This window comes from Aethina tumida, chromosome 7 (genome assembly GCF_024364675.1).
Source record: "Aethina tumida isolate Nest 87 chromosome 7, icAetTumi1.1, whole genome shotgun sequence".
NCBI lineage: Eukaryota > Metazoa > Arthropoda > Insecta > Coleoptera > Nitidulidae > Aethina > Aethina tumida.
The window spans coordinates 2,293,315-2,365,403 of NC_065441.1; the positions used below are offsets into that span (position 1 = coordinate 2,293,315).

Genomic DNA, 72,089 nt, shown 5'->3' on the forward strand with positions numbered 1-72,089 from the left:
GAAATAGTATTGATTTTAAAAAGTGAAATTGATTAAATTTAATTATTAATTAACAGAATTACGATGCGCAGCAGAATCGAAACCATCTTAATTTAATGGGATACTTTTTAATTAAGACGGGGCCCCAAATTCGATTTAAACTTCTGATTCAATTAATAGATTTGGGGTGAACTTCTTTCAATTCCTATTTTAATCACCGAGTCCTAATAAAAAATTGTATTCATAGGTTTTTTTTTTTTTAAATGAAAAATGAGGGAAAACATGTAAATCTGGGTATGGACGCATCAGATTTCATCAACTTTTGTTAATTAAGCAAAACTGCTGGCACATTCAAAAGGATGTAACATCAGTGGGTCCACATTCAATTAAAAGTTAAAAAATTGGCGAACGTTACATTTGACACTAGACTTTTCGAATTCAAATGTTTAATTAATAATTTTGGAGTTGGCAAATTGGTGTGAAACGGGCCGTAAAGGTCGAAATCTGAAATTGTTTTCGCTCCTGTAATTGGTTTTTCGACGGAAAAAATCATTCCGATAATCCAAAACGGGATCGAGTTTTTTATACTATTTATCTTTACTGGCTAATCTCAGAGAGACGTACAGAAAAACGCTTTTTAATATAAGGCGACTTTTTGCCCTTAAAACGTTTTTACGTCGCTTAAACGGTCTAATAGACCAGCGAAATAATTTCGGGATTGCGCGAATTCTTTGTTTATGTTTATACGACGCTATTCAATCACGACGTCTGCTCTTTTCTCTAATCCCGAACCAGACTTCAATATTGTTTGAGTAAACATCGAGCACGAGAGCCCTTTTAAAATCGTATCTTCATCGCCGTCAATCAGTGCCCGCGATAATATTATGAAATCTGGCCACCTCCATTTGAAAACACGAACAGTGATTGATTAATTAAACAGTTTAATAACCTCGGAGACCGGATGTGACGAAGACTGAATGGGGGTTAAATTTGACCCTCGACAAACTTTAAATACTGGCGAAATTCACTTTAATAAACTTAATTGCAACCACCGCAATATTTAACCTAGATAACGCGGTCCTTTATCATGCTTATTTTACTGGGAATTACAACATGAACATTATTAGACATAAATTTCCATCCACTAAATTTACATTATTAAACCGTTTTCAAGGATGCATTATTCGAGCACGCGCCAAAAATAGAAACACCCTGATTTATCGTTGGTAACTATATCCAAAAATAAATAATTTTTTGAGACAGACGCCAATTTTTTATGGTCGGTCTGGGCTTTTAAAACATACAATTCGATAATGCAATCAAGCGTGATTTCTGTCGCTGTGTTTTTATTGTTAATATTTAATCAAAGTAAAAGCTTTAAAAGATAGCATAAAAAAACATTCCCTCGAGAAATAAACACCACGACTGTTTTTTTTCTGCGATAACGTTTAAACGGTTACGAATTCTCCATTAAATATTTTAAATAATACATACTTTGATTCGAGTGCTTGAAACTGAGGCAAATGAGATAATTTATTGATTTTAAAAAACGTTTTTTCTTAATATTCTATTGCATCAATCTGACTTGCGATTTTATATTGATTTTGTATTAATTTGTACTTCATATTGAGTGAATGAAATTCTCCCTGAAATGTTTTAACTAATTGATGCTTTGAATAAGTTGCCTTTATAAAGCTTCAAAGTGAGACAAACGAGGTGATTCAACAATTACATTACAATATATTTATGTTAATACATTTTAAATTAATTTTATAATTTATTATTTTAATTAACTGAATTTTGTATCAATAAAGTCTATTAAATATTTTGAATAACTTAAACTTGTATTCAAATTTTTATATTAATATTGCTTTAATTTATTCATGTTGACTATATTAGTAGTCTATATACTTTGATTGAAACTGAGACAAATGATATAATTTATTGATTTGTATTAATTTGTTATACGTATTGAGTGAATGAAATTCTCCATGAAATGTTTTAAATAATTGATGGTTTGAATCAAGCAGATTTTTATCAATTAAGTCTATTAAATATTTTAAATAATTTAAACTTGTATTCAAAATTTTATATTAATATTGGATTATTTTATTCTATACTATATTTCTTATAAAAGTAAACTCTATTGTCCATATTTTAAATAACATATTCTTTGCTTCAAGTGCTTAAAACAGAGGAAAATTAGATAATTTATTGATTTCATAAAACATTTTTTGTAACATTTTATAACATTACCTTGATTTTATATTGATTATATATTAATTTGTTGAAATTCTCTGCGAAATATTTGAATAATTGATGACTTGAATCGAGTTGATTTTGTAAAGTTTGAAACTTTGTTAATATTTTATATTAATTTTGTAATATTTTATTTTACTTATTCTATTAATCTATTAATTCTATCAATTAAGTCTAATAGGAGTAGTAATTTTATATAAAAAAATTGCTAATGGGCCATACTGTATATAAAAAGTAAAATAAGATTAAAATAGTGATCGTTTAGAGCTGCAAATATTCAACTTATGGAATATTCAAATTATCTAATTGAAAAGATGGACAGTGTATTATTTCTTACCTTGCGAAAACTTTTTCTAAACTCTATATAAGAATAATTCTTAAGTAGTTGGTTAGAAAAGTTAAAGCAAATTCATTCTTAAATACAAAATAATTTATACCTAACAAAGTTGCGATTCTTGTTTAAAATTCTGACGTTTTCATTGTCATCTACTTTAGGATTAAAACTTTGTTATATTTTGATTTAAAGTAGGAACGACTGAAACAAATTAAGGGTTGATTGTTTTACATTTATATAATATAATTTAAATTCACTATTAAATAAATACATCTTCTATTTATAAATCAACGGTAATTATTAATTTTGAACAATTGATATGTACACAATTAAATTAAATGAAAACCGTGGTTTAAAATCTAGCTGAACTAGATAAAAGTCCGGTTAAACAACAAAATAAAAAAATGTAATAGGACAAAAGACAAAACGCACAAAAGGATAACATACAAGGAAGCAATTCCTCGAACCGAATTTATAGAGAAAACACTCGTCAAGCTTTGAAATTCAATCGCATTGGTGGTTGTGGAAGTTGCAATTGTGCAATTTCGCTAATACCAATTCGATTGGCTGATTTTTCGCATCATTGTTTGAAAACTGTTTGACTTTTGGTAAATTATAATCATCAGAGAAATGCGTTTGAATCGTGTGTGACTATTCAAACATCAAATTGCTGCTGAAATACTAAAGCATTTCAAAACTGAATTATCTCCAGCATTCATTTTTGGATTTTGTTCAGTTTGTTCTTTCAGTTTCATCCCATTTAATATAGTTTAGATTTCTGTAAAAACAATTTTATATTATTTTGCAAATTATCTATTGTACAATGTGATTAATTATTTCCAGTTAATAATCATATTGGTAATTTCATGCATTACAATCATACAGGATTTAAACGAAATAAATTCATTTTCACAATTAATGGAATTCTTTTGATATTTTGCGATTTTAATTATAACAACAAATTTAGAGTTAAACTATTATTAAATTTTGTTGCAATTAACTATTTGATTTTATTACAGTAAACATTAATAAAATATAATTCGCAATCAGGTTTTCAAGTGACCCATTTAAAATCAAATTCAATTTATTATTAATATGTTTAAAACATGTTTAATAAAAACAAACGTTGGGTAATAAAAGCATAATAAGTTTTTGTTATACGAGCAACATTCCAGTTATGTTCGTTCTTATAGCAACCATTAAGTCAGATTTATCGCCATTTAATGCAGGACTCGGTTGCATCTTCATCGCTATCTCGAGACTTATCTCCTGATTTCCTACCATCAAGCCATTTTCCGCCGAATTAAAATATTTGCAACCATTAAATTGTTAATGTTACATTGTGTACGTTTTCAATTTTGACTTGGAATTTAATGCGCCAGTTTCAGCGTACTTGAGCTTGTTAATTAATTAACTACAGTTATAATTATATAGTTGCAACGAATTGTATACAACACGTTTTTTCTACGTCTTCCATCATTATGATGCTTATCTTATAATTATTCATAGCGGCAATGGAATCCAGTTAATCCCCGCACATCGAGAACGAAAGTAATTAAAACTCGGTGTTAATTAGCGGCAATACAAAATACTTGCAGGCGCAACGTTTCGTTTTCCCGACGGTAAAACTCAATTTTCGTTCGTTATTTAATTAGATATGGTTGCAAGAAACAGTCTTGTTACGATTGTCACACGAATATTCCTTCCGCCCCAATTAAATTATTTATTAACCAGAGAAATTTTTAGAGGGTTGACAAGTCTTATATTATTTATTTCAGATTTTAACTCGGTTTGTTTATTAACGAACGGATAGATAGGGAATTTAATTACCGCATTTTCTAGTCGGGAATGTCGTTAATTAAACGACGACTTCCTTTAATTACGAACGATATCATTAGTTAATTATGTGGCATTCGTCCATATTATATCATTTGAAACATAATTTATAGTTTATCTTTAGTAAGACGCTTTAATAATTTATTAATTAGGTTATTTTTTACTAAAAAAGTAGTACAAAAATAAATAAATAATCAGATAAAATTGATTTTTTTTTTTGGTAATGTATTGTCTTAATATTTCTTAGGATTAGACTAAAACCTCAAAGCAAGTCCAAAACCAATTACAAAAATTCAAAAAAGATACAAATATACAAAATATTCTTTATAAAAATTGTTCAAAAATGTTAAAATTTGTAAATTATATTTTCATTGTCTTAATTTTTGGTGGGATGATATTGCAAGCTCAATGAAAGTTGAAAAACAATTACAAAAAATCAAACAAGAGAATAAATATACCAAATATTTGTTTGAAACTTCTAAATAATGTTAAAATTTGTAAATTATATTTGTATTGTTTTAATTTTTGGTGGGATGTCCTTGCAACATCTATGCAAGTTAAAAAACAATTACAAAAAATCAAATAAGAGAATAAATATACAAAATATTTGGTTAAAATTTCTAAATAATGTTAAAATTTGTATATTATATTTGTATTGTTGTAACTTTTGGGGAGTTGACAAAAAATTCAAAGAGAAAGATGTAAAAAAGGACTTCCATACATAAATAGAACAATATTATGAAATTGAATGTAATAAAAAGTGAATTAAGCAGGTGGGAAATGACAATGGAAAGGTGAAACGAGAATGGGAAGGGTATGAGCAAACAGAGCCCTCAATTAGATTGTTTACCAGTGAAAAGGGGTTATCCAACTGTTTGCCTTCTGTCAAATCAAATATTTTTATCCATATTCCGTTTCACCGTTTCGGTTGACATTAAGGATTTTCCTATCGGCCCTAAAACAACATAATGCGACACTGCGTCCTCGACTATCACTTAAAATATTACGAGAATTGCGAAACTTTTTCGATAATCACAATGCGAAATGCGACTTGTAAATTACAAAAGGCCGGGGGGTAATAAACAAGGCTCACCTTTAAGAGGCGTCCAGATTACATCGAACCGCATCAACTTTTTACCAGCACATCGATTTCGCATCTATTTTAAACCGGCGCGGGAAATGGGATCTTCGCAACGAGATTACCGGGTTTTCGACAAAGCCCCGAACGGACCTGGAGCGAAGAAAAAAGTCCGGGGACGCGCAGGATGTGCCGTCTTTGCATTCACGCGAAAATGTACATCAATATTTAAGGGCGGATTAACGGTGGCGAAAAGCGGCGAATTGACATTGCGGACATTGTTCTGCGTGTTGTAAGGGAAAAACTGGTAAATGGGGGGAAAATGTTTAAAGCGAAATGTATCGTTAAATTAAAAAAATTCAAAGAAGACAAGATACAAAATATTGCTTGAAAATTCTAAATAATTAATAAAATTTGAAAATTATATTTATAATGTTTTAAGTTTTGGTGGGATGACATTGCTGTCTCAATGAAATTTCAAAAACACTTAAAAGAATTCAAAGAAGACATTAGATATACAAAATATTGCTTGAAATTTCTTCATAATGATAAAATTTGTAAAGTATATTTATAATGTCTTAATTTTTGGTGGGATGACACTGCTACCTCAATGAAATTCCAAAAACAATTAAAAGAATTTAAAGAAGGCAATAAATATACAAAATATTGTTTAAAATTTCTTCATAATGATAATATCTGTGAATTATGTTTGTAATGTCTTAATTTTTGGTGGGATAACAGCTGATTCAATGAAATTCCAAAACGATTAAAGAAATCAAACCAGGATAAGTCAAATTAAAGATTTTCTTTTTGTTCCTTTGTAGAAAGTATAATAAATAATTAACTAATGAAGGAAAGAAAACCATTTTATGTATAGCAAGAAAAATGTTTTTTGTCTAAGATAACTAGATTAGCAAATTGAAAGAAAAGTTAATTAAGGCTTATTTATTTTTTTAATTTATAAGGTTCATTATTCAAATATATTAAATATTAAATTAAATAAATCAAATTTTTTGATATAGGCGGAGGTACAAAGAATCTAATAAAAAAATGAATTAATTAGAATAAGACAAAAAAAAAAACAAAAGTACAAAATATTTTAAACTGATAATATTATTATCACTGTTAATATGAATCAGCAAATTAAAAACAAAAGTGAATCAAGACTGAAACTGAAACAATATTTTATTGTGTTTATTATACTTTGGGGCGTATTAATTATGTGTTAATAATGACCGTAATTATGAGGCAAATTGTGTTTAATTATTGAGTTTTTGGGATAGAAATTGAAGTAATTAACTTATTCAGTAAACCATTAACAAACGCAACCAATATAAGTGGTAAATAAATGCAATTACGATGAAAATTCATTTTGTAATTATCAAATTTACGCGCTGAAAAATAAAATGAAAACCTAAAATAGACCCGAAAAAATGGTTGTGAAATTTAAAATTCAGCCGATCCATAATTCAGAAATATCAGTTAATTAGAAAACGTCTTAACTCGTTAATAAATATTTCATTAAGCCCGTAATCTTCGGATTACAGTGAGGCAGTGTTGTTTTAAATCGGGGGCGGGAGGGGACGGTCGTATTCTCACCCCCGGAGAGTCGCGGCTCCTGAAACGAACCGGCAAGATATTTATTTAATATAATAACTCACGATTAGCGCGTTTTAAGAGAATACACCAGACAACGGAGCAACGAGGGCCTTTAATAAATTACTCGCTCGTTATCTGGGACTGATATTAAATTGCATATTTAGCATACATTTATTGTTTCAATAAATATTCCCCGTTATATCTCGATGTCAACTCTAAATATGAGAAACGTTTTCATTAAATTGGAAATGTATGCTAAGCAGGCGCAATGCAAAAATTAATTTTTACGATAACGAATTGCCCCGAACTACGTTTAAATTTAATTAAATTATTGCCCCGGGCCGTCGCCTGTTTTTACACTACCTCATCGTTTATTTATCCCAACACGCACCTATATTTTATTTTTTAATTATGTTTATATCTAGTTGTTATCTGTAAATATTTCATTCGGATATTACACTGTCAAAATTCATAAACTGCATATATTTTGTGTAAAAATTAAATTCAACCACAATTTATGGGCGTCTGGACAACTTGTTGGAGTCTTAAACATGTTTATGTATAAAATACACAAACAAAATAGCCCCCGTAAAAAAGCACAATAAAACCTCCAGTAAGGGGTTGAAAGAGACTGGTCGCGGTTGACCTACAAAACTATAAAAGGTATATCTTGATGATCCCTATATTTTACGTTCATCAATCTTCCTAAGACCCCGAAACTTTTTTATCTAAGACTCCAACAACCGAACTTATTCTTCTTATCGAGCCGATATAAAACCCCCCATTGATATATAGATATAATAAGTTTGACGGGTTTTTTCGTTTCGAGGGGGTGAAACAAGAGCCCGTAATAGAAATATTGGCGCGGCGGTGAAATAAATAAACGTTTGGGGAGTGATTTTTTATAGAAATTACATCACATGACAATTTTTCGTAAAAACAAAATGAATAATAAATGTTTGTGCAAGTGGAAAGTTTCGTAGGAAGTAATTTTATATGCAATTCCTTTTATTAACATGTCGGAGTGGATGATGAAAATAAACTAGTCCGTAACAAAGTTCATGTTGATATCATAATTCTGAAATGATAATGCACATCCAAACTTATGTGACATCTTCACCAAGTTTTCCATGTTATAGAGTTACTTTGATGTTTGTGCCATTTATGCTCATAAATATTCTTAATGAACATACTAATGTTTATTTATGGCTTGTTATTACGTTTTATTGTAAAATACAATAGCTGACATAAATTCAATAATAAACAATTTATTATTTAGCAATAAATTAATTGAAACATCATGTTATTATATATCTATATTTTAATCAAAGTTTAAATCAATCATTTATTATCAATATTCAGATTTTGATTAAGAAAAAATTATAAATACACAATTTTTTACATAAATTATTTAATAATAAATATATATGGGCATTTGGACGCGTATTTTTTCTTGAAAGTACGTCAGAAAAAATTTCAGCCCGATTCGTTCAAATCTGGCGAATTTTTTAAAATTTGAAAAAGTCATTTTTAAGTCATTTTCAAAAATAGGTATCTCAGTTTCTATATAACTTACAGATTCCTTTCAAACGACATTCTTCTCTGTAAACCCTCTACTTTCAGGACAAAAATAGTTTAGTAAACAATTGAATTAGTAACATTTTACCTGTTTTTAAAATGCTCTCAAATCTACAGCGTCCAAAGTATCTCTATTTTTAGATAGCTGTAACTTTTTTCTCGGAACTTCAATTTGCTTCAAATTTTCAGGAAACTTAATCTATTATGTTTTTAACAAGTTCTGAAAATTTCAACTATGGTATTGAGCTTGGATCCGAGTTATAAAATTTCATAAATTGCTCGTTGATTTCACACAATTTTCGAGATGTTTGAAATTTTATAACTCGGATCCAAACTTGATACCATAGTCGAAATTTTCAAAAATTGTTGGGGACATAATAGACTAATTTCCCTGAATACTTGAAGCAAATCAAAGTACCAAAATACTCCCTTAATTCCATTTTAATGCGACTATTTAATTTAAAAATGGCGAAGGAGCTATTTGTATATACAAATAAAACATTTCTTATATACGAATAAAAAATGATAAAAAATTAGGTGCTTATTTTTCTAATATAAAATCCAAAAAATTTTTTACGATATTGTGTTAGAAAAATAAAAAAAAATTCTCTTGAGAACAGATCGTGTGATGAATAGGTATAACATTTTATTGACTCTATTCAACCTAAATAAAAAAGCTGATTATAAAAAAAGAGGATAAAAATGAAAAATCGAATGAAAACAATTCAAATTACATCACATTTGTAAAAAGGTAATAAACATCCAAGCTTCAGGTGCCGATTATTTTATGTCATAGTCACTTTTGATGTTTGTACCGTTTATGCACACAGATAAAATGAACAAACAATTATTTATTCATAACTTGTTGCGTTTAAAAATAAAATAACTGACAAAAATTAAATATAATTGTTGGAAACTTTGCTCAACTAATTTTAAACAAAAACGCCCTTTGATGAAGAATAAACCAATTATTTCAATAAAACATTAATTACAAAACTTGCGAAAAGAAACAAAAGCCCTTAGTCAAGTGGAAGAGCAGCGTATACCGCAGCAGGAAAAAAAAACTTTAATTACATCGTGCCAACGAACACAGCTCAACGAAACTTGAGCGAAACAAAACTTTCCCATACATAAGCAACAAACGCAGACATCAAACGTACCAGATGAAAATGTCGAGACCGATAGCGTTGTTTTTCACTTGCATCATGGTGTACAACATCTTGAGCAGTTTCAGCGACAATTTGTCGAAAGGGGAGGACGAGACGGATAAGCCGGAGAAAAATGCGGATAATCCACGGCAACCCGTTAAGTTGACAATGAAACAGGGGCTGTTAATGAATCAAGTCGTTTCCACTTATGTGCTGAGCGACGTCGAAAACGAATTGTGCAACGACCACTACCGCGAGTACAAAATTGGGTTGAGGGCGTTCGAACCCTGGGCATTAAAAAGTAAGTTTTTCATCAATTAGGTAATTCACAAAAAATTGATTTCTAGTGTTCGATTCGTCGTCGAAGCTGCAATCGGGGATTTTGTACGGCAATCTGGTGGAGTTCGGTGGTTTTGATCAGTGCCTAAAAATTTATTACGAATCGGAATTCGGGCCGATCAGAGGGAAATCCTGCACCTTCAGAGTCAAGCCTGATGAGAAACTCATGAGGATCATCTCGGGATTTAACAACGTTTCAGAACGAGTAAATCACCAGTTTATTTTACTATATTGTGTAATGGTAATATTTTAGAGATTTGATAAAATCAAAGAGAGTGTGATTGAAAACAGTCAGTTGATGTTTACCGTTTGCGTGCCAGATTCTTGCATGGCTAAAGACATTTTGCCCTACTACAACAAAACAATTACGGAATTAACTCAAGGAATCGCTGTTAAAGTGTCATTAGAGGAGGAATACTGTACTTCAGCTACCGACAAGCTACACATCAAAAACTATGAATACATTATTATGTAAGTGTCGATTTTGTTGTTAAGAAAAGATTGATTTACTTAATGCATTCCAATTCGATTTGATGGGAGTTTTATGCAATAAGACGCAAAATGTAAAATTTACCTAAAACTTGGCTTGGGACTTTTATGCAAATTTAGTGGAACTGGGTCACGAGTCTGAATATCATATCCTGCAAAACTTAACTTACGATCCATTCATATTCATTTTAATATCACCATAACACTATAGTTACTTGAACAATTTGATAGACTAGAACTTGCTATAATATGATTTAATTACGCAAGAATTTGACTGTTTTTTTTTATTTAGAGAGGAAAGAACAATGAAATTTCGCTTTTGAAAGAACAGGTATTAAGCTAAACGAAACGCTACTTAATTAAAAAATGAGACAAAATGAGTATTTAAAACCTGATTCAAAAAGACGCGTATATTTTTTTACAGAATTTAGTCCATTTTTCAATTTATCGTAATTACAAATTATAAAATTACTGTCCAAATATTTCACAATCGTTAATTTGTATTCAAATTATTACGTAGGTAAGAAATTATAATATTTGTGAATAATTTATTTCTTTTATGAATTGAAAATCAAAGTAATTTTGTTTTCAAACAAGAGGAAAAGATAAATTTACTTGAAAACAATTGAACATTAAATTAACAGAATTATGACTTTAATTAAAAAAAGGAAGTAATTAATAAGGGATTATTATTACTTAGTAAACCTGACTCAAAAAAAATTTGAAGAAGATAATTTTTTGAACAATTTATATGATTTTTCATCTGTCTCAATTTATCGTAATAATGAATTAGAAGCACTGTTAAAATATTTCATTGTCGTAACTTTGTATTCAAAATCTGATTCTAAGACTTTGACAATTATGATTTTTATGAACAATTTATTCCTTTGATCAATTAGAAACCGAAGTATTATTGTTTTCAAATAAGAGGGAGGGTGTAAATTATTTGAAAAAAGATACAAATTCCAATCTATCGTAACTTGAATACATTCTTTTAGAGAATTTAAAATAAAAAACTTTGACATCAATATTTTCAGACAATTTATTTCTTTTATCAATTAAAAATCAGAGATATTTTTGTGTTCAAGCGAGTGGAAAAGTGTAAGTTTGAAAATAATAGAAATGTGGAGTTTAAAAAATGATAGATGATACAAGTCCCAATATATCGTAATGATGAATTACAATTAATGTTATTTCATTTATTCATTAAAAACCAAAATTAATTAAAAGGGCATCAGGCAATTTCTACTAATTAATGTTAATTAGGAAATGCACAGCTCTAATTAAATGCAATCAAATTATTTTATATTTTATTTAAAAGAATTCTTTATACCACTGTTTATTTTGTACCTAAAATAAATTTCTATTTCATTTAAATTTTAAACAAAAAAAGTAGCTCATAGATATTTAAAAAATGCCATATGAACTAGTTACAATGTAACAGGTAACATGTAAATTCCATGACTTTTCAATTAATACTCACAATTCATCTAAATTTGATACACTTAGGATCATTATCATACATAAAAATCCATATATAATGTCCAAATGGTTCTTCCACCGTGTTTCAAAGTTTTTGTATTGTGTCTCGGGTCCAAACTTTTATTTGGAGGACGACAAACCATTTATATTAGCTATTAACATTGCATCCATTTTTGTATCTTAAGCTTTTAATTGACGTCAGCAATATTTAGATTTATCATGTTAATTGTTATTTCCTCGCGAGTTCCTTTCTTTACATTCAGTATAAAGTATAAAATAACATAATTCCTATTAAGAATAAATTCTTAGTATTAAGAATATTGTTCACTGGGGGCACTAAACGTAATATATTTGAATGAGGTATTTTATACGTTCTGGCCTTTATGAAATATGTCACAAAAAGTCTAATTTTAAATTTCTGTGGCAATAAATCTTTAGAAAGTACTTTTTATTCGGAACCAAATTCAAAAAGACATGAATAAACTTGGAAAGAGTGATTTATTTCATTTGCCAATTAAAATCCAAGGTAAACATCTACACATTTATTTTTTTAATCAAATCCCAGTTTCGGCCGACAAAACCATTACGTTTTCCCGACACGAAACCGTTTCAGGTTAGAGGAGAGTGTATGTTTTTCACGCAGCTCCGTAAATGTGTAACTCGCATTAGATAAAACCGCCCCGACGTCGACTTAACTTTATTAAAGTTTTTCTTTTTCACTTTTATGAGGAAGCGTTTCGGTTTTTTTTCCCGGGGCCTGTTTAATCTTTGAGCGACGCGACCCGCAACAAAGTAAACGAACGAATGTACTCTTTTTGGGGCCTTTATTTCGAACTTTTTTTACCGTTTTATGGACCGAATTTTATCTACACCTATACTTAAATAAAGTTTCTTCATTTTATTACGTTTTTTTAGGAAAAAAAAACACGTTTAATTGTATATTAAATATTTAATACAAATCTGCAGTGAAAGAAGCGTCTTGAAAGAGTCGTCGTGAGGGAGTAAATCCCATTTTGGGTTATAAAAGGGTGTTAGTAGAATTAGAAGAGGGGCCCGGATTATTGTATCGACATTATTTTTATTTTATTTGTGCCACGTTTAATGCGAAGGTTGTTTGGTTTCTCGAATAAATAGGAAATAATTCGGTGAGTAAATGGAAGGACCCTTAAAGGAAACGCTATGCGGAGCTTTTAACAAAGGAAACGGTCATACCATTCACGAGTTAATGGCGCAGAAACTGTATTTAAACAAATATACCCGCAGTGAAAATAACGTTTTAATAAAATTATACTTTGTTATCCTTCACAATGATAAAATAAAATCAATAGAGAAGTTTTATTAAATTTTTCAACAAGTTTCCTTTAACAATAAAACTAATATGTAATTTACAAAATTTCCACATTATTATAATGAAATTTTTTTGAAGGTATTCAATTAATTATTGTTTGAATAAGTTTATAAAAATTAATTTTATACTATCTGTTATTATCACATTTGAAGTAATTAATACTGTCGTAATTAATTATCATGGTTCAATAAAAGTTGGGTTTTTAATACTTTTTAAACTCGGTCATAACTCGCGACAGTAAACTGCATTTACTACTAAAGAATTTTTCGTGTAATATTCATTTTTATGACATTCCACTCAAATTTCGTTATAGCCAAAACTTCTCCGGATCCGCCTGCTTTAATGCACTTCACAAAATATCCCTGTTATGAAAAATTTAACTGAAAACTGGAAATCATTATGAGAAAATTGCGTCGATGTAAACCGTAGATATTATAAAATTGGGTGCTGAGTAGAATTACCATACAAACATGGTGTATTATTGAATGGATAAACAGTTTGACACTTGCATGCTTCAGTCAATAACGAATTTCCTGGTTTATTCAATAAATTATTTAAATGATACGCGTCGTAATGAAATTGTTGGTTTATTGATTGAATTTTCAAATTTACGTCACAAGTCATTTATTTAATTTTATCAATGCGTTTTGTTGCATCAACAAATTATCTGGTTTGTGTTTACATATGCATTAAATGAGTTATTGTTTAATATTCAGCTATATAATTTATGTATTTGTTTACGCTATTAAATAATTGTTTACGGTGACAATTTTTTGTGGTTACAGATTCATTCCAATTGCGATAATGTTAACGGTGGTTTTGACAACCCTTATTGATTTTTTTGCCTCGGAAAATAGTAAGTAATTATTATAAAAATTAACTGCACCATTATTTTTTATTTGTAGCTATAAAAATGTTATTAATGTTCTGATGTTAAATCAGTTGTTCTGGCTGGAAAAATTAAATAAAATTTTTTATATGCCTGTAAAAATTGTTTAAATATTTAGCTTTAAAATCAACATTTTTTACATAATTTTGAGGGAAATCCTTTTTTAATATTTGATAAAACACTCTATATTATAATTGGATGTCCCGAATTTAACCCGTTAGAGTCCCCTTTGTTGCCAAACTTTAACTCCGGGCGGAATTTTGCACCAACACACAAACATCCCAAATTATTGTATTACGTTAGATTAATAATGTGTGACAGGTTTAATCGCCGGTTTACTGGACTTTTTCCACTAAACTTCACAATTAGTTGAAACAAAAGAGAAACAAACCTTTGAATTCATAGAACATTTGTTACTCTATTAATTCGACAAGTCCATGTGCTATCATGTCTAAGTGAGTATTATTTTCTTTCAGTCCGTTCGAACTGGATGATCAGCACGTTCTCAGGTCGGGCAAATTTCAAGCGAATGCTGAACACCAGATCACAATCCGGGGAGTTGGACTGTTTGCACGGCATCAGATTCTTGAGCGTCTGCTACGTGGTCATCGGACATCGATTCATGGCTTCCATGATTTATCCGTCCGTCAACTCATTTTATCTTATTGAGGTTTGAATTACTTTTGTGTATCATTAAAAAGCAACACCATTACTAGAATAGACCTAAGCTACATCCGGTTTGAAAAGTTCTGCAGCAATATAAGTTACCAACTTACTTTAGCACCTATTTCCTCCTCAGCTTTGTAATAAAACATTTACAAAACATAAAATTTTGAAGGGTATTATTCCATATTTCAATTGCAGCTCATAGTAAGAAAGATTTAAACACCGTCGAATTAATCTGGTTAAATAATTTCATACATGCTCAGTTGGTTTTTTATATCCAGAAAAAATGGTGGCCACGCAATTCGTTCAATACCATCTTCTCATCCCAAATCACATATCTTGGAAACTGAGTTTATTTGTAATGTAATTTGTGTTGCAGTGGATTATGGAGTATCCGAGTACGATTATAATCGGAGGAACAGTCTGCGTCGATACGTTTTTGATGATCAGCGGCCTGTTGGTCACCTACACGTTCTTCGACTACATGGACAAATACAGAAAGTTCAACCTATTATTCTTTTACATTTACAGATACGTCAGGATAACGCTTCCTGTGGCGATGGCCGTAATATGGCACGCTTATTATTTACAATTTTTGGGCGCCGGTCCCTTGTGGTACGACGGATTGAAGAGTCAATCAATCAACTGTCACCTGAGTTGGTGGGGCTCCTTGTTGCACCTTCAGAGCTACGTCAACCCCAAAGAAATGGTAATTATTAATAATTAAAACGTCTCATCCTTCTATAGTTGAGAGTAATAAATCTTCCAATTTGATAAGAAAGGATAGATAATCGATTGGCCGGGTGTTTAGGTCAGGAGTTCCCGAAGGATGCGGCCCCGATTTATACAGCGTTATCCTGATTTATCTGAACTGGGGTTTCTTTTTCCGCCCTCCGCAACATATTGGATCAGTGGAATATCTCATCTGAAATTAATTGCGCTCCCCCTTATCATTTCTAACTCAGTTGCAAAAGTCGATTTAATAAACTTGTGCGGTTTTCTCGTTTTGCAGTGTATCGTTCAGACTTGGTATTTGACCGTGGATATGGTTATGTTTTATTTGTCGCCTTTGATAGTTTATCCATTGTGGAAGTGGCCGACTTTTGGTTACCTCAACTTTATCCTGTTCTATCTGGCGTCGATCGCTTCCAGCTTTTATGTCGCGTGGAAAAGACAGTTCATTGGAGGAATGCCTTTAACGTATATACCTTATATTATCTTTGATTGTGTAACCAATTATTTATATTTCAGCGCCACCCTCCTCAAAACTGAATACTTCCAAAATCACTACATAACACCCCATACAAGAGGAACAACATATATACTCGGACTGGGATTCGGTTACATCCTGCATTTGACTAAAAATGAAAGAGTTTTCATGTCGAAACCGACCGTGGTTATTGGCTGGTTTCTCTGTTCAGTTATGTTAATTGTTCCGGTTGTTGGCTCGCATGTGTTTCAGGACGAAGCTCATCCCTACAATCGATTCGAATCGTCAATTTTCTTGTCGTGTTCCAGATCTGCTTGGTGCTTTGGTGTTGGTTGGCTCATTTGGGCTTGTGTCAACGGTTACGGAGGTTTGTTCAAGTTTTAAAAATAGAATATCACTTCTCTTTCAGTGTTTTTATGTTTATATTAAATTTCTATTCACTTTATTGAGTTTTCTTGTACAAATTTTGTGTCAATTGATTTCTTTTAGGACCAGTTAACACAATATTAGCAGCAAACGCCTTTAAAATTTTAAGTAGGACCAGCTACGGTATTTTCCTGTTCCATCTAACCATACAAATGTTACTAGGATCTGCACAAAGACATCCTTATTATTTCACCAACTTTCAAATGGTAAGGACACTCTTCCATATTCAGCCGATCAAAATTCAATTAAGCGTCCTTTCAATCAACATAAAACACAAGTTGGTTGGAGTAAGTCAATTAAAAAACCGATTCCTGAAACGAAACACCGAAACCGAGATAAAAGAAAAGCAACGTCCAATTAAACTCGAACATTAAAAGATTTTTCTTCTGCAAAAAAAAAAATCGGAATTCAATTACACGGTTTGCACGCGGATTTTACACACAAACTGCTTCGGAACGTTTAATTCGCTTGTGTGTGTGTGATTACAGGATATTGGACAATTTTAATTCTTGCCTGAACATCATTGTTTTTTTCCGGTTTCAATTAAATTTTTAGGGGGTGAAGGGGAGAAAGTATTAATCGAATTTGTATTATTTTAGATGTATCAGTCGTTTTCCGATTTGGTGCTTATGATCTTGTTCGGTTTCATTTTCGCCTTGTTTTTCGAACTGCCTTTTATTAAGTTGCAGTCCGTTTTCATGTCAAAGTCGAAAGGTAAGATTAAAATAAAAAATTAATTTACTTTCATTACGGTTATTTAATTTCAGTGGCACAAAAACCTGACATTCCAAAAAAGTATAACAAGTATTAAAATATAATTTTTTAGCTTTTTACTGTAGGCTTAGACATTTTATGGTATACAATGTAAAAAGTTATAAAAGTTCATAAAGCAAGAGAATTTAGCTGAACCCTTTTATTTGTAACTCCTTTTATAACCACTTTTTAAACGTACCACATGTCGCCAATAACAACTTTATGACTATTACGTTACAATACAATTTTATGTGTTAGTTCCAGTCCATTTTAAACCCATTCGTTGCAGTTAACAACAAAAAAACACACACTCCCATCGTTTGCTCAACAAGAGAAATAAATAAAATTGATATCTAAACCTTTAAGGCGGATTTGTTACAGAGAAACAAACTGTCACTTACCCAAAATTTAAGGCTATCCATCATGCCAAATCTGAAACAGTAACAAACAAACATGTTTAATAACATTAAAAATGGCCCAATTTCGAGGAGAGGGCAGCTTTAAATTTGATCCTGAATTCGGAATTTCATTTCAATTTCATTCCGCATGAATAAAAATGAGATGTAAAAAAAACCACTGAATATTTGTATGGCGCAGTCTGCAAAAAACAAAATAATGTACGAGAACGACAAAATATCGAAACCCCTCAAACAAACTTACAAACAAACGTGGCAGCAATAATTTCAATTTATTTACATCGAATGTTGGGCTATGTGAAAGGAAGTGGGTTCCTCGACTGAATAAATTGAAACTGGAAACGGTCAAAATATATCGAATCTCGTGGGAGGCGGAAACGTTACGCGAAATTTTTCAACACTCGTTTTAATATCGCTGTTTGACAAACACCGCGATTTTTATGGGCAAGCAGTCGGATTACCGAGATGAAAAGTACACTTCGGATTGTTTGCACTGTTGTTGTAAGTGGCTTTGGTTATTTGAACTGTTCTTACAACGTTTTATTTGATGTTCGCACCTTTTCAACCGCAATTTTCTATTTTCTAAAGTTTTATAATCTAGCTTTCTTGGTTTTATAGTGGCTAATTTAAGTTTAACTCGATTCAGGAGTAAATAGTTAAAAGAGTGTAAAATGTACAATTTAATATTTATTTTGAATATATATAATATTTGTTTAGTCAACAAAATATATTTAAAGTAAATAAATAAACAAAACAACAAATTTATATTTGTGTAGTAAACAATTTTTAAATTATACATTCTGAAATAAAAGGATATTTTCACATATAGTTGTGAAACAGGGTTTCCATTTTTTCCAATTTATCAATGACATGAGTGGCATAAAAGCTTATTCAAATTAATTTCATTTCATTGTTTTGCTATTATTTTCATTAATTGTCAATAATCTAAGGATATAGTATTAGATTAAATAAAATGTGAAACACCTGAATGCATTTTATTTTGTTCCAGTATTTAGTTATTAAGATTCACAAGTCAATAATTAATCGATATAAAATAATTTAAATGGACGCTGGAGTTTATTCATTAATCATTAATCATATTAATCATCATTAATCTAATATGTACAAAAATGAATTCTATTTTTTCAAGAATACATATTACATTTAATTAGTAACTTAAGTAAATAATATAAATACATATAAATTTTATTAGATGTGAGTAAAAGAATATTTTATATTATTAAACCATGTTAATATGTCTCAAAATAATATTTTTGCAAGAAAAGTAAACAAGAATTAATTTATTTTTACACAAATTAGTCAATAAATTAAAGAATTTTTTGTATACTTTAACGTTAATAATACAAAAACGTACATATATAAATAAAAGAAACTTCTTAACATTTTATGTTAAAAAATAATAAAAGAATGTTGACACATTTTTATATAAATCAATAATTAATCGATCTAAATTAATTTAAGCAGACGCTGGAACTCCATTTAAATGGGTTATCCATCAAAAATTTATCAATTATACTCAATTATAAAATAACATAATAACTCAATCAATTAATTAATTCCTCATCTGATTGGTGACTGTAAAAGTATTAAAACATATAATCATTATTAAAATTTTTTGTTTTCAGTATTTATTGCCGTAATAAATGCTTACTTTTCTATATTCTTCTTTCTGTTTCTTATTTTTCTTATACTTATTTCGATTAATTTTAAGTCGATTCAGAGTTGTTAAAAATTATATAAACTGTACAAAAATAAATTCAAAATTTATATATATATATATATATATATTTAATTAATAAAATAAGTAAATATATTAATACATTAAAGAATATTTTATCACAAGAATAATATACAAAAATAGAATGTCTACATAATAATATTAATTAATAAATGTCCCACATTTTTATATAAATCTATAATTAATGTAAATTAATTTAAGCAGACACTGGAGCTTCATTTAATTGGATTATCAATCGACAATTTAGTAATAAAGACATAAAGTAAAGGAATATTTGATGACGTTAAATATATAAAACTAAAATAGTGATTATATAATAAGAATACAAAAGAATTTCATACTAATAAAAAAATATTCCAGAAAATAAAAAAATAATAGTAAAATAGAATTTTACAACCCATATTGTAAAATAAAAGAATATTTTTATCAATATTAAAAAAATACACTTATATACAAAAATATTTTTTTACAATTATTACTTAAAATCAAAAAGAAAACGTTCTAAAATATATTTAAAAAATATTTTTCTCTTATGGAACTAAATCAACTTTCCCGAAAATCAATTAATAAAAGAAAACTATGATATATAAAAATAAAAAAGGAATATTTTTAACTTCTTAAAGTAAACAATTTGGTAGATATTTTCAGTCGAACTAACAAATAAATCTAATATAAATAATAAGAACCAATCTTGTATATTTTTATATAAATGAACAAAATAAATAAAATTAAATTTTATCAAAGAAAGTAAAAGAATATTTACATATTTTCCAATAAATCGTTAAATAAACATCCCAAAATAAATAAAATATTATTATCACACAAAAGTAAAAGAATTTTTAACATAATATTATCATCAATAATCAAATCAATAATTAATTAATCTATCCAAAACAATTTAAATTATGAAACCCGAGCTTCATTTAAATGGGTTATTAATCAACAATTTTTCAATGATACTCACTTATAAAGCAGACCCCCAAAAATGAATTAAACATCATAATTTGATTTGAACGTTAAATAAAATAATTCACATTAATATATTTTTAATTTTTAATAATGCAATAAATTTTAAATTTTCTATAATCTGAAAATTTCTAGCCAGTTTGGTAAATTTTAGTCGATTGTTAAAATATTAAATAATTTTAAAAAATATAAATGATTAATGGTATTGAATTTTTAAAGTTTGTAAAAATATCGAGTAATATTTCATGACTATTTCAGTTGTAGTAGAGTATATTAATAAATAGTTAATTATGGTTTCCCGAGTACATCAATAGTTGATCTGGCTGAATTTATGGGCACATGAATGAATAATGCGAAAATTTTAAAACATTCACAAAAACTAAAAAATTGATATATCCGCCATGCCATACATCACCGTCCGTTATTAAAAAGCTAAATTCCGCCCGAATTAACTGTACCCGGGCGGGGGGAGAGACTAACGAGCCGTTTTATTTTTAACGGTGATTTATTGATTTTGCGGCAATTTGTTTTGATTAATGATAGATTTCGGTGTTGCTGAAGGGGAAACTCATTTGAATTTTTCCTATGCAAAAAACCGCACCGGTTACAACGTTTTAATTATCAAGATAGGGTGAAATGCGCCACCAAAAACTTTCGGAATATATGACTGACATTAACTGCGGCCGGTTTTTGTTTCTGTTGCACCGCGACCCGGGTTTACTATCGAATAACTGGATGTTGTGTGCAACTTGGCAATCCACCTCAACACTGTTGTTATTACAAATCTTTGCGGAGGTAAACTTGAAGGTAATATTAAATTCTTGTATTGGATATTAAGGGGGTACAAAATAAAAATTCTACGTCGCTGTAAAAGATGCATTACACAAATTGAGTGGGTCGCATCATTGCTTTTATACGATTCGAATGGGAAACGAACATCTTAATTTGGATATGACTTTTCGTATACAGGTATAAAAGGCAAGCCAATTTTGTTCGCGCAAATGCATACGTAAATTGGTTATGTGCGAAAGTGGATAAGATATGAAACGTTTTTAATGCCGCGTTCGCGTTTCCTTATCAACCATCAATGTTTATTTATGTACGGGCATATACAATTTTTATGGGAAGGAGGAATATAACGTTGCTTCGCATTTTTATAAATGTCTGCAAGTTTTTGAAACTGTTTGGAATTGGTTTTTTTATAAAAATGGAAATTGATACATTTCAATTTTGTTATTTTAATTGTAACAATAAATACATGGCATACATATGGCCATACATATTTTTAAAATAATTTTAGGAAAAATAGAGAAAAATGTTATACTCAAATTTATATTTGAAATATACCTCTAAAAATGTTTTGTAATGAATAACGAATTTTTTTAATTAAAACGAATACATATTTTCCTCTGAACTATTATTTTTAAAATTAAAAAAAAAATTAAATATTTTAAGGAAAATAAAAAATGTTGATTTCTTATCAATATATAGATATTTAAAAATTAATTTAATACTTTGTATGAAGTAAAAAATTCTTATTTATTAAAGTGATAAATATTTTTAATGTTAAAAATTGAAAAATTTTTATTATATATGTATTTCATATATTAAATGCATATATTTTTATATGAATTATTGAAACAAAATAAATAAAAAGATATTTAACATACATACAGTTCAAATTCAATATTAAAAATAATAGAAAAAGTAATCATAATAATATTTATATAAAAAAATAAAATAATTCCTATTCATTAACGATCAAAAATATTCTCAATGTAAAAAAAAAATTTTGTATGTATTTATATGTATATAATTTTATATATTAATAATCAAATAAATATTTTTTATATATTTTCAAATGATTTATTGAAACATATATAACATAGATTAATTAGTTTATAATTTAAATAGAAATCTGCACATAAAAATAATGTATTGAATTAAACAATGAAATTTTGGAACAAATATTTTTAAAATTCTAATAAATATTTTAATAAAATTATAAAACTTAAATGAAGTTTACTAATCTAAGTAAAATATATATATATATATATATATATATATATATATATATATATATATATATATATATATATATATATTAAAGGGTAAAAGAATTATGAAATTAACAAATTAATATTGGAAAATTATTGGAAAATATTTTTTATGTACAAAAATAAAGAATTTATATTTGTATAATTAATAATACTAATTAACAAATTTATTTTTTTTTAATGTGTTTTCTATTGAATTATTGAAACATCCTAATATAAACAAAAACAACAAAAATATATAACCCTCATAAGTCTATTTACACATAAAAATAGAAATAAAAATATGTGTATACCAATGGAAAACCGTTTGATCCGATTGAATTTTGAGAGACATATTACACGACAAAGACAGTTAAATTCTGTAAATTTGCTTCATAGTGGGAATCTTTTACTATATATATTGAAACATCCCATATCTTTAACTTATTCACACACATAAATCAACAAATGTATGTCTCAACATAATTTTAATTATGAAACTGGGTCTTTATTCATTTAAATGTCTTATCAATTAACAATTTATCAATGAAACCCCATTTTCAAGCATATAAATACACGATAAAACAATTCAACCTAACAAATTCATTTGCAAAGCTTATAAATATGAAGCAAATTCTTTACGTTACAATTTTAGTATTTTCCTTGTTCAGCTGCCTAATAAATGCTCAAGAAACATCAACGTCACCACCTTCAAATTGTAATTGTCAACTAGTTCCGTTTCTCGGTAAGTTATTGATTAACAAATAAATTATATATAATATTTATATTGATTTTAGGCCAGTTATGCTCGATTATTTGTCAAGTTGTACCCCCATTTCTTCGACCACCCCAATTAAGTAGCTAAAATGTAATATGTATAATTTTGTATTTGTCAAATATATAAAATAAAGGGAGATAAAGGTAATGAACCTTGTGTGTATTTTCCTTTTGAATAATTTGCTGTTTTTCTTTGTTCCTGCTTTCCTTAACAATTCGCAGATCAATTTATTTAGATGTTAACGGAAATTCGGCTCCGGTTCATTATCTTCTCAGGCTCGGCGTCTCACAAAAATATGGCAAATTTGTTCAAAATTATAAAATAGAAGATTAGTTAATTTAATTTATATTATATTTATTATTCAAAAATTAAACAAAAAATAAGAACTCGAATTACAAATGGTTATAATATTTTTAAATGAATTTTTGATTTAATTAAAATCAAAACATTGTAATTTATACTGAATTTATTTATTATTGAATAAAAATAATAGTATAAAACAAAATTGTACAATGGATTTTAAAATTTTGCCTTTAATAAATTCGTTTGATTAACGTATGTGATTGACGTATAGTATATAAAAAAAGAAAATTACATGTGTAAACCACGTTTTATTTTTTAATTAACAACAATATTGTCCTGGTAGACTTAGAATATTTGCTATTCCTTGTGTCACAACTGGAGGAATAAATGGACATGTCAACATACAAAATTCACCTAAAATAAAACTGCGAATTTTTTTAGAAATAGCTGAGTAAAACTTATGGAAAATGTCCTAAATTGCTCAATTACTAGAATCAGGTTGCATCTGACAACGAACCAATTAAGACAGCTGTAAATAATATTATTATGATTATCATAAATTATTAAATTGTAAGAACTGTCTTGTTATTATATTTAAATGTGCAATTTATTACAAACCAGATAAAATATATGCGTACATTTAAATTAGACTTATTACACCATCTCGATTTATTTTTAAAACAAACCAAATAGTCGTATCAGTAAATATTTGGCAAAATTGGTCTTTAACCATAAAGTTAAGATTGCACTAAAAATCCTGGACCAAAATCCGTCCGACGAACATTGAAACGAGATACTTTTTGGGGTAATACATGTTTCGCATTACGCCCATAACTGCACTGCCATTATTCCGTTGAAATCCTCTAAATTATCAAAAAGGACTAATTTGTTACACGCTCTCTCCTTTTATTCCCCATTTCCGGCACGAAGTCAGCGCAAAACCATGTAAACAAAACGGAAATGCCCACATGGGACGCAAACACATTCCTGAATATTTCCAATGGACGATGCGATGCATTCGGCACGTTGTTTGTTGCGTACAATGTTTCAAAATTTTGCATTCGTTTAATGTTGCGCGGTTTTAATTAATGGCCTCCGCGTTCGAAACGAATGCACCAAACAAATTAAAAGAATTAATCGCTTTAATTATTCTGATTCAGTTTTCCGTTAGGGTACTTATTAAAATTATATTTACTATCGGTTTTTATAAAGGTTGAACAATTTTTAAGTCCAACATATAAATATGTATAAATAATAATAATTAATGAATGTAATCTTCAGACGATTACAAAAAAAATATTATTTATATATAAATATTGCGCCTACTTGCATTAATTAATTAGCCAGCAACAAATCATGAGTAAATTAGTAGTTTGTTTTGCTTTAGTTGTTATTTTATTGAACGTCTTTTCGATAATCGAAGGACAAGTGGTACATTTGAATTGCGTAAATGGCACAGTACAAATAGACTGTGACAAAATTTGTGTTGGGCCTTTTGGTACGTATGCAAATTGCAATTATAAAATAATGTAACAATGTAAGCGCATATAAAACTGTTGGAAGGAGATAAATCAGTTTTAATGGTCAGAAAACCGGAGGAAAGCGACCATAAATTGTCGGCTTAAATTGCGAAAAAATCATTTTCTAGTTTAATATTCGACAAGTTTATCGTTTGTTTATTCAAAATTAATTAGTGAGACAAACTTTTTATTTAAATAGTTTTGTTTGGAAGTGGAATCGTTCTTTTGAAATAGTTTACAAGTGGAAACGAAAACAATGACATAAACTAAATATTATAAAAACATTTTTATATTTTATAATGTTTTGTCCTGTCAGGCTTAAGGTAACTCTTTTCTAGTTTGATGTTCCACAAGTTAAATGTTTGTCCACTTAAAATTAATGATTTAATAGAGTAAAATTTTTGACTAAATGATTTTGTTATCTGTTAATGGAATCTTATTTTTGAAATATTTTAAAATTGGAAACTGAGACATATTTATATTTACTTTTATACTTTATAATATAATATAACATAAACTAAAAATTAAAATCAGTAGAACTTCTTTTATATTTTATAATGTTTTGTCCAGTTAAATTTAATAGTAATCCTTTTCTAGATTGATGTTCCAGTTCAGTTAAATATTTGTAGAACATTATTTTTGAAATAATCTACAATTGGAAACGAAGACAATGTTTCTTCTAATTTCTTGTTCCCCAAGTTAAATGTTTATCCACTTCTTCGATATTTTATAATGTTTTTCCCTATTAAATTTAATAGTAATCCTTTTTTAGTTTCATGTTCCCCAAGTTAAATGTTTGTCCACTTAAAATTGATAATTTAATGGAGTTAATTTTTTGTTTAAATTTATTTAGAAGTAGAACCTTATTTTTAAAATTTTCTAGAATTGGAAACGAAGACATTGTTTTCATATAACATAAACTAAAAATTAAAATCATTAGAACTTCTCTGATATTTTATAATGTTTTACCCTGTTAGATATAATGGTTCTAGTTTGATGATCCCCAAATTAAATGTTTGTCCACTTAAAATTGATAATTTAATGAAGTGAACTGTTTATCTTTGAAATATTTTAGAATTGGAAAAAAGACAATGTTTTCACAAAACATAAAATAAAAATTAAAATCAAACTTTTTTATATTTTATATAAATGCCCTCTTAAATTTAATGGTAATTCCACAAGTTAAACGTATGTTCATTTAAAGTTAATTAATAAAACTTTTTTATTTAAATCACACATTTTCCATTTATTTATAATGCAAAAAACTTTTTAAACCGTTGATGTTTTTATTATTTGGAAACAGGGATAAAATTTGTACATGACAAAAACGACCTATTTCTTTTTTTAATTAAACTTTTTATGCTGTTTTTATGTTTATTAATACTTTATTTTACTAGTTTAATGAGATGAGAAAGTCAAAAAATTACCATAAATTGTTGGTTTATGTGACAAAAAGTTTCTGGTACAATATTAGATAAATTAATTGTTTGCTCACTAAAAATTAATTAGTGGAATCCTTTTTTTATCAATTTACACTTTCCATTTAATTAGAACTTTTTTTTACAGTTTTTTGTCGTCTTTATGCTGAAAACATAGACAATGTTTTTACAAAGCATTAAAATTTAATTATTTTTTTAATTAAAATTATTGTAATCTGGTTTTTTATTATTTTCAGCGGGAATTTGCCGTCCAATCTGCGACAACATAGCAAGCACAGGAACAATTTTATAATGTTAACACGTTCGAATTGAATAAAAAGTGTTTGAACAAATTTTTATTCGTTCCCCTCAAAAACAAATTACTCAACGTCCGACACTACCCGAAAATGGCGATAGTAAAAGTGTTGGAAAAAAGCAATTTTTCACGTAAACCCGTTTCAAAAATAGTACAAGTCGGGTATCGGATAAACCAGGTAATTCGGCGAAAGTAATTTAGGAAATAAGGCAACCGCGTTGTGTGCTTTTCAATTTAAATATACGCCTATTGCGGTCCATAAAACTCCCTTTTTGCCAGCGTTAAAAAGTGATACGAACACGGTTTGTTTGCTCTTGGGCGAGTTTATTGGTAATTTCCGCCAGTGGGAAAAGAGCTAATTTTAACACTTTCATGTATTATATGCGGAACGACTCGAACGCGAATCAATTTCGATTTATCACCGGGTTTAAATAAGGTCTTTTCACGTCGAACATTGATAATAACTCTGTTGTACTCGTTTCTTTGCGTTCGACGAATTGTTCAAGGTGTTCCGATTGTCCTGAATTTCCTTGGGGTTGGTATGTAGTCCTGTTTACTACACAATTAACGGTGTAAGCGTCAAATACACACTCACACAGCAGTGGTATTTGCGGGATTCGATTGAATCGTTAATATTAAACTCGGCGTCTTATCGTAGTTCTAATAAACTGTCCTGACTCATCTGAAATCCGGGATAGGTAATTAATTACATGCCCGGATAAAATTATTGATTCACGAAAGACGAAGAGGAGCACGTACACGGATGGAACACAATGGATGAAAGCATCGTTCGTAAAACAAAAGGAGAAAAAATACGGCTCGTTTCAGGTGTATGTTATATATTAAAGCTCTTTTAAATATTAATTAGCTGAATGAATATTCCGACACACTTTTACATTTCATTTAGGGTTTTTTTTTCACTTATTTTTCAACGGTGTTTTCAAAAGCTGATGCTGTACACACTCGTTTGCATTTCCATTTGTTTGGGAAATAAGTCAAACAAGTTTTATCATGCTCTTGTATAAATATATTCATTAGACTTCGGACTCAAAATGAAGGTATGGTGGTAACTTAATATTTTTTATTAGACTACTATAATTTACAAACAAAAATAAAAATATTCAAATGTTTATCCATTTATTTAATAAAATATTATTAACTAATAATGGGTCGGACCCCCTCTTTTGATTTAGACACTCATTGACGCGTCGTGAAATTGATGTAATGAGATTAAAGATATTGTCTTGTGGTATCTCATCCCAAACGAACTGAATCTCACGTCTTAATTCATTAACAGTCCATGGGGAGCACTGTAAATTCCTTCAGCGTCGTCCCAACATATCCCACACGTGTTCGATTGGGGAAAGGTCTGAAGATCTGGGTGGTCAAGACAGTAAATTCATATGGGAGGCAGTTTAATGTATTCCTGGCAATATGTGGAGGGGCATTATCTTGCTGAAAAATTAATCCAAGATCTCTTCTTATGTAGGGAAGAAAATAAGGCTCCAAAATGTCTTCCACATATTGCTGGGACGTCATATTGCCACTCATGAAAACTAAAGCTGTTTGAAATACCTTAAAAATATGAAGAGAAAAAAAACAACAATACGTTTTTGAATTGACTTCAAATTTTAAAAACTTCTTATTTCAATAGTTACTTACTTGTGTACCAAATTTTATGAAAATATCTGAAGCTTTCTGGGTTTTGCGTTTTTTTACAGTTAGTGTAGTATAAATATACCAATAGTTGAATTATTTATATTGAATGCTGAGCCTGTAATTGAATTAAATACAACAAAAAAAAAACAAAATTTAGTTGCATCTGTTTATTAGCAAATTTGATGTACTGCTAGAAAACTTGGGAATTTAACCGGATGGACTTAGAATTGGGGGAATAAACTGGCAGGCTATAAGACAAATTGCACCTACAAACAAAAAAATTAATAAGGAATAGTATTATTAGTTAAATACACTTACGAAAAGGTCCTTGAGGGCAATGGCAAGGATCGGCTGGTGCGGTGGCATTTTGAGCCTCAATAAAATTAAGAAGGCACAAAACCAGGCAAATTCCGAAGACAATTTTGGAAAACATGTTCAGGTCCAAAGGATTATTTCAACTGAGGTGCTGACTTTTTGTACCTTTAGCTTTTTATACCATTACTTAAGGTCTGCATTGATGTCAACCACAATCAAAGTATTAAAATGAATCAAAGTTGTATTGATATGACTTTATCTTGAAGGTTTTCAGATAAACCGATGGTATTAAAATAAATTCGGGCAGATTTTCTGTACATTCAAGTTGCAAATATGGGTTTCAAAATTATTATTGGTGTTACAGCATTGATTCTAGTTTTTAGTATTATTGCTGAAGCTCAAAGAACTCAATCGACTACTCCTCCCACAACTCCTCCTCAACAACAACAACAACCATCTTGCAACTGTACTTTTCTTCGTAAGTTCAATGTTTATTTCAAATTTAAATTGTGAGTTTTGTGTTTGTTTTTGTAGCTCCATTATTATGTCAATTTTTATGCCCATTTGTGCCTCCGATTTTGGACCCGTGGCTTGGTTTGAATGGCCCACTACCAATACCAATACCCGGAACTGGTTAAAATCCTGATGAATAAACATTTCATGTGAACATATACTGATTTTTCAATGCTATAAACCCACTATTGATACGTACTATAGAAAATCATTTTAATGAACTAATGTGTAAATTTAAAGTGGCGGTTTTTCAACATCGATCCCACTAGTTTTATTATAGCCTAGCAAAATGGATTACTTTCAATAACTCGTTCAATGCATAACCAAAAGTAACCACTTTAAACGAATATACACAAATTGATATAATGAAAATAGAAATTCGTGATTTTACTATATATAATATAAAAGTGTTTTTATTGAGTATTAATGGAACTATGAATTTTAAAATTAATCGTCTAAACAAACAAACATTCATGACAGTTTAGTTTTTATTGTAAACTCCGAAGTGATTGATTTTGAATTTATTTAAATTTTAACAATTAAATTTCAGTTTGCCTTGTTGAAAAACATTGTAACACAAATCCATCCAAATTGCATTTTTAATTGATGTTGCGCGTTCGCAAAAATTTATTTGAAACGTCAGCCCATAACTAAAACTCGATTTGAACGCCACGATTGTTTCGAACCGACAAAAAATCCAAACGCCTTCATAAATAAGCGATTTTTGAGGGCCACGACATTTTATCACCGCACTTCCGAGTCTTCGTTACAGAAATGCAGGGCGATAATTAAAAATCGACCCCGTCCTCCATTTGTTTCGCATTAACTCTTATCAAGTTCACGATTTGCGACTCGACCCAACTTTTTTTTTTTCCGGCGATATTTACTAATGACGTTCGGCAAACTTGATAAAAATGCGCCCACGTTCCGAATGTCAAAACGAATTTTGATAAGCCCCGGAACGACAAAGTGCCCTCTTGCTGATTGCCCCCTTTTCCCTTTTTTCCGATCTGTTTATAATTAATCGTCTGATTTTATTCCGGGGGAGGAAATTAATTTATCGATAAGTAATTAGGAGATGAGATTCTGAATTTTATTACATAATTAGGGAGTGCAAGAAACTTTCCTTTTCGGGAAATACAGCTTTTATCTACATTATATTCATCTTTAATTATATCAGTCGAAATTGATGAAATACACTGTTTTATGCAATTTAGAATAATTAAACCGGATTCAAGGATCTTTTCTTTCCCCATTCGGATTGAAAATAAAGAGACTATTTTACACAATTGGGAAAAATTATAAGTGATTATTTTAGAAATTTTTCTTTTCAGCATTTCCCAGAACACATTCAGATATTTTCATATTTTGCAACTTGAATGTATAGAAAATCTGTCAGAATTCATTTTTATACCATCGGTTTATCTGAAAACCTTCAAAATAAAGTCATATCAATAAAACTTTGATTCATTTTAATACTTTGATTGTGGTTGACATCAATGCAGACCTTAAGTAATGGTATAAAAAGCTAAAGGTACAAAAAGTCAGCACCTCAGTTGGAATAAACTTTACGACTTGAACATGTTTTCCAAAATTGTCTTCGGAATTTGCCTGGTTTTGTGCCTTTTTAATTTTATTGAGGCACAAAATGCCACGGCACCAGCCAATCCTTGCAATTGCCCTCAAGGACCTTTTTGTAAGTATATTTAACTAATAATACTATTCCTTACTAATTTTTTTGTTCGTAGTTGCAATTTGTCTTATAGCCTGCCAGTTTATTCCACCAATTCTAAATCCATCCGGTTAAATTCCCAAGTTTTGTAGCAGTACATCAAATTTGCTAATAAACCGATGCAACTAAATTTTGTTTTTTTTTTTTTTGTATTTAATTCAATTACAGGCTCAGCATTCAATATAAATAATTCAACTATTGGTATATTTATACTACACTAACTGTAAAAAAACGCAAAACCCAGAAAGCTTCAGATATTTTCATAAAATTTGGTACACAAGTAAGTAACTATTGAAATAAGAAGTTTTTAAAATTTGAAGTCAATTCAAAAACGTATTGTTGTTTTTTTTCTCTTCATATTTTTAAGGTATTTCAAACAGCTTTAGTTTTCATGAGTGGCAATATGACGTCCCAGCAATATGTGGAAGACATTTTGGAGCCTTATTTTCTTCCCTACATAAGAAGAGATCTCGCATTAATTTTTTAGCAAGATTATGCCCGTCCACATATTGCCAGGAATACATTAAACTGCCTAGAAGCCTCCCATGTGAATTTACTGCCTTGGCCACCCAGATCTTCAGACCTTTTCCCAATAGAACATGTGTAGGATATGTTGGAATGACGCTGAAGGAATTTACAGTGCTCTCCATGGACTGTTAATAAACTAAGACGTCAGATTCAGTTCGTGTGCGACAAGATACCACAATAAAATGGCAATAATCTAATTAGATCGATGTGTGTCTTAATCAAAGAGGGGGTCCGACCCATTATACAGTACGTTTAATATGTTAATAAACCGATATAACTAAATTTTGTTTTTTTATTTAATTAAATTATTATAGTATTATAAATAATTCAACTATTGGTATATTCGCTTAAAATATTTTCATAAAATTTGGTATACAAGTAGGTAACTATTGAAATAAGAAATGATTAAAATTTGAAGTCAATCGGAAAACATATTATCGATTTTTTGTTATTTTTTCTTCATATCTTTAAGGGAGAACAGGGGAATTTTTAGTTAATTTTTTAATCAAATATTATTCTGTAATAGGTTAATATTTTATTAAAAAAACTTTGAAATAAATTAATCAAGTATATTTTACATTAATTAACATAAGTCCATTCAAATTGACAAAAGCTCAATTTTATATAATTTAGAAAATTTATAGTTGATTGTTTAATATGGTGATTAGTAACTCATCTACATAATAATGTGGGGCGTTTTCAATTTACGCAACAAACTAATACAACATACAATTCAATTGTAGGTTTATTAGCGTAATGTAATTTATTTATTAATAGTTGTGACAATACGCAAAACCAACACAATCATGATATTGTTTATATTTGTTGTATGAGGATAGATACACTATTATGTTATAACAGCATCAATAATTGTCAATAATTTAATGTGTATCGACGAAACATACACAATTGACCGTCCAAGCCGTCCGCAACAATAAAGTTTATTTCCTTTATAAATATTTGCGAAGATCGAAATAATTATTTTATGAAAGGGGAGCCAGTATTTTTTTTTCTGGGTCCGAATCGCTCTTGCTGCGCTCCTCAACTTTATTATTCTCCATAACTTTGTTGAATTTTTTCGTCCGACAATGCGTTATTCAGTTAACATATAAAAGAGCTTTAAAGAATATGGCTTCTTTTATGGATTTCATCAGCCTGCAGTCATTCTTGCTGTTTTATTAAAATCTCGTTTTAATATACTCTCCATTGTGCCATTCGCAACCGCAAAGATTTACTTACGATTATTCCATTTTGTTGGGCAACATATTTTAACGGGTTTAATTAACACCGTGTTAATAATCTAATTAGTGCATCCGAAGTTTTGTTCCGAAATAAAATTTTGATTCTCAACAACAATACGAAGTTGATTTGTTGGTCTTAAATACATTATGAAGCTTCTCGCAGTTAACATAATTAAATCACATTAAAGAAATACTAAGTAATTCAATTAGAAACTTAAGAAGTAGATTTTACTGTTTATGTTGAACCTTTGTGTACTAATTACAATTCGCGCATTTAGTTATTTATTAAACAAACAGAATTTTAATATTAATATCTAGCATTTATGATGAAGTAATGGTTGTGTTAGTTTTGAACATTAACATTATGCTATAAGTTTGGATAATATAAAATGAGAAAATTTAATAATGTAGTTTTCAAGTTATATCAGTGGTATTTTTATTTTAATCGTAAACACTGAAGTTAAAAAGCTATAATTTTAAAATTTGCATCTTTATGTCTTTAAAAATTGCATAAAATTCTTTATTTTTTAGAATTTTTTAATTAAAAGTAATTTCTCATTAACATAAATCAACATTTATTTTTTATTAAAATTAAGTAGATAAAATGTAGTACATTGTATGTATTACGTGTACGTCGATGACTTCTTGACAGGTTCTCTACGTGCCTTCTATTAGTTTATTCTTTCTTCTTGGCGTATATTGATCCATGATGGAGAAACTAGACAAGCCCTAACAATTATATATTGGGACAAAATAAAATGCATGAATAATTTAGGTATGAATTTTATTTATGCTAATATATGTTTTTTTAATTAATACTATATCCTTAGCTAACTAACAATTAATGAAAACAATGATTGACATAAGAAACAAAATATTCTTTGTATTATAACTTCAAATGAAGAAAAATATGGTATGGTATGACAAATAAATATTGGGGCAAGGACCTACACTTTTCCAGGCTAAAGTTATGCCAGATCTCCTCTATTTTGGCCTTAAGTTGGGGTAATGTCCGTTGTGGGTTAGGGAAAAATCTAATGTGAAACTCTTGAATTGTACAACTTATTCATTTGTCTCAATATGTAGTTGTTAGCTTCGAAGCTTTTAACTTTAAGTCGTAAATATTGGTCTTCATTTACGGTAGCTTTTCTTGGTCTGCCACTTTTTGGTTCTTCTGAATTAGATCCAGAAAAATAACAATTTATACAACATTGTCACTACCTGGGATTGCGAACTAATTGATTCCAGATTCCAACAATCCAATTGCTCCACCCCTTTCATCTTTAATCAATTTACGTTGACGCACAATTAACTGAACAAATTTCAACTAATACTGTAATCAATTATAATCTAATTGTATTGACTTCCTTTAAACCGTATGATGTTATTTTTTCTTTATATTCACTGAATAATCACTGCCTATATAAATAATCAAGTACAATTAACCCAGTTTAATTCATAACAGTTTATTTCCAATTTCATTTTCGTTTTGCTAATTATTTTTATAAAACCTAGAGTATATAAATATTAGTATATTGTGTTTATGTTCAAATAATGGTTGTGCTAGTTTTGTACATTAACTTTATGCTAGAACTCTGGCTAACATAAAATGGGGCAAATCTGTTAATTTAATAATGCACTTTTCAGGTTCATAATTGTCGAAAATTATGTCGGTGCTAAATTTTTCATTTTAGTCGTAAACTTTAATATTTATAATCCATATTTTAACAATATTAATTTTAATTATCGTTAAAAAATACATAAAATGATCATTTAAAATTAAATTTGTGTTAACATAAATAATCCGCACAGAGAGGGCAGCACAAAGTGACATCAAAAGCAGGCAACCAAGTGAACATTGCGTCAAAAGCCTTAGTGTAACAGAAACGAGTTAAAAAATGCAAAGCATGGTTTCGGCTTGTCGCTTTTGATTTGTCACAATACAATAGCTGCGAGTTGAAAGTGCATCCGAGGCCGGGACAAAAACCGTTCGTTTTGATGCGTGATCGTCAACAATAACATGTAGATACGAAGGCGTCGTCCGCAAAAAAGCGACGTTAACGCCTTTTAGCGTCGGATCGCGTGACAGAGGCATAATAGACCGGAAAATATTTCAATTATCGGCTAAAAGTTCCGCCGTTTCGTTCTCTGGACAACGTTCGCCGCGTGTTTAACACTTTAATCAATTTCCCCAACACGTTCAATTAGCTCAACAGTGGAGACCCGCCCGAATACACACCGACAGTTTATTCAAATTCCCGTTTTAAAAACTAATTCTGGTGCGGCGCTCAAACAAAAAAGGGCCAGCAACACCGTGTGGGGCGTGTGGGGAGTTGAAAGCGCGGCGAAGTCGTTTGGAAGTAACGTCGGAGTCAATTCGGGAGACGCTCTTCTGCCCGTTGGAAGAGTGGCGGCAACGTTTTCGCGCCTCCCAAGATCATTTGGTAGTAAAATTTATTTCTATACGGTCGTTTTTACGACCGCCATTCGGGATGTTTAAATGAAAGGAGTGCCGCGCGAATAAGGTGATAAGATAATGTTCAAACTTTCATTCGCAGACATTTTTACCTTATTACTTTCGTTCGCTTATTTGCGCCGTCTGAGGACCACTTAAAAATACTGCACATTCTTTCCACGCTCACTACTTTAATGAACGCTTCGCCCTCTTTGATGCAGCTCCAATTCCATCACTTCTTCTCGTTGTTTAAATATTTAAAACACTCTTTGTCGAGTAATGCCAAGTCGAGGCGCGTAATGGCCTGTAAATCCTGTGCGAACGCAATTACTCAAATCAAAGCTGATAATTTGAAAGGCAGGTGGCGGCACACTCGTCTACAAGTCTTATGCAACCCAAATAACATAAATTACACATTATCTCATTAAATTGGTATCATAGCTATATAAAATCATACGTCAAATTTTTTTGCCATTACATAATGGATTATGAAAATATCTTTAATTTTCGGTCATTAATAGCATCATTAGTTAATTAAAACGGTAATTTGTAATTGGTTTGTGGCTTATTACGTTTCGACAGTTTTAGGCATTTAATTTTACACAATTATTAATTATTGTAATTTCGAGTGAACATGATCCATAATGGAATTAAATAATCCAGATAATTAAAATTTATTATTTAAACGCATTATTACATTACATTTTTTAAAAATAAATATAAATTAAAAGCAAAATCATTAACTGAAGCTCGTAAATATTAAATTAGTGTAAGAAAAATATGAATACTAGAGGTGATAAAGGGATTATACTCATTCTGTAAGGTAAATTAAGTTTATCGGTAAAATGCGGTTAATTCCTTATTATCTGGAATGACGTTATTGTCAGGAAAATTGGACGAGAATTAATTAGCCTAATGAAATTTGTGTGTTGCTCCCTGGTTCTATAATTAAACAAAGTGGAGAAGATGAAATTGCTCGGCCTGTACAATTTTTATTATCTTGTTTATTTGCCCCAAATCTTGTTTTTTGTTACGTTAAATAATTAAATAATTACGAGACTAATTTCGTTCAACTAACCATCGATTTTGTAGGTATAATGTTCGTTCCGAGAATCAATACACACAACGGAAACATAAATATTTAAATAAGTAATTTATTCAAATTGTATCACAAGAACTATTTATTTTTCGAGTGGAGAAATCGGGACGAATTGGTTGAAGAGTGAGACCTTTCGTCCCGGCAAATCCCCGGATTGATTATTGTCTTAGACGCGGGACATATTTTATTAAAAGATAAATTCGAGGGGACAAATCCATTCCGGGTTTACGCATCGAACGGCACGCCTGACCACCATACATAATACCCGTGAATCCTTCGGGACCCCGCTTCAATACTTAATGGCCTCTGTGTTTTTCAAAGTGTAATTTATTGATGACCGATCAATTACTTTATATATTTTACACGAAAAAAGTTTTGTTTTTCAGAAAATGGAACAATAATAGAATAAAATCTGGACAATATATATTTATGACTACAAAATTAATGTTTAATGTCTGAGATGTTCAATATTGGGGTAACTGACGTCATACTGTCTGTGATTTTGGTACAAACTCTCGTGTTGTCTCTCATAATTCTGATGAGTGGAAGATTGTTGCAGCTGATGGTTTTGGTGTCCCGGATTTAAATTGTTAGTGGTCGTCGAAATGCTTTGTGTAAAATGAGTAGTGGTATATCCAGGGTGATGAGAATTTCCACCAGAACCATGAAGAAATCCTCCACTTACACACGCAATTGAGCAAACTAAAAGAATCTGCAAATACAAATTTAATCCCGTTTAAGTCTTTACTTGAATAAGAAATTACCTACAATAAATGTGTAGTGTATAAACTAAATTATCCGGTTATAACTTAACAACGATTGGAATTCACGAATGAATTGATTTACATCAATATCCTATTGATACACGTAGACATAGTTCGAATTAATAATGCCTGTTTAGTTATGGTGTTTAGCTAATTCAGTGTTCTATGCAATTTTGCCACTGAAAATGTTCTAGTAAAACGATAATTAATATGGATTAATTTTTGATTGGGACCCAATCAGTATTCAATCACTTGTACTGGATATAAATGTTTCCATCCACGCCGTGGGGGATGAAGTAGGGATCAAAGGGACGAAGTTTGATATTAATTAATAATTTAGAAAAGCGGAATCCGATGGGAAGTGGTCAATTTACAAGCACTGTTCCCCAGTTCCGAAAATACTACAATTCATAAACCGCAAAAACCGATGTAACGGTTGCTGAGTTAAAACAAAAAAAAAAACTGCAGTTAATCGGACCCGAATTACCACCCGCTGATGAATTCATCTGTCGCAATGTTTTGCGGCGTTTGTTTATGTTTTTAATAAAGTCTAAATGAACGTGAATTATTATCTGGATTAAACGTTATTTCAAATTTCGTTTTAGTGCAACTGATAAGAACAAAGCTTTAATTAACAATAAAGTTTATATTAAAATTTCTTTGTCTTTGACAAAAATAATTAAATAGATGATGAGAACATTTTTAATAAAACTTATTAACGTAAAATTAAAGAATCCGTTTCAGTTTTTTTTTATATATAAAACAAAGAAGTACAAAGCAAAAGAGAAAAATCGGGCGGAAAACCGGATTGTTTGTGGAGGAATTGTTTTATTCGTACAATTGGACATCAAAAGAAAGTGCAATCAGACTCGAAGATGCAAAACGATTTCCTTCTCCCAGTTTTCTTTTATCCGTGCCGTTCAGATGAAAAAAATTGTTTTAAATTCCCAAACACAGCCATAAATAAAAATGTTACTTACGAACTTTATGTACATGTTGAGTCGCTGTTTGTGTGGAAGTTTCAAATTGAATTTGCACCGATTCTGAAGCGGTCTTTTATATTGCATAAACAACGACCTTAACACCTTTAAGATCAACTTTCGCGGTAAATGGGACAGATCAAATGGAGTCCAATTTCATCGTCATCCGTAGATAACAAACCAGTTCAATATCACATTAAAATCGATTTAGATAATTGAGTAAAATATTGAACAAGTCACGTAATATAAAAAAATGACGGTGAAGGACTAAGTTGGTGGTAATTGGATCCAGCGGAACGCAATTAGAGTTTTGTACGTCGTGACGCATTGCAGAGCATCGGCCGGTCGATATGACACTCTTGGTGATACTTTCCCGGTCCTGATAAGTGCCAAATCAATTTCCATCGGTGTGACAGAATGTCTAATGGATGTCTGCGGATAATAACAGTATGATCCCCCGACCCCCCCGCACACTTACGCGTCCCCGAGCTCCGGGTTAAATCGTTAAAACGCTGTGAATACATTTTGTTGCTTGATTTTTCACCTCTTTTACAAATTGTCATACAATTTTCGCCTTTCAACGCGATTTTCGTTCTGTGCATGAATATTTCAATAGTGAATTTAATTGGGATCAAATTTATGGTATCTTGATGTGATTAATTTGTCCGGACTTGAGGCTGTCAAATCCCCAACATATTTTGTCTGCGATAAGCTAGATTGCCTGAAACTAATCGTGATGTCAAACTGTTGCTTTCGTTTTTGCGTGTCTGAACTGTAACTGATCTCTTGTCTAACTTTACTAGCGTGGGATGAGCTAAAACATTGATTACCAAAAGCTTTTAATTTTTTTCAAATTATACAATATAAACCAATTAATGATTTTTTTGAATACAATTTAAATGATATGAACATATTGGAAAAAATTGTAGAATGTTGGACATTCTGTAAATGATAGAAAATTCACTAATAAAATAAAATATGGTTGTAAATATGAATATTTTTACTTGATTTGTTAACAATAAAGATGAACTGTCTATATTTATACAGATCACTGATTCTATGTCTTTCAGAAATATATATTGATGACAATACAGTCAAAAGACAAACATGTGTATGTATATTCAAAGTGAAAGCATATTCAAAGATTATAATATGGAATATTCATATACCTCAAATATGAGAACTGAGGGAGTGTTAATTAACATTAGAAAAGGTTCAAGCATAAATTATTTGAATTATACATGGAACTTTATTTAAACTAACAATTGAGACAAAATACGACAGGAAAAATATCAAAATACTGTTCTAGGTCATAAAACACACAAATGATAATTTATTTTATGAATATTTTAATAATTTTGCGGAGAAACTTGATTTTAATGGCATAATATTAATAAATGGACATTTCACTTTTGATTTGTTAAAAAGTGGTAATAAAATTATGGATATAATTTTTTAAAATAGTACATTAATCGATGATATAATTTCCAACCAAGATACATTAAAGAACAAAAGAGGTACTACACTTAAATAACTGTAACCTAATAAAAATATCCATATAAATAATATTGTAAAATTTGATGAAGTGATGACATTATACTTCAGATAATATTTCTTTTAAACCAGAGTTTGATATATTTGATTCAACTACAATGCCATTATTCAAAACATCGATGCTGAATTTATGAATAAAAGAAATATAGTAAAAGATGTATTTTAAGTGTAAGGAAATTGTATTTTAGATATTGTAAATACGCCTTTAATAAATGGTAAATTTTCACAAAACTGGAAAACTTCTTTTATACTTCCGATGAATTTTTTTAAATTATTTCTTATGTATTAACTACAGACCTATAAATAAATGGTGTGAAACGATGGTAAAGAGCCTATTAATCAAATATTATGACAAAAAATAAAATTGAAAATAAAAGATACTCCTGTGAAACTAGTTTTTCTGTATTTCAGGTAAGCTTTTCAAACGTTTGACAGAACATTGTAAGAGAAAGCGAATAAGATTGGTTTTGGCGGAACCGTACTTAAATAGTTTCTAAATTACTTAACAAACCGATATTAAAAAATACAAAATTAAAAAGAGTATCCAAATTAATAAGTGAGACTGATGTTCCATAAAGAACAGTGCTGGTGCCTGTTTTGCCCAACTAATAAAAAAATTAAATTTTAAAATAAGTGTAATAATTTGTAAGTTTAAAATTCGTCAGGAGTTATCTCTTTGATTTTTAAATGGATGTTTGATAATAGTTTAAGTACAAATATAGGTACATTAAGTTTATGTAAATAGTTAACCTTATAAATGATAGGGAACTTGAACAGTAACAGAAATTAAATACCTACGTGTGTAATGTGTAAAAACGTAACAGAAATTAACTTATTTAGGAGAATGACTTGAATGAAATCAACTTCAGAAACTGACTCCGATAACTCGACCCATGACTTACCAAAAAAAAAATCGAATTATCAACATCGAGTTATTAAATAAAATACATACACAGAAAGTTATAAATGTCTATTTATCATACAAGTATAATTTCAGCTAAATATTACAAAAGATACTGCTAAATAACACTGCTTATCAAAAATAACATTTAGAAACTCATAAATATGTAATACATAATACAATCAACATTGTAAAGTTTTTATTATAACACAAAAAAATCGGTTATTTGTGTTTGACGAAAAGTTTTTTACTAAGCATAGAAGGTATATATCAACCTTACCATTGTTGGGGTTGTCTTTAAGACATTTAATTGGAAGAACCCTTAGTAAAATGTATTTCTATTTAGAATTTAAGATGTTGTAATCTTGTAAACACCATAAAGTAAATCGTAGGAGTTTCCGGCATTATTCCAATCAATCGATAATTGATCTTAGAATTGTTCTTGACAGGGAATGCCGTTCGGGCATAAGACAAGTTTCATCGGAAAGGAAAAGTCTCGAGAAGTTCACTTGACGCAGGAGAATTCCACTTATCGAAGATTGTATCAAAAATTTAGTTCGAGTTATCAAGATATTAGAGTAATCGAAGTCCAAGTTATCAAGTAAAAATTACACATAATTTTCGTTCTGGTCACCAACTACTGATAATTAATCCAGTAAAAGATATGTTAGAAGTGTTTTATGTAAGTTTTATGAGTATTAAACAAAGAGTTATTCTTAAAGTATTCCAACTTATTTATAAAATTAAAAACCAAATTACAGCATCATATTTATATAAAAATAAAAGTTATTGGGATTCAAAAATATAATATGAGACGAAATGACGACTTTTTGGAAAAAAAGAAAAAACTCAAACAAACAAATAATAGTTTACAAATATATAATGAATAAGTATATTTTTGTATAATTTACAATGTAATATATTAGTGTACGTTTATTATTAATATTATTATTATAATTTATACGTCCAAATAAAAATATGAGCCTTTTAATATTAATTTGAAAGTTGTTTAATAAAAACGTCAAAAGCATACACGTGTGTTGGTAATATACTGACTGGTTGTATGTCTTTATTAATTATGTAGCAGCGGAAGCTTTTAATCCGACGTTTCAGTACGATTAAGTCGTTTCAGTTTTCAGGTCGAGGACGAAGAGTTCGGAAGCAACGAGCGTAACACCATAAAAGGTTTTCCCGTATACAGGAATTACTTTTATTCGGCGTTTTCATTAAATTGCCGCATTAATACAATAATAAAAAGTCCCGAAATGGCTCGTTTATTTACTCGTATGCAAATGAGCTTTTTTCGTGAGACTGACATTTAATATTATCCAGATTTAACTGAAAGAAGTATATAAAATTGGAATGCCTACTTGAATACTAAATATGCATCTTTTCATCTTTATTTCGTATAAATCTGGATGAATTAAGTGCAAGTAAGCTAAACAACTGGCGCAAAGCGCAGATAAAAATTCAATATGAAAGAGGCCGTTTCACATCCCCCCATTTCGGCCTAATCCCCTCAAGTGCAATGCGCATTTAACACAAGAAGATGAGGATGGCGAAAGATCGTTTGTAAAAGTTCGTTTTGATGTTCCCTTCGGTTTGAGTATTTAAAGCCCACATCTAAAATTCCAATATCCATTTCTGGAAAAAATTAATCGCCCTTTTTACGTAGAACAAATTCAATTAGTGATTTATCCTACTCATTTCCAACAGCTAGAGGGACGTAAAATAAACAATTTAAAAACAAACAGTTACAAGATTTGTGTCTCATAAACAGTAAAATGCAAAAGTGGTGGCGGTGCAGTAACGACTTTGCATAAATCGAGGGTACACAGGAATAAAACTCGGCGCCCCGAGGGACGAGTTTAATAAATGTATAAGTCAAACCTACACGTCGAATATTTTCCCACGAGGCCACAAACTTTTCTTTTACAGCCTCGCTCGTTCCGTCCTTTTATATGCGACATCACAACACAGATGCACTTATTTTATATTTAATTCTATTTCAGACAAAATAGGAAAATTGTGTAAATCGCGTGGAAACAAGTTGCAACCGTGGTTTTTGCTGCGCCCCATCCAGATTCACTGATCCAATAATCGACGGTTGCTTAAGTTTTGGCAAAGGATTCGCTCTTCGTTCGGAACACCGTAATGCCTTCTTTTGATGGAGAACGGCACAATCCTCTTTTCAACGGAATCTCCAGCTCATTAAACGCTCTAGCCGTAAATTTCTCCGACGATATTTCATATTGTATCGTCAGGGTTGGAGGCCTTAATCTCTCCTGGTGATTTTTAACGAATCGTCAAAGACGAATTTCGCTGTAATTATACATTTTTCGTTGCTGGATGAAATCAGCGACGTGATAAATCTCGTTTATGAAATGCAGTCTAATATTTCTACTAAGAATAATAAAATTTTACAAGACAGGCACAAGATACACACTATAAATCCCGTTTAAGCGCTGAAAGCTCTGCGAGTTGATTTATAGCCTGAAAAGTCTGGTAATAAAAAGTCTATTAATTGTAATTTCTGTTCTGTTTAGATCCACTTTAAACTTTAATTATGATTCTCGCGTTGCATTAATTCCGTTCCAGTCACTCGCAAAGCCACAATAAATAACGCCTTCACGATGCGTTTTAAAGACACATAAAAAACAGCGAACGAACATAAAGAAACAGTGTTATTTCGGTGATTGGAAATGGTCTCGCCCTAAGAAAGGACACATTACTGTGACGATAAGAAAGAAGGAGAGACGGCAAATTGTCGTTCAACTAGTGCCGTGGTAAATCTTTCGTCATCCGACTTACACAAGATTATCCGGACGTCTGGGCTCAGACATAATGTGCACTGTTCATCCGCAGTCACGACATTGTTACGCACCGGATGAAAACTTCAACAACTTCTTCGAGGAGGAGATATTTTCGAGGGCATTACAATGGCGGTTTTGTTGTACAACCTACATTAACGAGGGAATGTACAATTTCCTTATTCAACTCCTCTTAAGCCAATTCCATTGCTTTGTTCTTCCCCCCGGTTTTGTTCAAATTACCTGCAACGTTCACCCCTCGATTCATATGGATTTTCCACCAGTCCTTCATCAGAATTTCTCTTCCCATTCCTCATTCATTATCCTTAAATTTTGCTTTGGCCTATTCCATTTCAAATCAACCAGTCTCGATTTTATATTAGGATGAAGCCAAACCAGCAGCTCTTTCAATAATAAGTGAGACATGAACACGGAACATGAAACAGTCCTTTTGGAGCAGCAACGGTAGTTGCAAAGTGACTCTTCTTAACCATGATTTATCCGGCCCTAAATCACGGTTCATTGTCGAATGGGTGCGCGGTGCTCGTTTCGTCTTTCGTAAAATTCGGCGGCAACAAAAGGTCAAGTCGTGGCCCCCGAGGCAACTGAGCTATTGTCTGGGAAACGGGCCGACCACAAATACTGTCATGTAAATTGCCGCCGGTGCTCCGGAACGCGAGTTGGCCCCCCCGATTAAACACACGTACCCCCTACACTCCCAACCCCCAGCCCCCATTGCCGCCATTGGATACGATTCATTTCATCCCGGCTCCGAATACGCCATTCTTGTCAGTTATACGTTATGCCCGATTTCATTAGAGCCACCGACAATTACTATGTTTTAAGGGGATTAATTCATTAATTCGGGCCCGTAAAACATCCACTGGTGATGGACTACCCACTTCACATATTAGTCTTGTCAATATTGCTTTTTTTATAATAAACGTTAATTACATGCATGCTTGTATGTGGGAAATTTGGTTTAAATTAAACCGGGGATGTTGTATATTTTTGCGAGCATTTCGAGAAATTTAAACATTTTATTAGGTCGAAGCGCCCGAATTAAACCGTTGAATAATTGATGTGCCAGTTTCAAAATATGGCTTGAGAACAAATGAGGTTATCAATTTTTAACGAAACCACGCTCCAAAATTCCTACACCGCATTAATTTCACTGCGTCCTCTCTATTCTAATTACTCATTGTTCTAACTCATAGTTTCATTATTGAAATATTCTTATTTATTAATTTTATTAAATACTATTTATTAATCAATTAATATAAATAAATAAAAAGATATAATTAATAAATTAAAGGATAATAAATCAATAAAAAATATCTTAATTAAACTAACACTGTTTCTTATAATTTTCATATTAATTAACACAAAAAAATATTAATTAAATTAACAAATAAATGTAAAAAAATATTTACTAGTAATAATTATTAATTAACCAATTAAAATATAAAAATTATATATCACAAAAATCAGTTGTAATGTTAATTAATTAACACTAAAAATTAAATATTATATTAATTATTATATTTGATTTATTAATATTAAAGTTGAAGAATATAAAATCAATTTATATAATATTTAACATAGAATTAATATTCTATAGCAAATTAAATTTTAATCAAAGAATATGATTATAAAGTTAAATATAAAAATTACATATTATAGATGGTTATAATTAATATTAGAAATTAAATATAATATTAATCAAATAGTATTAAAGTTAATTAATAAAATAATCAATTAAGAAAAATAAATTACCACTATTTCATATGTTTTTAACATTATTTAACAAAAAAAATTAAATTAAATTAATAAATAAAACTAAAAAAATATATTAATAATAATTACTAATCATTTAAAACAATATACCAAATTAAATTTTAACCAAATAATATAATTACAATTTTAAAATATAAAAAATATATATCACAACTGTTCATTATTAATTAATTAACACTAGAAATTAAATATTGTATTAATCAAATAATATTAAAATTAAAAAAATTAATGAAAAATAATTTAATTAAACTACCATTATTTAATTAATAAACAAAAAGTAAATAATATTATTAATAATAATTATTAATTACTCAATTGACAAATTAAATTTTAACCAAATAATATGATTACAAAGTCAAAATAGGAGAATTATATATCACAACTATTTATTATTAATTAATATTAAAGTTAAAGTATAAAAAATCAATTAAAATTAAATTAATAAATAAAAACTAAAAAAATATTATTATTAATAATAGATATTAATTAATCAATTGCCATACTAAGACCAGAATTTTAATCAAATAATATGATTACAAAGGTAAAATATAAAAATTATATATTACAACTGTTTATTATTAATGAATTAATTAAACTATAAATTAAATATTATATTAAATAATATTAAAGTTAAAGAAAAAAAATCCATTAAAAATAATTTAATTAAAACACTACTATTTCTTATAATTTTACCATTAATTAAATAAAAATTAAATTAATAAATAAATAATAAAAAATATTATTGTAACATTAACACAAAAAATAAAAAATAAATAAATGAACAAAGTTTAAAAAACAATTACTTCAGTTGTAATACTATTTATTATCGATACTAAAACTAAATAATATATTAAGTAACTAATACTAGAAATATTATTTTAAACAGATAATATTAAAGATAAACGATAAAAAAATTTATAAAAATACTAAACTATCATTATTTCTAATAATTTTAACATTACAAAAAATAGAAAAGGTTTTTAATAATGTTACTGAGTTAAAATATAAAAAATACAGTTGTGAATATTATTAATTAAAACAAATATAATAAAATTATCTTATTAATAATTGGTTAATTACAGCATTATTAAACCATAAAAAATTGTTTAATTCCCTCCAAAAAACAATTTAATTTTGAATTTTTATTGATATTAATATTCTTTCTTATTATTAAACTTATATCCAAATAAAATGATTACAAAAATAATCTAATAAAAATTAGAAATCACAACTTTTCATTAATGATAATAAAAAATGTAATAAAATGAATTTTTATTACTAATTAATCTGTTAATATAAGAAACAAATATTAGCCAATTAATATATTCAATAATAATAATTAAATTAAAAAGTGTAAAATTACCTGCTTATTTATCGCTCTTCCATCTGTAAAAATAATGAAAATTAGCAAGTTTATAATAAACGAACATACAACAAAAATTGTTTGACGACGCCAAAAAAATCCAATAAAATTCACCATCAACCACAGCGCTTTCTCGGCCTAAAAAAAATGTAAATTTTCACCCGCACCTCGATTATCCCTCCGTAACGGCCGCTTAAAAACCGCCCTTTTCCCTTTCGGTGGGAAAAAATAATTCATCCCGATTCGATAAACGTCGCCTTATTATTACTTAAGACGCCGGTCGAAAAAAAAAATTTCCAGCGCCGTCTTTATCTCGAGGTAATAATCGTATAAAAAAACCATTCGGGGGTTTGTTTAAATCGCAGCGGTTTTCGTGTCGCCAGCAAAAATTTAATAATCGGACTCTTCGTTCGTGTTTCGGATAGTTTTTGGACGTCATTTTTCGATTTTAGCGTTGTACGTGCGCGTGTTTTATGTGTTTTGCAACGGCCAAAATGTTGTTTTATAATGTTAAGATACACAAGCAACAAACGGGAGGGCGAAACATTACGAATTTTACGCGACATCCGCGTGTGTTTATGCGTGTTGCGATTCGGCGTCATTAAAAGATATGGTTGTTTGTTGGCTTGTATTTTTTTGTGTTTTTGTGTGTTAATCTAGAGGCCACTCGTTTCCGGTTTTCGGGTGATGTTAATGATGTGCGGGGCCGTTTCATTATCCTTTTTAATGGGCGCAACGGTTTTAAAGCCGAACGACTCTTCAAAATGTACCGCATCGTTTCGGAAAATCTTCTAAGCTTCGTGCAAATTTGAGGAAACGGTTTAATCAAACCGTCACTAAAAAATCTTGTTGCGACGTTTAAGCCGAATTGACGTGGGCCAATGCCAAAATAAAAGGGGGGCGACGTCAAAAAAGAATTCCATTAATGTCGCGCTTTTTTTCCTCGACGAATCGGATTCGACAAATTTAAATACTCCACCGCGTATGTGAAAAACTATACGCGCACATAATATGAGGTTTAAAAACCCGTTTCGTTTTATCCACGCTTAAAATCTCCTGAATATTACACATACATAATGAAACGTGTGTTTTATCTCTCCGTATTTTCTATATTTCATGTTTTATCCAGCGTTTTATAAAAAATTAATCCGCGGCAAATTAAAATGTACTACTCTTCCTCCGTGAGTCGATGCTTCCACGTATTTTTATAAAAGCGCCATCATTTTTTTTATCGGATCGTAATAAGTTTTTATGGTATAACGTCAGCGTTTACTATGTTGTCATTAATATCTGTTTGGGGATGTTTCGATACTTTGGGAACGTTTCATTTGCGCCATCAATGTCATGTGAATGAGTTTTTGCTTTATAGGATTTTTACACAATCGTGTTAGGGGAGTTGATCTTATTATATTAAACTGTCACAATGGAATTGGTACCAATATTTAAAATATAAACAGTTCGCATATTTTTTTAGAAAATGTATAATCTTGTACCCATTATTTACACGCTTTAATGTTACAAAAAACTTCTTTAATATTATTTTTAATATCTGTAGAAAAGCTAAAAAAATTTACATTTATTATAAAATGCTTCAGAATAGACTCGGTTAACTCGAGAATAAATTTGTTTATCGGTCGTCTTCCCCTTGTCATGAAAAACAATGCTCTTGGAAGACTTATTATACAAAGGAGACATCTTAATCGGGATTGAGTTGTCAGGGCCTTTGCACTTCTGCAGAGGCTCCAAACATGTCATCCAGTTATCCACATACTGTGGAATCGATGCAGAGAAATTGGTATAGTGTTACTAAATAAAATTCAACTAATTTATCACAAAATTAATTACATCGCATTATTCTAAAGTTCAAAATGTACATTTCCACATACATATAATTTGTTAAGCAAATCAAATATTTAAACACAAATATGTTCCCAATTTTTTTAATTTTATTATTACAATAAAATACAAATATTAATTCACCAATTCAATTACAAACAGGATAAACATTATTTTAATGAAAAACATTTATCAAAACATACTTTCTGAGGAACATAAATGATGAAATGTAGATTTGTGAGTAAAGCGACGTGAGACATGCAGAACAATTTCACGGATTTGTGCACAGTCTATTTGCAAATTTCACTTAATTAAACGTATGAACCAATTCACTAACACAATCCACATTCATATGTGGAATGTTAATCTGTTTTCGTAATAATCATCTTCCCTAATTATATCACGTGACTCAATTTTGTTGAAAATTCTTCTGTAAATATACGAATTTGTTGACTGGAAGAAGATACTTTGTGTTATATTGGTAATTTCGCATGTTTTTCAACATAAAATATGTTCATCTAAAGCATCAAAGGATGTATGCAGTAAAAGGAATCCGGGGAACATTTAGAAAACAAAGTAGTTAGTTCGATTTGGAGCGATGCACAATTTGCATACGATGCGAATATAATGCTGACGCAGCCATATTCCTGTAAATACGAATCCGGCAATAAACTTAAATTTACTTCCGGCAAAACGATGTATTAAGGTAATCGAAATATATTCTGAATGTATTGTGAACTTGGTTCTATTAATTTTAAGCTTTATTCAACACACCCAATTACTGTACATACAATACATGTTTTAAATAATACCTTTAAATTGGCTGTATTTAAAATTTTAAGCTGATTTGTAAAATTTAATCTGATTAGTTTTTGAAATAATATTAATTTAAAATATTTTAAATAAGGATTAAATGTTTATAAACCTAAATCATATGATTTTTCAAAAGAATATTGGAGTGGCTTTAATGTCAGCTTATAAAAGCTTACCGACGATACAAATATTCAATTAATTAATATTTACAAATGCAAATTGGGAACATGGAAGAAAATGCCGACAGCCCATCCCATAAATAAATTAGGTAGTGGAGACCGAATGGAATTTTCTAATTTCGACCCCGCAAATTGGGGTTAAAATTGGCGTGTTTGGGTCCTTTGCATTTCATTTCGGACACTTCAAAGACCGTGATTTTTCGGTCTGCGGTCCTCTTTTCCGACATTTCGGTTTCGTTCGCCCTTATTTAAAAGAATACCTTCTAATTTATGCACGGAGAGGAATCGACAGCGGGGCAAACATGGTGGTGGATTGTTGATTGCGTTTCTGGTTTTGATATCCGGAAACGATGCGATGGGAAAGTTAATTAGAATTTACGGATATGTGCGAGCTGCGTTTGACGGAAATACGGAGTTTGTTTGCATGCGGGACGTTTCAATAAACCCATCGTCATTTTAGTAATTTTTATTGTTTAATATGAAGTTTTATTCGATTTGTGAATACATTTAATTTTTAGTGGACAATTTACCAAGTCACCCTGGTTGTTATACACGAAACGGAGGAGGATGGTAATAAAATAAAACACGGAACAACAATAAACAATATCAATTTTGGTATTTGTGTGAGGGTATGAGTCGCATTTGGTGAAACCTTGAACGACGTTCGTTTTATTGATGCCGCAGATATAACTCTATTTCGGTCCTCCATATCGATGTTATTGTGTGACCCCCAAAACAGACACTCGTCCGCAAATTACGATCATATCTTCGATTTATTGTTGTATTTTTGCCTCCTTAACAGTTTTGAATTACTTGTAAAATTAATTTATTTTAAATTTAATATTTTACCTATTTTTCGAATAATTTGAATAATTTGAAATTCATAAAAGTGATTTCTTTGAATATTCAATCATTTGGAAACTTAAAAAGTTAAATCGATTTTGAAAAATTTTCTATATTTTATTTTATTTATATTTCTATAACTGAATTTTATGTCAAGAATTAAATCATAAAAGAAATTGATTTTTGTTTGTTTTAAAAAATTCCTGAAGCTCATAATTTCATCGAAAATTGAAAGACGAATTCAAAAATAAAAGTTTCATATTTTTATCGTTATCGTAACATGGTTAAAAATCAAAATTAGGAAAATAACCTCGTTTTTTTAACGTTCTTGATGTTCTTTTGATGTTATCAGGATTATCTTTATTTCTTTATGAACAAATCGGTCATTCACGTGTCTTTTTTTTTATTGCACTTGAAAAAGTAAGATTCATGCCTCTAAACCAAAATACCCCCTTAATTCCATTTAAAAAAAATGGTGAATGCGCTTGTTTAAAAAATGGTGGAGGAGCATGTATTTAACTACGAAAAATGGCGAATGCGTTCTACATAATTTCATTTTTAATTTCTATATTTTATTGTAATTATATTATTGCTAATAATATATATATATATATATATATATATATACAGGTTGATATCGAGTAATAATATTTTTAAATAATATATGTAAATATATAAATTTTGAGTAATTAATAAATTAATTAATCTAAATAGTTAATCATTAATAATGTTAGTCAGCAAAATATCATTGAATATAAAATAAAAATATCTTTCAACTGAGGTAAAAATATGACACAGAAGACATTTCTTATATAAGAATAAAAAATTTTGAAAAATAAGGTGCTGAAATAGTTTCAAAGTAAAGCTGCAGATTTGAGAGCAGTTTGAAAACAGGTAAAATTTTGTTAGCACAGTGGTTTAGTTGGAAGCTTCCAGCTAAGCCGGAAACGCTAACTATTTTTGTCTCTTTATCAATAACTTCGTTCCATTTTGTGACGTTCATCTGACATTCTTCCCAAGAGTGTTTAACTGTTCCAGATATATCAGTTTTCCTATTATCATATATTTTTGTTTCACTGTTATACCATTTTTCACAACCCCATATTACTTGATGTATCCAGTTCTGAGGGTCATGGGTTAAGTATGTTGTGAAGTGTAATACAAAAAAGCTGCTTTGATAGCAATTTTTTATTATAAAATTAATAAGTGGTACGATACTATGCTCTTAACTAAACACAATTTTTATTTCTTATGAATATGATGAATTCTGCTGACTTGGTAAAAGTGTTAAAGTCATACGATTGTGCTAACAAGTCAATTAGTAAAATATGGCAGGAAAATATTTTTTCAGTTGATCCGAAACAGCAGTAACAGCCGGTTTGAACGGTCGCCCAATAAATATTTGAAAGCTTCGACTGCAAAACCCGCAACGACCGAAACAATAATATAAACTGAATAAATCCCCGTCCCGTTTTTAATAAAAATACGAGTTTATAGCGGAACGCCGTTGCCCGGCTTCCCATTCGACATCCACTTAATGTGCATTTGCATAAAACCGAAACATTTCAAAGCAGACCAATAATATTTCTTTTTCTATTTGACAGAACGGTAATATGACGGTCCTATTTCACGTTAGTGTTCGGGGACAATTCTCCGATATTCCAGATAAGCGGGACGATTTATTGGGCCGGGACGGGACATGAGTTGCCATTACGTACGTCCTAAATTTATTTATTTTATTCACGACGTCCTCGTTTGTTCGAAATGTTCGACGATAACAATTACACGACGAAAAAATGGGGAACATTGCTGCGAAGTCTTAAGAATGAACCAATGAAGTTTCAGGTGAACAAATAAAACGTGGAAATGTTGGAACTGGTTAAGAGAAAAGACGAGATTCTTGAATAAACAATTATTCCGTACTATTTTAAATTGTCTATTGTTCATGCGGAATGACTGTCGCAGGAAATGTGTCTTTACTCTGGAATAATATATTCCCAACTATTTCGTCACTCATTGTTACTTTGTTCACAAATATCATTCCATATAATTGTTGTTGCAATATTTTTCGTACCTATGTAAAATAATTATGAATTACTTTCATCATAAATAATACTTAATAAAATTAATATAATGTGAATTTATATATGGAAACATATTTTGTTTACAAATGTTAACAAATATTCCAATTAAAATTTAATAAATTCCTAACAAATCAAATTGTATAACATGCAGAAATGATATTAAAATTTATTACTCAGAACGAATATTAAAGGTAAATATTAAACAATTCCTCTAAAAAATAATAAAAATAGTAATTCAAGATTGACTATTTTAATTTCCATTTTTCCAGTAAATAAATATTTTAACTGTAATTAAACTGAACTTTTAGGTTTAATTAATTCTGGATTGAAAAACCAATAATTACTGCGATAAACCAAATAGAGGAAAAATATAGAGGAATATATTATGCTGCTTTCAGCAAAATGTAGAAATTCACAAGAAAATATTTGAATTATTTTAGTTAATTAAGGGTGAAAAATAGGGCGATTTTCGTCACAGCATTTGTAGAAAAATTGCAAGAAAAGAATAATAAGGGAACCATTTCCTTATTACTATTTTTTACAATTACTTCGACAGCATTATTGTCATTCTTGCGCATTTCCCATTTACATTTTCCTACGCCCGGTTTCTTTTTGCCCTAGTCAGCATTTTATAATTTAATAAGATTACTAATGAGTTCCATCTTTTTTCGCTCCTTGTTCAAAATTAAATTCCTGGCAAATCCGCAAAACATTCCTCTGAGCCAAATCTGCTTTTTAATTTTGAATTATAATTTACTTGTGTCTCGTTTCAAATTAGATCAATCGACTTAACAACAGATGGCTGCACATTCGACTAGCAAGCACTAGGCAACTACGTGTGCAAGGACGTAAGCTTAGTTGCGTAAATCCGTTTACTTATTTGCTTTATGAAAAACTCCATGTAATTTTAACGTTTCAATTAAATTCCCGACGGTCGTAAATTGATGGAAATGATATTTCAACGGGTCGAGTGCAGAAACAATTATTCCGGGATTCGCGTTTTAGTAGAATTGATTGCAGGAATTAAACATAATACAGTGCAATTTGGGTCAAGAATGGCGCGAAATTAGTTGGCAAAACTGGCAAAGTTGGCAATTAACTAGTAACTGTTAAATCGCCCGGCGAAAAAAAAGACGGGTGGGGTGGTTATTAATTAACGGAGAGAGTGAACGGTTAACGCGGCAGGCAAGAAGAGTGCGGCGGTAAATTAGAAATAAACTTTTAATGCTGCGTAATTTGGGCGGCGAGGGCGGACGTAGAATAATTGGTGGCGAGTAGTTTTCTAGTCGCCGGCGGCGCGAAACTCGGTTTTCTGTCGCCAAACACGACTTTCCCACGTCGACATTGCGACTTTGTTCCATGCGACGGTTACGTTTTCTTTCATCTCTTTTGTGCTCCGAAACCTTTTCCCTTTTTTCCTTTTTCTTATAGTGGTGAACACGAAAGCTTTTCTTTCCGTTAGTTCTGTGCGTATTTTACTTTGAATTGCTCAGTTTTGTTTTCTAATTGGAATTTGTTTAAGGAAAATATGAGAGAATTTTTAAATAAATTAGTTCGAGCTTTAATATTGACAAAATTCCGGTGTTTTTCCAAGAGAAAATCCAAAGAAAATTGTGCCCCAGAAACGATCGTAAATCGGCCGAGCTTTCGGTCTTCGCTTAAAAATTTACAACGCCCACCTGAACCCGCAACTCGATAACGCAAAACGGCGCCACACATTAACACTAACTTACTGGCTCACTTAAGACCCTGGAATTTATTCGGACGGTGCTGGAGCAACATCCTCGAAATTACGACGAATTTCATTTTTCGAGGGATTTAGGGGGCCCGTTTGACATACGACCATCCCCCGAGTTAATTACGGGAAACTATTCGCCGTAACGAGTTCGCGAGGGACACAGCTGAATAATAGGGCAGCTTATTTGTCTCGAAATCTACCCTCGAGATGCTGTCTTATTTTTCTCTTTCGCTTAATGACGTCTGATGTTTCGGCTTCTTTTTGAACCATTAAGCGTTATGTTCGCGGTCACGACTGATTTATCGACCTAATTTAGTAGGAGGGAAAATCATTGCCCCAAATTGGATCCAGACTAGACGAATATTTAAAATGGCTACTCCAATTGCGTGTTCGAAAACAACAAAAATCTGGAGACACACACACGAAGTTAAGGGTGTTTTACGAGGACACCAGATGCGCACCCCCGTCCCGAAGGAACCAGCTGCTCGTAGACATTGTTTCCGCCGCCACTTACCGCCACCTACGTAATGGCGTTATTCTTTATGGCCGCGGGCCTCGGCAGCTTTTACCTCGTACGGACCTGGACGTTTTAGCTGGCGGGGATGATTCAATATTTAGTTGGAACCGGTGTCCTGGGGACGTTTGTTTTTATCTCCTAAATGGAATCGTTGCGACACTCTTTATCGGCTTATTTAAATAAAACTGGCTGCATTTTTATTTTGAAATATTGCTACAAATAGTTCGTCCTTTGGAAAAAAGGAAACAATGTTACTTTATAAAATTGCCTCTCCCCACAGGACGAAACAATCCTCTCTACGTTCGCTTTGACATTAATAACCCGAAACCGAATAATATTAGGACATTGATATTATGTCGGATTTTATTACTTTGAGGACATAATTTCGACGTAATTTAGTGTCCTGCACAAAGCGACTTTGGTCTACTCAACCTCGTAATTAATGCGGGATGAAACCTCTTTACTTCTTTTCAATCAAGGACCTTTAATTATAACGAAATTGATACTCTGAAAAATAATAAGAGGAAGGACAAACTTCTAAAAAGTTTCCTAGTTATTAAGAGTTATTTTCAAGCTTATGATGTAAACTAAAATACGAAATTTTTAAAATAAACGTATTCGAATTAAGATTTTTTTATCTTTGATAATAAATAAAATACGTAAATATAAGGTGTTTCTAAAATATGTGGTTAAAATATGGGGACTAAACAAATTTTTTTTATAAAACAGTAATTAAATTACAAACATTTAAATGTATTTTCAATAATATTAAGATAATTTTGTAAAACAAAAATTATTTTATCTCTGGAATTTTAAAATATTCTCATTAAATATGAATATTAATAATTAAAAATAAATGAATTTATAAATCCTGTAGAATATTTTATGCACGATTTTAAATATTGAAAACCCTAATTAAGTTTGAAATAAATTTAAATTTAATTTTTATAATTTTAAACAATTTTCTAATAGATTTTTTAAATAAATGGTTTTATTCAAATAAAATAGTTATAACTGTTGTTAGACGAACAAAATATTATTGAAATTAGGGAAAAAAATTCTATTTGATATATTTTTAATAATATTAACTAATTTTCTAATTGTTTTCTTTATAATTGGATTTATTTTAAAATAATAATTAGATTTTGAATGTTTCTTAATTTATTTTATATAAATATTTTCTAATAGACTTCTTAAAATAGTTGGTTTTACCATATTTCAATATAATAATTGTTTACAATATTTTGTGGTCACTTATACTAGTTATTAAATTAACAAAATATTAATAAAAACAATAATTAAATTGTGAAAGAAAAAACATGTTCCTATTAAATTTATTTTTAATAATATTAAATAATTTTCTAATGTTTTTTTTATAATTGACTTTCAAAATAATAAATTATTTTAAATCTCGTAAACATTTTGAGTATTAAACAATTATTTTCTCTACATAATTTTCAAGATATCAACAGAACAAATAAAGAATATTAAAAATAACTGAAATTTAATAAAATGTGTAAGTTGTGTGAGGACTAAACAAATTTTTTTTATAAAGCTAAATATATAAATATATATAGTCCTCCTCCTTCATTATCTTGAAAATATCCAGATACTCAACACAGCTAAAAAAATTCTTAAAGACAAAGGAAGTTCTAAACAAAAACACTATTTCACCCTCAAAGTGTCATTTTAAAAAATATTTTCATAATAATTCTTACTGACTGATGGTTGATAAATAAACTTTATCACTTCTCATAAAAAATAACTTTCAAACTAATTTCCAGAGTGTTTATCATATAATAAAACTCAACAATCCATCATGCTCACAACCGTATTAAATTAATCTCGTTTTTTTTTTGTCAGGCATAAACTTTTTAATACTGTTTCCATTTTATAAAAATACAGGATTGGCAGATTTTAAAATTTTCAAACAAACAAAAAAAAAGCATAAAAAATGTAAAAATTGTTAATTGAAAAAAAATATTTTTAAATATCCAAATTGTGTTTAATAATTATTTTTTCATCCGTGCAAACTGTACAAACATTTTCTATTATTTAAAACTATTATTCCTATAATTGGGGCGAACAATAAATTGATTTTTCGAATTAATTTGTTTGCCAAACCTTTTTGAATTATTTTTTGTTTTATTTTGTAGGACATTTACAACTATGGTTTTTTAAAACAATAAATACCTTTTTCATTGGAAATTCACGATTTAATAAAACAATATAATTTATGCTAAACACAATTTAATATGGTTAATGCAGTTGTGCAAGTAATTTTCGTTAATTAATCAAATTCCACCATTATCGTGCGGATTTCTAATCAACCAGGTTGAGGCGGCGCCTGTTCAAGGTGGATTCTTCCCGGGGGCATAAAACACAACGCAAATTAGAATATATTAAATGAACTGTAAACTTGTCTCGACGAAACTTATTTGAGAACGTTTTCGATGCCGAGATAATTAACTGAATTCAATTTGTCTAGTAACTTGTGATATTTTAACAAACTTTAAGTATAAATAAATAAATAATTATGTTAGTAGTTTAACATAAAAAAGTTAATTGAATATTAAGTGTAAGAAAACCACAGTTTATGGATTGCTCGAAACACTTGTTTATGTACAAATATTTGTCTTTGGTCGATCCTTCATTTAATATTATTGGTATTTGCTCTCGTAAATTTGCTCAGTTAAACAATGTCGTATGCAAATACGCATATAAATATCAATGTCATTATTTATTCACATACAATGTTTATTTATACCTATGTATAAGTTTAAAATGTTACTGCACCAATATTAATATATAATATAATTATTTGGCACTGTAATGCTTTATTATTATTATTATTATTATAAACTGCGGTTTTGAAGTTTATTGTAACATTAATGGAAGCTCTATATAGTTTGTAATAACAGTAGTGAAATGAATTAGCGTTAGTTGATCCCCTCATAAAAGAACACAACGCTTTGGAAATATAATATTCACGTAATACATTACAAGATAATTTAATTTAAGCAAATCTGAGTATCATTTTGCAGCTTTTCCAGGTTACGTCCGGGACTTTTCCCTTCGGCATAGCCACGTCTTTTTATCTTCGTTGCATCCGGATTAAAGAAAAATAAGTGCACGCCAAACTTTCCACCCAACTTTATTTATAAATGCATACATTTCCATAATGAAAAACATGTTTTGTATAAGTTGGTAAATTGTTAAATTGAATATTTGGAAAATCGAGACGAATGACAATTTACGAGTCACAAGTTAAATTAGTTGGAGGATAAAGACGGGGCGAAATCCGCGTTCATTAATCTAGATGTTTATTAATGAGTGTCAGTTTTGCGAGGGCCGGACTCAACGTGAAATTCGCCCCCAAGTTCCCCGCTAATCGTAATTGATTACTGCGGTTTTTTTTAACTCGAATCTCCGGCAGTATAGAAATAAATTTGTATCCAAGCTAGGGAGGGAACGTAAGAAATGCAGATGACGATAAATTGGATGAGGAACGAGGACGAGGGAATGTTTCGGTTTGTCGGTATTTATGTGGTGTTTGTTGCGAAGACAATAAGACAATAAGAGTCGGAGTTGTAATTGGTTGTTCGGTTGGCGCGAAACTTGTCGTTCCCGCGGGACCTTGGTCAGAAATTTTCCAATTCCCGTCCGTACGGATTCGGCCTCTTTGTTCCTAACCTATTCAAATTTATGTATGGTCCATATTTATTTCACTGTTTCGGTTCTCTCGAATGAATAAATTTCGCGATCGGAAATGGGGAATTATATTTTACATATATTTTGTTTTTTGTATGTTAAATGGTCGACAATCGGTTCGTGCGCCAATTCATTTAATTGAATACAACATTTAATAAATAATGAATTAATTGATGTGTAATATACGCAAATAAAGCTCGTTTACAAATAATTTATTATATGGAAATTTTATAAATTCTTTATACGAAATAATAAAAAATAAATAACTGGTGTTTAAAAACGTAGAAAATATTTTATATGCGTATTTAAATTGTAATATTGGAAACAGCAATTAAATTACAAACATTTTATATTTAAATTTATTTTCAGTAATATTAAGATATTTTTATAAAACTAAAACTATTATTTGCCCTCTAGAGTTTTAAAATATTACCATTAAAATATGAATATTAATAATTAAAAATAACTTAAATTTATATATCCTGTAAAATATTTTATGCACGATTTTAAATATTGAAACCCTTAATTAAGTTGTCATTCGTATTAAAAAGTGGACTTTTAAAATTTATAAATTTATTTTAAACAATTTTCTAATAGATTTTTTAAATAATTAGTTTTATTCAAATTTAAAAGTTGTATAATTTAATAACTGCTGTTAAACGAACAAAATATCATTGAAATCAGGAAAAAAATTTCTATTTGATTTATTTTTTCTTATTTTATTTTTTATTAATATTAAAGAATTTTCTAAAAGTTGATTTTATTCCAATATAATAATAGTTTACAATATTTTTTAAGTGACTATTATTAAACAAATAAAATAATGTTAATAGAAACAATAATTAAATTGAAAATTAAAATATATATTCCTATTAAATTTATTTTTAATAATATTAAATAAATTTCTAGGTGTGTTTTTATAATTGACTAGCTTACAAAATAATAAATTAATTTAAATCTCGTAAACATTTTTAGTATTAAATAATTATTTTCTCTACATAATTTTCAAGATATCAAGAGAACAAATAAAAAATATTAAAAATAACTAAGATTTTATAAAAGGTGTTATTTATATAAAAATTTAAATTATAGTATTCCGTTTTAACTGTAATTAAATTCCAATAACCTTCAAAAATTTGTTTTTTTGTGTTTTTACAAAAAAAAAAACAAAAAACTAATAAAAAGATTTAAATTATAATATTCTTAATTTATTTTTTAACTGTAATTAAATTCTAATAAGCTTCAAAAATTAGATTTTTTGTGTTTCTAAATTTATTTTTTATTAACTGTTTACTCGGGAATTTTATAAATAATAAGTGACAAAAATTAGAAATAACTAAGACTTAATAAAACGTATAAATTATTTATACAAAGATTTAAATTAAGTTAACTGTTTACTTATGAATTTTATAAATACTAAGTGACAAAAAATAGAAAAAACTTAGATTCAATACAACGTATACATTATTTATTTAAAGATTTAAATTATAATATTCTGTTTTAACTGTAATTAAATTCTAATAAGCTTCAAAAATTAGATTTTTTTTGTTTTTGTGTTAGTTAACTGTTTAATCATGCATTTTATAAATAATAAGTGACAAAAATTAGAAATAACTAAGACTTAATAAAACGTATAAATTATTTATATAGAAATTATAATATTCTTAATTAAATTCTAATAAGCTTCAAAAATTAGCCTTTTTGTGTTTCTAAATTTATTTTTTTATTAAAGTTGACTGTTTTTTCATGAATTTTATAAATAATAAGTTAACTATTATTATTAAATAACTATGACTTAATAAAATGTAAAAATTATTTATATAAAGATTTAAATTATAATATTCTTAATTAAATTCTAATAAGTTTCAAAAATTAGATTTTTTGTGTTTCTAAATTTATTTTTTATTAAAGTTAATTGTTTTCTCGTGATTTTTTTTAAATAATAAGTAACAAATAAGTCTTAAGAAAACGTATAAATTATTTTATCTAAGATTACATATTTTTATATTAAAAACTGTAATAAAATTCTGATATACTTTTAGTATTACATAAAAAGGGTTTTATTTGAAACTGAATGTTGAACAATTAAAACTAAATTAACTCCAAAAATATGTCAAAAGGTAGAATACTCCAATGAACAATAAATTTACTAAAACCTTGTAAAAGGGTTTGTTTTTAACCTAAACAATTATTTCCTGTAAATGGTTTTTTAAAGTTTTTCAATTAAAAGAATTCTCGGCAACAATAAAAGTTTCAACAGCGAAACCATAAAGTGAAACGAGTGCAGTGCATAAACACATCTTACAATTAACAATGCGTTAAATTGCACTTAAAAGTAAACAAAAGTGACCAAATTGCATTTTAAATCGTTTCCGGCTTCGCCACGAAGGGATGCTTAACAACCGAACAAGAGGAATATATATTTACATACTAAGTGCGGTTCTATCGTTTCCGAACAATTCCACCATTCCATTTCGCCGTTTCACAACACAGTTTCTACACAACAGTTTCCACAATTTATATTATTATACGTTTCTGCATTGTTACATCCGTTATTGTTTACCCAGGGTGGCTAATATTTACTGCGTGCATTATTCCTGGTAGTTTCGTTTCATTTCGTTTATCAATAAGCAAGTTTGTAGCAGTTTCATTAATAAACCGGTCAAATGTTTGGTTTCATTACTGCATTGTGTTTACCGTTTTACCGTTAATTGATTAACCCAATTAAGATTTACGTTCAGCAATTGCTTCCATTGCACATTAAAAATGCCGCCGTTGTTACTGTAAAATTACGTAAAAAGCAACTGAAGAATATTTGCAAATGGCCTCACAATCGGATTATTCGCAGTTGATACCGAGAAGGACGCGATAAAAATGAAATTTACCGCGACAACAAAACAGTTACAATCGAAATTCCACCACCCTAATGTTATTGCTTTCGTGTTATTAAAGTGCACGTGTGTGCGTTACACCGATGAATTTTTAAAACCGCTTTTCACCCCATTACATTTCACATACATAATAAACCAAATGTTTCATTGCTTTGCCAGAAATTCTACGAAGTTAAGGGTTGAAGTTGAAGGGAAAACGTTCGACGTCTTAATTATTAAATTGTCGGTTGTGATTATGTTCCGTCAAAGCCGGTTGATGGTCGGTTCAAATCGCATTTCTGGTACACGCGCCACGGAAATTTCATCTTCCACTAAAATTTATTTATAGAATGATTTCACATTCAGTCGCACACGTGCTTAATATAAATTACCGGCAATTTTTGTTCCAAAAGAGGACGTAGGTTATTTCCAATTTATTTTCTGTATAGAAATTTCTTCATTAAATATGATTATATTAGCATAAGGTATATTTTTAAAAGAAGTGATAAATTAACTATTATTATACCCATGTTGCCATTGTTTAAATATTTTTTAAGAGACCCATGTGAATCTTATGACATTGCTAGCCAGATCCCCCGTCCTTTCACCTATGGAACATCTTTGGGAAACGATGAGTAGAAAGCTAGGAAATTTACCTCAGCTCCCGGATTTTGGGAAGTTCTAAGACATGAACAAGTTTGGGATACTGTTCCTCAAGAGGAAATAGACCACTTCATTGAATCAATGTCAAAACCTGTTGAGGAGTGTTTAAATAACATCGATAGACAAACACAATTAACTAAATTATTAAAATTAATCTAAAATCTTTGACATTTAGTTTCCAAATTTTAATAGTTTACTCCTTGCTATAATATTAATGTTTTACCAAAACAATATTAAATTTTGTCACTGAGTATATGTTCCTACTCTATGAAATGCAATATTCTGTGGATATAATCACAAACTGAAAACAAGCCTTCACATTCTTGGTAGAATAGTATTTTTAGTATCTTTTCTATAATAATGGTCACTATTATTTATAAAGTACAATTATAATTCTAATTAATAAATGTTTAATATCCCTGTTGGGTTAAAAGAAGGCTGTGTTTTCTCTGATAGGTCGGTACTTGTGATTGCCCCCGTAGCAAATATGATCACTAACCAACGTACATAAAATTTTATAAATCTAATTCCGAAGACAGGGAAGAAGAGTCCGCAAAATCCATCGGAGAGTAAAGTAGTTTGTCGAGGCGTATTATTTTGTGCGCTCTTGTTAGTCTTTGATATAAAAGCGACGCAGTTGTTCACATGTTGACAAGATAACCGCCAGTTTAGCCCTGAAACGCTCCCAGCCAGTTTCAGTGTCAACACACTGAAAAATCCAAACGGCACAAATTAAGCCATCCACACTTTCTGTTTGTGTTTTCCCCTGTTTCCCGACGCACGGGAAAGCCGGGCGTCGGAAAAACTTTCAGTGTGCATTATCAACAAATGAAATTTACACAGAAGAAACACGTTGATGGTCAATAAATAATATTAACCGCTGCGAAATTTTGCGGCGCAAGAAAATTTATTAATGATCGGCAGTTTCCCTTTGCAGGTGCGAATTCAAGGAGCCCGGTAACCGGGAGATATACCGCAATCATTAGGGCACCGGGAAAAGGTGGTTTTACCTTAAAAAACCTAACAGAAATGCGCGGCATTAAGGAGATAAATAAGAATATATGGCCACGTAATGGCAAGATATATGTTTAAAAGGCCAAGAGGAGAGAACAAAAAGTTACAGGGGGATGAAAAATGGTCGGGGACTAAACAGAATACACATTTCACTCAAATTTATTTTATTTATCATTCAAATTAATTAATTAAATAAAAGAAACAGACAATTAATTTTTCGTTACCCCATTTACGTTTACATGCATAATTAAAAGCCCCGAATGAATAATAATAACTGTGCCCATTTCAGTATTGATATTTAAAATGAAAGGTAATTAAGGGATGTAACACGCGCCCTCTAAAAATCGGTACAAACGACTCACATACATTTTACGGACGGACGCAAATAAAAGCGAAACCCTCTCGCACATTAACATGAAAATCGGAACGGGCCGCATTGAAAGTCTCTACGCGACGGTGATTAGTATTATTGATATTCATTTCCACGTTTCGCCATTTTTTTTGTCCTCCGGATAACGTTCCTCCTTTTTGTCATTCGGGACGGGACGAGATTTGCATTTTTTTCGTTTGGGAGTGAGTTATTTTTGTTGGAAACTCAAACAAAAAATGTTTTAAAAATACAATTCGGCAGAAAATAATTTTGTTCAACCAACTAATTGGGTTAATTCATCAGTTTTTGAATGGTTGTGTCGTTAGAGAGTTACCCCGATATTAACACATCCTGCTGAAATATTACGTCCCCAGTCGAATAATGTGCAAAGGTTAATACATTTGACCTGGAGCAATTGTAACCCGACAATTCATTATTACCGATGGGAGAAAAGGTAAACCGTAGGATTCTCCGCGTTTAATTAACAAAAGGATGTGGGATTTCGGTCATGTCTATTCGGGATAACTTAAACTATTCATTAATCTTTTCTATGGACGATCATAATTCATTGTTTTGTTGTTTTGTTGCGTTTCCTTAGTGCTGAATTCATGTTTATCTTATCTCGAATGGCTGGAAGATCTTTTGAACTACTAGTTTATCTTAATTTCGTTTATTGTTCCACCACATAAACTGTTAATTTTAAATTATTGGAATAGTCTTTTAGGAATTAAAAAATTTTCATAATAAATTAGTTTGTTAAAAAGTAACAAATGACAAATTTTATAAAATAAATTTTAAATTTGAGTATTGAGTTATTTCGATTGTGATAAAATTTATTAATTTTTATCTAAAAAATTATTAAATGTATCTTTTCAAATTAAAATATTTTAATATAAATTATTATTATCATTACTGAATGTTTAAGAGAAACATTATTAAATTATTTCTATTATGGGAAAAATTGTAAAATTTTGAAAAGAATTTTACGGAAAACATACAAATAATTTGTTTAAAAGTAAATAAAAATTATTGAATTATTTATATCATGGATAAAATTATTAATTTTTAAAACAATTTCGTTGAAAACATTCAAACAATTCGTTTAAAAGCCAATAAATATTATAGAATTATTTCTACTGAGGAAACAATACTAATTTTTTTAAAACAATTTTATTTTTACCCAGAATTATTTCGATTGTGGAAAAGATATGAATTTTTTAAAATAATTTTATTAAAAGTATTATCAATTTGTTCAAAAGTAGGTAGACATCATGGAGTTATTTCGATTGGGGTAAAAATTGTGCATTACTGAAGAGAAAATATTTCGTTTTGGTGGTCGTACGTTTCACCGTTCCGGAATATACCGGTTATACAGTTCGATAAATTCGCAACTTTATTTGACCATAGATAAAGTTGGACGTCACTATCTACAACTCCTATTTTCCTTCGACTTCGATAAAGTTTTACTACTACTAATGTTCTCAGTATTTATGTTTTCCCAATAAATACCAGATTTTATTCTCCGTCTTGTTTTATTTTCGCCATAGATTCGTTACGGTCATACACAGAAATAATATTTTTGGAGATGAAAGCTCCGCCGGTCACATGCGATTAAAATTTAACGTGCCGGCAAAAAGGGACGATTTTGAGGTGAGTGGCGTGTAAACTGACTATTGTCTTTTTTTCCGTTCGGATTATTCAAAAGAAAGGAGCGGACATTCCTGCTACGCTTCTCTCAGATTACGACCGATCCCAAGAGAAATTAAACATCCGCCCGACGACTTTTTAAACTCTTCTCCGCTGTTTATTCGCACGTTTAACTCCGTATCGGGCCGTCTCGATCTTTCAAAATTACCATACCAATATTATTTTAAATTGTAAATTATTTCTTTTTAATTTTTTACTTTTAGTATTATTTCTGGCTTATAAATTTTCAAGATTATTAAGATGCTATAAAAAATAGAACACGTAGATACAATGTTAAAATTTTGACAAAATTAGCCTCTTTGCCTATTTATCGTACAATTATGTATGTCAAGTGTCTCTATTTAATCCTTTTTGTTGTGTTTAAAGGATTCATTCGTTTATTTCAAATCTCATTAGTTTGATTGAATATTATTGGCTTAAAAGAAGCAGGACAGTTTTTAACTACCTCATTAAATTGAAGCCAAAGGGAATTATTGAATAACCAATATATTATATATTTTTATATGAATTTTTAAATATTTTTTGAAAATAATCAGTTAAAATTAATCAATTAAGGTGCAACACAAAATTATTTTCAATAGTCAAATCTGTTCTTGCATTCTTTCTAGTCTTTTCTCTTCTTTTAGTTTAATGTGTTGCCCATTTTTTTGTCTCCGGAATGAAATAGTAGAGACATATTTTACTGATCATAGAAAAATATTGTTGATCTTTATATTGTTGTACAAAGACCCCTTACTTGAAAGTACCGAATCATATAACAATAACCAAGAACTAAATTCACCGAGAATGTTTTGACGAATCTTCAAATTTTAGACTGAAACTTTTAAATGTTGATACTTTTCACCGAAGTAATTAACCCCTTGTCTGATACTCTTGAGACTACCATCACAATATGATTTTACTGTTGATTTTTAAAATTAACTAGAAAACATCATTATGAAATAAATGTATATAAATTTCAGTTATGTTTTTGATTAGTAGTTCGACCTGGTTAATTATTCAGTTTTTAAAAATAGACATGTCGTATAAACAGTAACATAAAAATAAATCCATTCATTAAATATACAAATTTTAAATTTTAATTAAAAAAATATTTGACTCTTTTCAGTATTTTTAAAATAACTTGTTGACAAATTTTATATGCACTGATGTGTGGTCATGTTGTTACAAACCAAAGTTATTTTATCACAGTTATTCAGATTTTAAAATTGAATACAAAACAATATTCTAAAACAAATTTATATAAAATTCAATTATATTTTTGATTTGCGGCTCATCCAATCTAATAAATATTCCAGTTTACAAATTTACACAAAATATATAAAATATACATGCAATACAAGCATATGTGCAGCTTTTTCAACACTTCCAAAAATTGTACAAAAATGGTCGTTTATCTTTTAATAGAATTGAATCGAACACAGTTTTTGGACATATCCCGAAATAAAGTTACGTCAAGATGGTGCGGAACCCAATCAAAACTTTTAATGGGATCCCATCGATTGCGGTTTTGAAAGTTATTCAAGGATTAATATCACGTATTGCCTTAATTGCCATTTTCGTTTCGGAGCCTCGAACAACAGTGTTTCGCGCGACGACAATAACTCATTTCCCGATAATGCGGCGCATATAAACGCGACGTCTGTTCCACAGTTCCGCGTTTCCTGGACCAGACGTCCGGGTCCACACTAAATTCGAGATCTTAATTGAATTCCGGCTGTACGCCACCTACAATCGGAAAATGCGAAACGCCGCCGGCGATCCGGGATCGGATCCATTAAAAATTATATACTCGAGTATGTTTTAAGGATGTCCGCGGGGGATTTATCGCGGACGATCTTTTGTTTGTTTGCGGTTCGCTTTTTCCCCCGTGCTCGAACGCGAAATTTACGGGCGCGTAAATCAAGGGCTGCAATAGATTTTGGGCCCCTCTCTAATGGCTGTTTAGATCCGTGCCGGATTTATGTGTTGGCTAATTTCGAATCGCATTTACGTTTCTTGTTTTTTTTTTGCCTATATTATGAACTCTTACTCTAATTAAACTTAATAAATTCCGGCGTAAAGAGCCGGCACGGTTAGTAAAAGTAATCATTGCAGTGGTGTGACAACGTAAATTAAAAAAGAAAAGTATGCAGGCTCGTAAAAAGCAACAGCAACTTTGTACTATAACTTCCTGCAGCAAGAGGAAAGTTTGCACGCGAGGTCGGTTTAAATTAGAGGTGCATTAAATTAGTAAGTTCGTCACTCACTCCGTAAAACTATTATTATATTTTACTGGTTCGATGGGGTCGTGAACTCCTCTCATTGGACGTTGGACCGTAGCCAACTTTTTGTCGTCTATCATATTTTAACACATTTTTCAGCTTTATGTCTCAGAGTGTATTATGTAAATATTTCGTAATTAATGACGCAATTTGTCGGATGTGTTTTTTTTGTTTTTAATTTTTCAAGCAGCTTATTATAAATATTCTGAGTGCACTTTTTAGATCGGGAAGGATTGCTTGTTCTAGTTTGTTTCGTAAGTAGAACTCGATGTTTCAAGTAAAATAATAAGTCTTGTCAAGTAAGTAAATAAAAGGAAAGTTTCGTCTAGTTGAAAGCATGTATTGATATTCCACAGGGTTAAAAATTTTTAAAATATTCCTCTGTTTTATTGAATATTCGTATTTTTTTCAATAATCAATAATTGGCAAGAAATATTTCGAATGTACTATCGCGTTCATAAGTGGTCTGCCACTTTCCGAAGCGCTTGACCTCGACCGTCACATTCTGTTACAGTCTATTATTTCGGTCCGCGTAAAAATTAAAAACTGAATCTGAATAAGTTTTGACATGGTAAAAGGGGTATCGATTTTACAAAACAACATGCTACACTATAAACAGGGTTGTAAGGATTGGATCACGGCAAATTATGAACTAATTTTGTAAACATTAGTTATTCAGAAAATATTTGTTGTGTTTTGTTGAAATTGTAATGATAACTACAATATTTTAAACGATTATTTAAATAACAAATATTAAATTAATCTTAATTAATATTATTTTGATTTTTTACTAAATAAATATTTTTAAAAATGATTTAAAATAGTATTTGAGCTAATGTGATATATTTTAAAAATATTTAAAAGATTACATACAAGAAATAAAAATTAACTATTTTCATAACAAAACCAAGTATTTACGATATATAAAATAGTGCATATTAAAACATTTCAAATGTTATGAAATAATACACACAGTTATTTTTTAAAAACTTTATTTTATGGACAATTTTGTTCTTAATTTTTTTATGTAGATTAAAATTAAAAGAATAAAATAACAATAGTTATTAATAATATAACATACATTAACAGAATTTGGATACATGAATTCAAAAATGACACTTTGGTTTGTTCAAAAAGATCCTCACTCTTGTTTTTCGTTTATTTGAACATTATTTGTTATTGTATCTTATCCATGATCCATGATTTGTAATCTGTTTCTATAAATGGTATTCTTTAAATGTCCAAACAAAATGTAGTCCAAAGGAGTTGAGGGGATCTCGGTGGCCAAATTTATCTACCAGTGGCTCATCAGAGTGTTCTTCAAGAAAACGTTTATTTAAATTGTTTGAGATTCTGTACGTAATATTATACAAATATATAGATATTTGAAAAAAAAAAAATAAATAAATGGAATTACTAAATTATATACTACTTAATTTTTATTATAATTATAATATTTATGTGTATATGTGCATTTTGTATTCGGAACGTTACTGCTGTATATATTAGACGCGAAGTAAACAAGTGTTTCTTCTTGTCTTTTTTATATCGCATTATTAAAATTGAATATGAGAAACTAACTACGAATCTACAACATTGTTGTTGATACATAATTTGAAATTAATATATGATATATAATTCACAAAATTCATGTCGCGTTTCGATTCGAAAACCAATACGTAGTTAAACTAAAACGAGCACTCGTTCCTAAATCTAAACTATCTCAGACCCCAGAAAGTCGGTTTGCAGAACGGCCATAATGTTTCCCAGTTCACAATTCATTTTATAATCACAAAATTGTATTTATTTTATTGTATGGAACATTCATTTGCAATATAAATTTTTAAAATTAAAATACTTGATAACAAATGTTATATTATAATGAAAAACCTAAAACATTAAATTATATATAGAGATTCTCTTCCTTCGCTACATATAAAATTCACTAAACTCGAGATCTTTTTAAAAATATCATGCAGTTTATCCCTGAACTATATGTAGAGGCTCTCTTCCTCCGCTACATATACAGTTCCTTAAAAAATAAATAATAAAAATAAAATTGTTGTACCAAACCGAAAAACAAAAAAAAAACGCACCCAAACTTTCAACAAAGATATACAACACTGGGGACATAAACATATTCTCCCAATTTTAGTTCTTACCGAAATATTTAGCTCTCTAGCTATTTCAGAAATATTCTTTCCTTGTTGATTTAAAAAGACGATTTTAAGGCGTTTTTCCTCGTTTAAATTCATGTTCGCTGTACAAAGGTTCGCATTCAATTGACAACACATTTAGGAATCGCATCTTACGATGTGGTGGGGAGTCGGCACTGCCGAGACGGTAGTGCACGGTAATACAGAATGTGACCGTTTACGGCCTGACGTCAGGAAAGTGGCAGACCACTTATGAACGCGATAGTACAGTTAAATAAATTAATATTCATATTGTTTACCTTATGTTTTTAGTTTTAATAACTCAAGTCAACAATTTTTTCAGTATCTCTGATTAATTTTTGGGCTCATAATCCAAAATGGTAATTCTATTGCGTCGATCAAATCTAGTTTTTGAAATAAAGGTTATTTATTTTTTAACTGATGTACTTCTCATATTATTACTTTAGTATTTTAGTAGGGTTTCATTTATAAAAACAAAAATAGAGTTAATATTTATTTTAAAAATTAGTTATACTTACACTGGTGACCAAAGAAATAACACACGTTACTATTTAATTAAAATATTTAAATGGAGATATTTTATTTAAATAATTAAACTAATTTCTACTTAAATTAAATCTTAAAATAAATATCCAATGTATGTTAGCTGCATACAATTAAAATGTATATTTATTAAATAACACATAATCTAAACAATATTTAATTATTACTTCGCTTTCCCCTTCTCTGAACTTCCTTTCTACTCACTGAAATTGAGTTATTCCATAAAGTAATACAATATAAATCCTACTAAGAATAAATTTTACTCTTAAGATTATTGTTAAACAGGGCCTCAAAACGTAAATATATTTGATTGGGCAATTTCTTTGGCTAACCAAATCAGACTAAAATGTACGTTTAAAGTAATATCTCCGACGTATTTAAGGTGGCGACAAAAAATCCAAGAAATATATATAATATTGAAATTTATTTTTTGTACTGGCTGAACGAATTTTAAATTAGATCCTTTTATGAAATATCACATAATGTTTAATTTTAAAATTTGTGCTATTCATCTGGACATCATTGTACATTCATTTATGTCACTTAAAAATGTTCTTGGTACCTGAATAAAGTAAATTCTTTTCGTTTAAACTTGATTCTACAAACGCCTGTGATATGATCAGTTTTTGCTGATTAAAACGGTGAAAAATTATCAAATTTGAATCAAATGCACTTCTGTTTTGTTCATGGGATCTTGATGTTTCCGTATCGTTTACCACCAACAAAGCAACACCACACAAGGATGAAATATTGCCGCATTTATGTCCCTTATTTAATATTTATTAGAAATAAATAGTAATCATTATGTTGGTTCCGTGATTGCCTTCCACTTTAAGCACTTTTTCATCACACATTCACATTGCAAATGTTCAACTCATGATTTACATAAGAAACGTGGAGTCCAAAAGAATGCCAAAGTATTTTGGATAATCATTTTCACAAAGGTAAAGCAAGTATAGAAATAGTCAATTGGAGAATGGAGAATTCCAAATACTTCTGTCTAAATGAATTTTAATTTTAGATACATTATTTCTTTACTCATATCTTTAATTAGAACTAAATTCAATTATAATATTTCTCAAAAACTAGAATTCGCAGATTAAAACTGTCTTGAAAATACATCAGAAATAAAGATTATTCTGATAATTTGAGCCCGATTCGATCAAATACGGCTAATGGAGAATTTTTTGAACTTTCTACTTTCAAGACCACTACTTTTGGTCTTAGTGATAATCTACCACCATACCAAGACATAGAACCAATGTTCTACTTTAAAGCCCAGTTTTCCAAATGTGCAAGAATGGTAACAAATATTGCGACGATATTTTTAATTAACATGTATTTTGTATTATATTTAAAGTTAATTCTGTTGGTCAAATATTGATTAAATGATTTTTATAAAATTATAAATACATGTTAATTTTAATTAACATGTATTTTGTATTATATTGAAAGTTAATTCTGTTGGTCAAATATTGATTAAATGATTTTTATAAAATTATAAATACTTCAATTGCATTTCAAGCCTTTATGTTGCAAAGTATCCAGGAACATTTTAACATGTAATTAACTAGATTCCGTAAGCCATTAAAAAATTAATTATAACCGGGCTGATGCAGTTTACTTGTTAACAACAAGAGAAAATTAGACGCGGTTGCAAAAAATTAAATTTTAAATTATTCACTCTTCAACTTTAATTTTACGCTTAATTAAAGTGTAACAAGGGTTTTAAACAAAATTACGATTTATAAAACTTTTTTGTTTTCAACCAAAATCCATCACATAATACTGCTTTAAGATTTTCTCATGAAAAACGTCGAAAGTATGAAATTACATCCGCACACGTCGAATATTGATTTAGAGGCGTGCGTGTCGAAATTCGATACAAGTTTAGGAGAAGAGACGACTGAAATCGCGGACGTGTACGCAGACAATGTATTCATGCGTTCACCTGTATTTCCCGAGGGATTTCTCTATTTCCCGGTGACACTTTAATATCGCAATCAGTACTGGTGACGTTAAGGCTGACGCGTACGTTAACGTGCCCAGCGAAAATATGAACAGAGTTTTATTTCGTTAGAAACTTTCCGGCGTTCAATACGATCGAAAAATCCTGAATACACA

General features: G+C 29.6%; 1 protein-coding gene across 1 annotated transcript; it reads left to right on the forward strand.

Moving 5' to 3' along the window:
• The first annotated feature begins 9,860 nt into the window (after nucleotides 1–9,860).
• On the forward strand, nucleotides 9,861–17,562 carry LOC109597245 (nose resistant to fluoxetine protein 6-like). The gene is made up of 11 exons (XM_049969744.1): nucleotides 9,861–10,112; nucleotides 10,159–10,355; nucleotides 10,404–10,621; nucleotides 14,255–14,325; nucleotides 14,835–15,028; nucleotides 15,404–15,733; nucleotides 16,037–16,224; nucleotides 16,276–16,601; nucleotides 16,724–16,866; nucleotides 17,260–17,374; nucleotides 17,428–17,562. Exons 1-11 carry the CDS (start codon nucleotides 9,869–9,871, stop codon nucleotides 17,469–17,471), a joined length of 2,070 nt encoding a protein of 689 aa, XP_049825701.1. The 5' UTR covers nucleotides 9,861–9,868; the 3' UTR covers nucleotides 17,472–17,562.
• The last annotated feature ends 54,527 nt before the right edge of the window (nucleotides 17,563–72,089 follow it).

Coding starts and splice junctions, on each gene's coding strand:
- LOC109597245 (XM_049969744.1), top strand. CDS start 9,869: ATGGTGTACAACATCTTGAGCAGTTTCAGCGACAATTTGTCGAAAGGG. Junction 14,326..14,834: donor TTTTTTTGCCTCGGAAAATA/GTAAGTAATTAT, acceptor ATTTTCTTTCAG/TCCGTTCGAACTGGATGATC. Junction 16,602..16,723: donor TTGTGTCAACGGTTACGGAG/GTTTGTTCAAGT, acceptor GATTTCTTTTAG/GACCAGTTAACACAATATTA.